The sequence below is a fragment of the Cibotium barometz genome, chromosome 3 (genome assembly GCF_041138505.1).
Source record: "Cibotium barometz isolate CiBa-2024 chromosome 3, ASM4113850v1, whole genome shotgun sequence".
In the NCBI taxonomy this organism is placed as follows: domain Eukaryota; kingdom Viridiplantae; phylum Streptophyta; class Polypodiopsida; order Cyatheales; family Cibotiaceae; genus Cibotium; species Cibotium barometz.
The window spans coordinates 19591004-19663092 of record NC_141048.1 but is presented as its reverse complement, the minus strand read 5'-3'; the positions used below and the strand labels follow the sequence as shown (position 1 = coordinate 19663092).

Sequence of the window (72089 nt, the reverse complement as noted above, 5' to 3'; positions counted from 1 at the left end):
TCTTATAGCTCTTTTAGCTTGAGTATGAGTTAAAAGAGGACCTAAATCACCCTTAGTCTGACACCGAAGATAAATTTGTCTATCAACTTTCATTAACCATATTGTATCGATGTCATAATCAATCTGAGGATTATGTTCATGTCTCCATGGCACTCCTAAAATGACATCAATACCTGCAAAGAAGTAACTAAAAATGTTCTCTTTTCTTTCAATGAGTTCATTTCCAATTCTAGATTCTTAACCTCTTTTCTTTCAATGAGCCTTTCCAATTCTATATTCTTAACCTCTTTAGTGCAATTGTACTTAGTTGCTTGAAATATACCTTTCACTTTATAGCTGGAGTGCGATGTACCTAGAGTAATTCAAGAACTAAAGCTTGTTCACACACTACGTGTAAAATAATCAAAATTTCTGTAACACACATGCTAGTAAAGTAGTAACATCACACAAGCGCGCATAAATAATATGCATAATCATTTGACACATGGCCCCAACAAAATAACCTATATGAAATAATAATCCGAGATGTCATAAACAACATGCTCCATGTATAACACATGCACTGCTTATCCCCTATCTCACAAATGCAAACATATTAGTTTTTCCAATTAATTTCTATGACAATAATTAATCTTAATATTAAATGTTGATAAGCACAAACACAACACACACACACACACTGCTTGTTACACTTTGATGAGCATAATCACTATACACTTAGACTGTGCAGTTGTCTAGCGTAGTCCACTTGTTTCACTTCGACAACACACAGTCGTTAAGTATGGTCTCAAGCTATACCAATAACACTAGGTAACTAGTATTTAATGTGGAGTCTTCCAGGATACCAATTCACTAGCATGGTACACTAGTATCACGGGACATCCTGTTTTAGCACAAGGGTAGACATTATGTAACATTCCTCCTGCTTGGATAAGCAATTGACTTCACTTTTGTGTTTTCTTATTTTGAGAAAAGGAGATCAAGGTCTTATAAAATACAAATTTTAGCAACTTCTCTAAATATAACAAATAGTCATTCCATTAATAAATTCTGTGTAATAAATTCTATTGTCCCATACCACCAAGACTAATACGTAATGAAAATTCATGAAGTAGAGTTCAAGATGGAAGGGCCAGTTTCTCCAAGAAGTTGTACTTTGATGCATAAAAACTCTCATTGAATTTTATAAAAACCCTTGAATAAAATTTATTGTTGTAGAAATTGTTACAAGAAATGTGTATATTACCTTAGGATTTGGAATATTGCTAGTTGTAGATTATATTATTTTTATCTTCGATGTCTTGATCCTAGCCAATTGATTCTTTGACTTTTGTGAACAATTTGATGCGATATGTTAAATCTCATTGCACCTGTAACACTTCTTGAATCATCTTTGTTAGCTTGATTAGAATTGTCAACTTTACTATCTACACTTATGGTACTTTCATTGGGGGGTTTAGGATTCTCAAAAAGGTTATTAAAGAGTTTAGAAAAAGTTCTAGGCTTCAAAAACTTCGATGTCGAGGGTTGAGTTGTCATTGCTTCCTTTGGGATACCATTTTTCCTTTCATAATTCATGGCTAAGAAAATAACAGAGCTAAGAGAATGCGGTCGAAACATGTTCACTTCTACTCAAATTGTGGGTTTTAAACCTGTTATAAGCTTCCTTCTTTGATCCTTGTTCTGCAAACTTTCTCAATTATCTGTATTTGTAACAACAAGGTCTACCAAAATCTATCCATACAAGCGGACATATTTTCCTTCTTAAGCTGTCTGAAGATGGCCTATCATTGTCTAGCCCTAGCTTATTCCTTCTTGATGAGCTTTTGAAATTCCTTCCAAGATTTAGATTTGTGTTCCTTACTTGTTCTAGTCACATTCCACCATAATGCTGCACGTTCTACTAAATGATTATTAGCACGCTTGATTTTATCTTTCTTAGAGAATTTCTTCCCCGAAAAGTAATCATCAAGTTGACTAAGCCATGCAAGTATTATACGAGTATCTTTCTTGCTATCAAAAATTTAAAAGGTAAAAAGTTTACGACTAATTTTCTTCTCCTTCCTAGACTCCTGAGCTTTAAGAGTAGCTTGCACGACTCTCTGAATTTAGTCACCATCAGAGTCTGAAGATTCACCATTACTAGCACCTCTATGCCTTTTCTTGCGGATAAGCTATCTTACAAATCCCTTCTCAACTCCTTCTCAACTAACATTTAGTTTTGGAGTACCTGCATTTTCTCTTGAATGGTTGGGATAATGGATTCATGATGAAAAGAGAGATGTAGATAGATCAAAGGTGCAAAATTTAAATGTAGAAATAGAAAGAAATAAAAATTGCTGAAATAATGATAATACTTAGCCTTTCACCCACAATTTGTAAGAAGTCAGAAGCTTGTTCAACTCATGTTGTGAGAAGAAAAATCCACAAGAGCTAAGAGACCGTTAAGCAGTATCAAAGCGGGCATGTACTCGCCCACCATCGAAAACTCAAGGGACTTTGCCTTTGAATTGGCCTTGCTTTAAATTTGATGGAAGTCATATGTCGTGCCAATTTTTGATCGAGTAAGAATTATCCTTCAAGAGGAATTACCTTGAATCCTTGATGGAATCCCCATAAGTAACCCTTGAAATTGTACTTTTTTAAAGAGGCAATCTTTAAAAAAGGAATTACCTTGAATCCTTGATGGAATCCCCATAAGTAACCCTTGAAATTGTACTTTTTTAAAGAGGTAGTCGTTCTGAAGCTTTGCACCTTAGTGTACCCTTGTCGAAGCTTTTGAGCAAGTCAAGGTTTTAAGCTTGAATGACATTTTAAAAGTTTTAAAGCTTTATAGTATAAAGCTTTTATTACTTTAAAGTTTAAAGCTTTCAAAATCTTTTATTGTGAAAGCTTTAAAGCTTTTAAAAAGTGAGAAAGCAAAAGGAGAAATGGTCGATAGACGCAACAACGAAAAGAATAAAGAGTCAAAAGAAGCCAACAAGAGAGAAAAAGAAAGAAAGATACTGGGCGATGATGACAAAATCAAAAAAAGGAGAGAGGAAAAATTAACAGTCGACGATAGCACAAAAATTCGTGAATAGAGGGAAAGAAGGAAGAAAATGAAAATTAGCCGTCGTCTACTTGCAAGGATAAAAATCCTTCTCATAAGCTTACTTTCTCAGAGTGGAACTAGGAAAATAGAGACTTGCAAGAAATATATTATTCAATCCAAATAACGCATCAAAAGCCACAAGTTCAACATAATCAAGAATGGAAAATACTTGGCTCATGAGAGCGACATAGTAATAGGTGCAATCTTTCCCCCGCATGTGTGTGGCCTCTCTCCACACATGAGTATTTACATAATTTAATTCCAAGAATAAACCATAGCCTTCAAAAATAAAAAAAGTGTGCTTCTCCTTACACAGCACTCTCTTATGCTCAAAATGGAGTGTTCATAAATTGAGGCTAGGATTAAAGCATATAACACTTTACAGAAATATTAAAGTTGAATGTTCAAGTCTACGGTTGATAAATCTAAACTTCTACATTAAATCAAAATGTGCACAAGCCAACACAAATATAAAATTTGTTTCCAAAAATGTGTGCCATCAAATAATAATGTGTGTATCCTCCTTAATCGTTTGAATCTTATTCACTTATAAAATATCCAACACTAAATTAGTAAACAAATATTCCATAGGTATATAAACCATCACCACAATATATATTTGCTAAGCATAAGTCAGGAATCACTCTACCATACAAACCAATTGTAACAAACATTGGAGACCCCAAACGTACATCAATGTACACTAAATGTATTAATATCTACAATGACATCACCCATGATATTAACATAATTGGCATGACATAAAGATAATCCAAGCATCCCCAAATTATCTAAGAGGATAGAATAATATTTTTAAGAGATTAAAATACATTCTCATAACAAGAATAGAGTTAGGGATACACTTAGGCAGTTTATACTCAACCACTTGCATAATAAGTAATAGTTCTAGTTTAGCCATCACCTTCCTTACAAGCTATTGGACTCATTTTAGTCGCTCTTTCGCCAACATGGGATGGGATTACTCTTTGAGTTTTTTTGTCAATGGATTTCTTCTCTTTGGGAAGAGTTTGTTAAGTAGGAGATCACTTGTTATCTCCACGAGAGAGATAGGTGCTTTGAAGCTATTATCTAAACCACTTTCAATGGTCATGACGACGTTTTTTCTAACAACTATTTGTGCATTACGTTTCTATGTGCTCTTAGAGGTTTTGTTTTTTTTTTTGGTTTTTTTTTTGGGACCTCTGGTTCCAGTTCTTTAGCCTTTTCAGAGACTACTATACTTATAGCCTTTGGGGATTATGCCTCAGGCTCTTTGGAGGTTGAAGCCTTAGCTTTTTTCTTCTTAGCTACCTTAGATGTTTCTTGGCGATTGCCTGTCTTAGTTTGGAGTCTTATGATGACATTAAGGAAGACTGTATTAATAAGTCATCCTTGTACACTTAACAAGTAAGGCTTACCAAAGTGGCTAATGCTTCTACCACTACGGTGATTGTCACTAGCATCATGATATTGTGATTTGAGGCCACTCCAAGTGAGTCACTCTACCCTTACCCTTAATGTGACTTTCGCTACTAGATTATTATATAAATAGAGTAGTAGGTATCTCACATATTCCATAAAGATGTCAGAGCTCACATTAAGAAAACTTTGGACTCAAAAAGGACCCTCTAAGAAATGCCACGTCAGCTTTTTTCTAAAAAAAATAGGTTGATTTTGTTTGCAAATCAAATAAAAATTTATCGGAGATTATAGATTGGGAATCTAATCTTTGATATCTTTCCAATGATATATAGCATAATGGGCGATTTTGCATATTCAAGAAGTTTCCAAATCGATGATGACATGGCATATTACATGAAGTTTCCAAATTGGTGATGATGTGGCATGATATATAGCATGATGAAAAATTTTACTTATTCAAGAAGCTCTCAAATTAGTGATGGCATGGCATGTAACATACCACATCACCACCAATTTAAAAACTTCTTGAATACGCAAAATTGCCATAAGCACTTCTTGAATATGTAAAATTACCCATCATGCTATATATTATCAGAAAGATCTCAGAATATCAATTTTATTTGTAAAAATTTAACCACCAACCCATTTTTTTAAAAGGAAATGCTAACATGGCATTTCTTAGAGGACCCTTTTTGAGTCCAAATTTTACCTAATAAAACTAACCATGTTTACATCGAGTTCCATTCAACTTTTTCTATTAGAGCTAGGTGTGTTTATCCTAGTCATGCATATGGATCCACCTATGAATATTCTAGTTCCATTCAAGTTTTTGTGTTAGGATTAGTTTTATGTATCATTGTCATGCACGTAAGCTAGGTGTGGACATTCTATTTATATCCTAAATGCTTACTCCCTTTGCCTAGTGTGCATATATTTTGGTCAAGTATTCGTGAGTATTATAGATTGTCTTCGCATATGCTTGTGTGAGTTAGTGTTTGCATTCTATCTCATTAGAGATAGTGTGAGCATTCTAATCTCATCTCTCCAAAGTGTTTTGAAAAAATATGAGCCATCCCTACCATGCACTATATAATGTGTGCATTCTGTCTCATTAGAGACAGTGCAAACATTCTGCTCTCATCTCTCCAAAGTGATTTGAAAGAATATGACCCACACCTGCCATGCACTATATGTGTGTTTATCTATTTGTTAATCTTGACATGCATCTTGTTATGTAGCATCATGCACATCAAAGAAAACATAGATTTTATTATATGACATTACTCATCACATAAATCATCACATGTGTATGCTATTATGTTGAATTTTTTGCTTATTTGTTAAACTTACTTTATGGTTCTTATCTTTTTACGATGATGTTAAATTATATCATGTATTTATCATCGTGTATTTATAGAGACCCATGGAGAGAAAAGAAAAGAGAGACTTGTGAGCAATGCTATTTTATAGGCATTTTGATATTTTGATTTTTGGAGACTTGGATATCAAGGTTCTTTACTAGATGCCAAGATGATGACACATAGAAGGAAGCACCTGGAGTAAGTATATGTTCAAGACATTCTCAAGCAATGGGCAATGGGTGGACCTCTCAACCCATGAATATGGAGGCAATGGCCAAGGACAATTATATATCAGGTTGACTAGCTCAAAGAGTTGCTACCAAAAGAGAGAACACCCCCCCCCAATCATATGAAGCCTTTCATGTATTATGGATGGAGTCAAGAAGCAAACAGACTCACGTTGCAATATATTGTAGCTCAAAAGTGTTCTATACTCACGTTGTAATATATTATAGCTCAAAGTTCTTCTACCATACTCGTGTTGCAATATACTGTAGCTCAAGTCTTTCTTTCATACTCTTTCCACCACATCGAAGCCAATTCTATCTTGATTGCATTCAAATGCCATGGATCACCAAATGCTACTTCTCTATTAGCAAATCTTGCATGCTAATGAAAGGCCTCTTTTCCCTAATCTCCTAATAATATAGCTAACTACAAACAACTTTAAAATAACGTCGTTATTTTGAGATTGACCATGTATCTAAAAAGTGGGATCTAATGCAAAGACATTACCATGCAAAGGAGTGTGCATCTGATCTCATCGAGAATCTTAGTTTGTGAAATAATCTATTAGCACTTCTGTTAGAGAATGTGTCGTATTCTCTTATGTGATGATTAGTCTAAGCCATGAGCCATTAGACTTTCCCAATTAGAAATTTCTTTGTACCCACCATTCGGAACAACATGACCAAAGACTTTACAATGCTAACTATTTTGTCAACATTATGCCAAAATGCCAAAATGTCATTGAATAATTTAGGTTCATGCACTTTGTAGTAGCTACGGCATGTTTTGGATTATTTGCCACCCGAAGATCCCAAATTCTATTAGCCATCATCTCTTGTAAGGCTACATGAACTAGTATAGGTTGCTCCATGCAATTGTCAATCTTGTGTGACAAAAACTTTACAAACATTAATCTGAGCATGTGTGCATGTGTAAAACTGATGCTCTAATAAATTTAATAATGTTGTTTATATCTATCAATGTGGGCTGAACAAAGGGCTTTTTAACAATATCCTTCAATAAAAAATTCAAAGCATGGATTGCACATGTCATATCTAGATACTTTGCTTAAATATTAAGACTGACACTTTTACAATTCGATGCATTGTCCAAGACTAATATGTTCTTTATCCCACCCACTCTAATAGTCTCTTTCATAAACTTTCTCAATATACCCTCTACTCTTTTCTCATAGGGTTGTGTCTATTTCCTCAAGGAACAAAGAGCCGTCTTTTTACTAGCAAGTTTCGCTAACAACTGGTGTATTGCAATGGTGCATCCAAATGTTGGCAAAAAGTTAAAGAGAGCTCTTCCTTCACCCCCATAACCATGCATCCCCCGATGTAACAATGGAGTGAGGACATGACGAATGAGCTAGCACACCCACCACAAGGGAATTTACATTTATGGCACTATGTAAAATACCAAACAACACTTAATTTTTGACAAAGGTGGTAAGCTCATGACTTGAACGCATTTGGGACACTCCAAAAAACATAAGGTTTTGGAACCTTGGAATTAAGTTTTGTGAGCCTTGGAAGTGTTCATATTGTTGTTTTCAAGTTTCTTTTGATCTTGTTTGCATTAGGTCATTCTAGTCTCACACATATTTCCTTGGCATTTTGCACGACTTTGAAGCCCCAAAGGCTCTGATTTTATTATATTGAGCCAAGAAATAGCTTTGTGATTAGGAGAGTAATCTACTTTGAACACATAAGATATACATGTGTGATTAGAGTGAGAAAGTTGTGATTTTTGTTCATGCTTTTCATAGTTTTGTTCATGCATTGTGTTCAAATTGGTAGCTTAGGGAAAATCAAACATCATCAATAAAAAGACAACAAAAATTGGTAGCTTAGGACAAGTGAAAGAAAATTGTAGCTTAGGGGGTAAGTCAACCAAAATCAATCAAAATTAGTAGCTTAGGATAAGTCAATCAAAAGACACTTAATCACCTACATAAATACTATTAAATAAGATTAAAAATCTTAATCGCATGCATCCAAGTTCAATAAAAACTTAATCACTTACATAAACACTATTAATAAGGATTAAATACTAAATACCTCCATTTAAGTTCAAGAAACCACAAAAAACTTTAAAAGCTAGGCCAAACCACCCCTCAGGTTGGGAGACCTAAGCCCACAACAATGAATATCAGACGTGAACCTAGTAGACATGAGTCTAAAGGGAGAAGACGTGAGCCTAACTAGACGTGACATAATGATCGCATAAAATGCGAGGCATGAATTTACACAACCATGATGACGTGAGTCTACCCAATTGAGACGTGAGCCTAGAAGTAGTTGAACCTAATATTGTACCAATGTAGACGTGATGTGAGCCACCTAGAAGTAGTTGAACCTAATATTGTACCAATGTAGACGTGATGTGAGCCAAGAGGTAGTTGAACCAATCTTACCAGCCAATTAAAACTACATTGAAGACTTGTAAGCACACACCTACCCAAGTCCTACAAAGTTTCTCATGTCATACATTCTATACCAATATCAAAATCTAAAGGAAAAATCTTGTTCTTTGTAATTATTAGAGTATTGAGTATAATGATTGCTAAATAATTGTTTCACAAACCCTATCATAGGCACGAAGATTTGAGCTTAACCCCACTTGGAATCCATGCATATATATCCATTTATATGGTAGTGATATGTGAACGTAGGCTAATAATGGGCCGAGACACTTTTTCTCTCGTTAGGAGGTTTCTTCCCTCGAGCATGTGTACACACTCCAATGAGTGACTATGTAAGCAACCTTATCATGTCCACTTCGCTAGTGTTTCACTTATTCTCATCAATCTACTTTAACTGTTGTGTTTCTCCATATATCGGCTTGCTCAATGCATCATCTATGTGTGTGTTGCTACCTTTGTCTCCACTCCAACAATTGGTATCAAAGCAAGTTCTCTTGGCTCTCACCTTTGTCATTTGCTCTCGTGGTTGAGATCCAATGATAGTGTTCTTGTCTACTTCTTTCCCTTTCTCTTCTCTATTTTTGGTTTTCAACAAGCTAGCTATGTAATGTTGCACATACGATCAACTATGATCTTTTCAATGAAATTGAAACGTATATGCATGGTATTATAAGGATGGAACATGCTAGGAGATTGGGTATAGCCACTTGTGGATTCTTTACTAACCAAGAATATCTCGCTATAAAACCTCTACTTGAGCTAATGAAGAAATCCAACTAAGAAGTTTGACAATGGCTTCTTGAATATATGCTACAATTGAGAGTCATGGGCAAGGTGGTAGAAGAAGAATAAGTATAGGGACTTCCTAGCTTCTAAACTAATCAATTAGTAATGGAGGGAGCATCTGAAATGTAGGCATGCATTGCCGCATGGCACACATAATCCTTTTTTTTTTAAACATGGACTATGACTTATGTTGTAGAATCACCATTATTGATGATGAACAATCTATTTGTCACACTTCCAAATGGACAAGAGGAGAAATATTTTTGCTTCTTAAGTGACCAGGTGGTCTACAAGATTATAGCTTGGGGAGCATGCAATATTCACGTGCACTTTCAGGCAGCAAAACACTATATCAAATGAGAGGCAGAAGTAGGAGTAGAGAGAAAAGGCAAAAGCACATGCAAAGCAAGACATATGAGTAGAGAAGAGGTGGCAAAAGAGGAAGCCCAAGCACATAGGAGAGGGGGCAAGAGTAGAGGGCGATGTTAGCAGTACTGCATAGAGAGAGAGAGAGAGAGAGAGAGAGAGAGAGAGAGAGTGTGTGTCTACTAAAGACCCAATGGGCCTATGAGACCAAAGTGATACAATAATGTCAATGGCATCATATCTCATCATGGAATGGACAATAAAACAGAACGAAAACATAAACTATATCGGTGTCCTCCAGGTCCGAAAGAAACTGGTGATGGCTGGCTGGCGAGGGAGGGGGCGGGGTGGCTGGGGCCGAAGCTCTCTCAAGAAGGTGTCCCTGTGTCTGCGAAGCTCAAGCAGGAAGAGGCCTAGGCAATGCTGGTCCTGGAAGTCAATGATCCTAGAAAGTGGACCAAATCCCTCACGAAATAGACAGTGAAACCTCTCGTGGATCTCATAGAGCCCATGAAGGGTGGATGAGACAATACACATTTACTTCACTCCACAATGTTCACAAACTAGGATTGTCCCAGCTAATGATCAAAGAGGAGGCTATTCTTAAGAATAACTAAAGTTGAGGATAATCCAAGTACCCCAGTAGTCAAAGTAGGAGGATGGTCCAAGGAGAGGCAACGAGAGGACGATCTAACAATTGGAGCACACTGGAAAAGGGATGATTTTGATGGGGTAGAAAAAGATGGGTTAGGGTACTTACATAGCTTCCTTATGGTCAAGAATGCCCCTTCATCTATGAACCATATTGGATGCTAATCCATGATGAGCAAAATTAAGAGCATATTAATGTTGAAATTTGTGGTGATGGACGATGTGTTTATGGGGGAGCCCATGAGCTATATAATCCATGCTACAAGGACTAGGGCTTATCCTCAACTTGACCTTTAGGTTACCCCATTAAATATAGCTCATGTTCCTCTCAATCTATAAAGGCGATGCCATGTGGTAGATACCATGTGGTGGAGCTATTTGGAAAGTGGGGATAACACTTGATTTATCCATGCCTTTTTCTAGGGGAAGGTGCACCAATTTATCACTCATTGGCACTAGCAATCTATCTTGACCCCAATCATGCGTAATTCATAAAACACTTAGCTAATCATGGCCTAAGAGAAAAGGGCATGCTCCTTTAGTTAGGGGAGCTCTAGTGTAACAAAGATCACAACGAAGATAATTCCTATAGTGAAAATTGGCACCTTCTTGACCAAGGCCTTTGGCATAATTTCCCTTTGGACAATTTACTTAAATGGAAAATGGTGCAAGGTTGGTGATTCAAATACCAACCATGGGAAGGGTGGCCTTTGGCATGACGTTTCGTCCACATCCTCCGCCTACTTTGACATCATGTATGCACTTGCCTTGACGATGTCATTTACATAAAGTAGTAGGGGGATCAATATGCTTGCCAATGTGGGACCAGTCCCACCTAATCTACTCAAGATCTCATCAATGTAGAGGCCAAAGAGAGAGAGAGAGAGAGAGAGAGAGAGAGAGAGAGAGAGATGTGACAAGGCTCTAAAAGAGCTAATCTTGCACCACTCAATGATGATTTAGATTGATGTTGCTACTTAATCTTTTGACAAATACAAATAACACACTAATAAGTGTATGCCACGTGGCACACTTGTCCTATCCACTCATAAGAGTGTAGAGTGTATTCACACACTACTTAGCATAATAACCCCTATCCACTCATAAGAGTGTAAGAGTGTATTCACACACTACTTAGCATAATAACCCCTTTAGGGATTGTTCACACAATACGCTCACTCATGTTGGTTGTTGGGCATTGGCCATGGACCTCCTTGGCCCTAAGGGTGGCCTACAAGGTCTACCCACTTCTTAGGAAAGGGTCTCCAACCCTTTCTTGGGATAGCCCAAAGGGCTATCCCTTCTTCTACATGCAACTACATGCTCTGTCTCAGATGCCTGGTATAACCAAACACACGGAACACCTATCATCATTCCAGAGGGTGCCTCACAATACAAACTGGCATTGCTTCATGTGTGGAGCTTGCGCACCTGACCAAGACCATGTACGGAACTTGTACACCTAACCTTGGATGCTTAGAGTGGAACCCTGGCTGGCTCATCCTAGACTGGGGCTCACAAGGGACCAATTTCCAATCCAGGTCTTGAACGTGCTTCTACAAATATGTTCACGTGACATCCAAGTGTGGGATGCAGGTGACATCCCCTTCTGCTTAACTTGAGGGAAGCTACAAAGCCTTCAAATAGTCCGTCAATAATGCCGGAAAATCTTCAAAGAAGTTCTTGTCAAGCCACACCGCTTCACATAGTTGTCACAGTACAAAAATACGATACCGTACAACGATATGAAATTTTGGGATACCGTACGATAAAACATGGGGTTTTTTATACAAACCAAAATTTCATTAAAAACAAGTTTGAAGTAACAAACAAAAGTACTTAAGTATAGAGGTACGATGCGCGCTAGGTGTGAGTACAAAAAGAGGGCCAAGGCCCAAGGAGAGACTAGACAAAGGCATCACTATCAAAGCTCACTGAAATCATCCTCATGAGAAGAGGACACATCGGTGGCCTCACCGAAGTCACCATCGCTAAGGAGGTTTCCCTCATCATCGAACTCGGAGTCTCTAAGCTTATGTGAGAAGCCAAAGGCAGCATCCTCATCTACAAGAGTGGGTGTGGAGCTACCTGAACCATGCTGCACATAGATATGCACCGTGTCCCTCAAAGCGTGACGAATTGTGCATCCACGGGTTCCTACTCGCACTCCTCTGCCACTACCTCCACGCCCACCACGAGTGCAAGTAAGTCGTCAATCAAATGACTCGAGCTCTCGATAGATCTCTGCATAGTCCTCTCCTTCTCCTCATCTTGCTCTTTGTTGATGCTCTCAAGAGTGTCCCTTGTGAGCTTGAATGCCATTCACCTACACTGTACAATGATCAAGTGACAAGCAATGAGCATCACATTTCAATGATTCAATGTATTAGAATTTAGTTTCAATAAACATTGAAGTTTGAATAATGAAAACTTTAGACTTTAAAATTTACATTAAATGCTTATAAGTTATACCTAACTCGCCGATTCCATCTTTTGCATCGCGCATACCACATGCAAGTTAGCATGGCAATACACTAGCCGCTCTTAACTGTTGCGTGCTCAAGTGATTGCATAACTTCGTGCGTACAAGTGAGTAAGAACTCCAGTTCCTCTCACATGCACCTGAAGAGCAATCCTAAGCTAAGATTCTCAAAGCCACCTTTTGGAGGCTTGAGAGTGCATATCCAAATATCACCCACCAGAAGGTAGTAGATGCAAACGCAGCTCCCCCCCCTTTGGTCGTTGTAGATAATGAGCTCCTCAAGGAACTTCCCATGGTGATCCTCCGCAATGCTTCGGGCAAGAAAGCATCTCGGCCTTGAAGTAGCTCCACATCGGTGAAGAGGGCGGGTGATTTGTAAGATGGATGCAAAATGTGGCAAGACCATGGATAGATCTTTGCATCCACTTCCATCTCTTCTCCACAATGGCCAACATACCATCACACTTCTCCTCGTTGATGGAAGGAGAAGTGCGCAAATCTGCTATGGCCTCTCTCTCATGAAGTGAACAAAAAGACCCATAGTGGCCCCCTCCATGTCGGTCATCCACAATACCCTATAGACGGGCATGACCGCAATGACAAAAGTGCGGACCGACTACCCAAAATTCTCCTTTAGGCAAAGCCGTTGCATGGCTTTGGCCTCCGCCGATTCTCGCTCATCCCACTCATTCCACATTGTTGAGACCACTCTTTGGCGAAGGGGAGATTTTCCATCGTAGAGGCGCTCAAGGAGGAGCCACATGTAGGTGAAGCATGTGGATGAAGGCTTCTTCAACTCCAGCTAGCTATGTTCGTGAAACATGGCAAGCACCTTCACCTTTGTTGTGAAGAAGGTGACAAACGAGGTAGCTTCTGTCATTACTTCTTTCATCCACACTAACTTGCCCATATCCTCCATAAGCAAGTCAATGCAATGGGAGACACAAGGCGTCCACACTATGGAGGAATAGTCCTCCTCGAGCAATTTCCCCAGTCGATGGCAATTTGAAGCGTTGTCGGTAATGACTTGCACCACGTTCTCCGGCCCGACCTACATGTCACAATGCACATGAATGGATGCAATGAGCATATGAGTCATGACATAGCCACATATGACATATGCTAAAACTTTAAAGACTTGAGCACAATTTGAAACTTACCTCCATGATGGCTTGCTTAATATGGCGATATATCAATGCACCCGAAGTTTTTCTCCCCGCCTTTCCGGAATCAACGCCCCGCACACAGTATGTGCCAAGAGGGCAAGAGACAAGTATGTTGATGATGCCTCTCTTCTTCCAGTCACTCCATCCATCGGAGAGAATGCTACCCCCTTGGGCCATGCTGCTCGTGTTGGATTGAGAGATCTATCGATTCTCTGCTTCTCATCAACAAGCCTCTTTGTGCGCGTGTCATGATAGGAGATGTCGGCCCATCCTTCACATGGGCCCACACTCGCAATGACTTTCACCGTGTCTTCCATTAATCTACCTTGAGCATATGGAATGAGGATTGCACTCAATAATGGTGCATACAATCTCTATATCTGCTAACCGTTGTCGTTCTTGGAGATATGATAGAGAAGAAGAGACACTCTCTACGGCTTGGGTAACAGTGGCTTGCCTCATTGAAGACTCGAACCTTTGTCTCTTTGAGGAGGCGGAGGCGACGCGAGAGGATGTATCAGCAGGAGATGACCTCATCATCTGCCCTTGAGCTTCTACCACTATCATGGTGAGCACCCAATCCACCACTAATATTGTTGAAGATCTCATCAGATATAGCTAGGGGGACTTCCTTGCATGGCGCAACTTGCACCCCCCACACCTTTCCGATATGTTGGAGAAGCCTAGTAACTCTGCTTGTGTATTGTTTGCCACAATACTTACACGTCCACCTATATGAGTTGGACTTTCCTTTGGCTTTCTCGACATGGATAGCATGTTAGAATAAGTGCATCTCAATGTTATAGGACTCTGCCTATTTATTGGGCATTTATCTATTGTTCCCTTGTTTTTTGGTGGTCGTGGTGCAGTCGGCCAGCTCTAGGAACAATCAACTAGTTCCTCATATCACTATATAAGGGCCTCTCATATTCACTTGTAATCATCCATTCCTTTGCACAAGTTCAACATCTCTTGCTGGCTAATTGCCATTGTAAGCCTATTGCTAATATAAAAGGTGATCTTGTCCACAAGCTCTCTCTACTCTCTCTCTTGTTCAGTTTATGCTTCCGCCTGTGCATTCTCCAACATGGTATCACTCGCTTAGGTTCAAGCTGCTCCACTATTCTGCAAATCTGCCCGCCATCTCTTTCTGGTGCCTTGCGTTTTCTTCCATAACTCCTCTTGGCTGCAAATCAGTAGCTGTGTTTCACTACTTTGCTGTGTTTTCTGGTCCAGCCGGCCCTCTGTTTGCTCTCGGCCAATCTTCTTGGCTGCATTCTCTTCTACAGAGGCAAGCTGTGAAGGTTCTTGGCTGCGTTTTCTTCTCCAGAGGCAAGCGTTGGAGTTTTGGCTGCGTTTTCTCCTTGAGCATCAGTTGTTCGTGAGTTCTCTTGCATATGGTGTTGCCAAACAAGTGGCACTATTTTTTCTTCTTCCTCCACGAATCCCTGCCTTGCCGGTAGGAGGTTCCCAGTGGTTCTTGGATTGTTTTGTTGCTGTCGAGCCTCTGTCTCTCTTAGGTTTGAGAGAGGGCTGATTGGTTCTGGAGCCTCGCTTCGTTGGAAAGCACTTGAGAGGAGTCTTGGAGAGCTAAGATTTGTGTTATTTGTTGCTGTGGATATGGCTCCCCCATGTACGAACAAGGATGACAAGTTGAAAGGACCCAACTATGCTCATTGGAAGCTTCAAATGCAAATTTGGTTCATCCACAAGGGTTTGTGGGATATTGTTCAGGGCACTGAGAAGAAGCCCGAGCATCCTCAGAACTCTAGGAAGTGGACTCTGGATCAAGAGGATGAATTCGTTGGTGGGGAATTACAAGACTTTGAGAATCGGGATTCAAAGGTGCACTCAAGGCTTGTACGGACCATCACAGAGGAGGTCTCACCGGCCGTGCAAACTCTCACGAGTGCTCATTAGGTATGGTTACCTTGCAAGGGCAACTCTACGGTTTGTTATTTCCTGCAGGCAGTTCTATGCAATCCCTCCTCCTCATGAAGGCCAAGGTTATCCATGACCAGTTGCTAGTGTGCTATTGTAAAGCCTATTGCTAATATAAAAGGTGATCTTGTCCACAAGCTCTCTCTACTCTCTCTCTCGTTCAGTTTATGCTTGCACCGGTGCATTCTTCAACATAGCATGCACATTGAAGGCTTCATTCTTCTTCCTCGTCATTGTAATAGAGAGCCTAGAGGCTTGAGAGAGAGTCGAGAGAAAGAAAGAAAAAGAAAGCTGTATTAACGTCTACTAGAGGCCGAACTCAACCTATGAGACAAATCAATGTACAACTGTCAAAATCCTCTGGGTGTCTAGAAAATAAAAAGGACAAAATGAACATGAAATAAACTATGAAAGTACTGAGCTGGGGGGGGGGGGGGGGGGGGCGATGGATGGAGCACTAGAGGCTCAATATGCAACCTATATGCGTAGGGTATACAAGAATGCAATGCAGATCTGTCTAGCTCCAACCAATACCATAAAGGGGGTGTAATATGTATTAGACCCCAACGGCCTATGAGACCAAAAATAATACAATGGTACCATGGATATACTGAGCCATGGAAAACTGAAAGAAAAAGTAAAATGAAAACATCTAACAGTACATGTGATCAACAGATGACCCTTTGTAGAGTGAGATATGCTATAATCAGCTAATGATGATACCCGCCTCGGCCAAAACTGATGTGATGGTGGAGTGAATGTCAGACCTATGTGATGGGAGCGTGTCATGTCGGCGGATAACCTCACAGATCCGTCTTTGTGTGGTGGAGGGAGGGAGAGAGAGAGAATAAGGCACAATACACCCGATTGGATCCTAAATACCCACCAAGGATGGTGTATTTGCTTTATTGAATGATGGTTCTGTAGATCTTCCCGTGGCTGTAAACCTTCAGCCTGTGGAGGATCTGGTGCTTGACCTTCTAGCTTCACCTTTGCTTAGGGATTCCCTTTGGCTGTCTTGGCCCTTGGAACGCTACAGCACTTTGTGAATTATGAGATGCCTAGAAGACTCACTGTGCTTTTATAGTCTTCATAGATGCTGGTCGATGGATGCAGATAGGGTCAGCCTGTTTATGTCGTCCATGACCTGATTTAAATGCATATAAGATGTGCCTCTTTGCCCATCAATCTGGCCACCTTGGGTATGCAGTCCAGGCTGCCTAGCAGCCTAGGCTGGCAGCCTTGCTGGACTGGCTGCCCATGGGATAGCCGACTTGGCTGCCCAGCCCATAGAGCTGGCTGACAGGCTGCCCAAGGCACAAGGGCTGGCTGACTGGTTGGCCAAGCCACAACGCTGGCCACCTTGCTGCCTAGGCCCTTCTAGGCCTGGCCAACAGCATGCCCAGCCATGTTGGCCATGGGCCTCCTTCGCCCTAAGGGTGGCCTACAAGGCCTACCCTCTTCTTAGGAAAGGGTCTACAACCCTTTTCTGGGGTAGCCAAAAGGGATGCCCCTTCTTCCACATGCAACTACATGCTCTATGTCTCAGATGAAAGGTATCTGGCTACGCACACCTGATCAAGACCGTGTATGGGACTTGTACACCTGACCTTGGATGCTTAGAGTGGAACCCTAGCTAACTGGGGCCACAAAAGACCAGTTTCCACTCCAAGTCCTGCACCTGCTTGTACAGATATGTCGACGTGGCATCCAAGTGTGGGGTGCACGTGACATCCCCCTCACCATCGTCATCATCTTCACCACAGAGCATCGTACTGCAGCTATCATACGGACGAACGTACAGCTGAAGTCATCATCTTGTTGATGTACAGCGCTGACTTGTTAATGTTGTACAGCGTTGACTTGCTGTTGTACGCCTGCCCTGCTGTCGTACACCTGTTGTGCTGCAAATCCTCCCTGTACAGTTGTTTTTTCCCACTGTCCATACAGTTGCGTCTGTACGTAATGGTGGACAGCGGCATACAGCCATCTGCTCCCCGTCAGTACACTGTGCTTCTGTCAGTACTTTACTGTACAGCCTGTTCTTACCGTTGGAGGATGCCATGTGCTGTACCCGATACTGGAGGTCGTCTCATAGCCACCTTTTCCACCATGCGTGCCTGTGCAGTACAGCCGTACACCTGTGCATCATCCTACAGCCGGTTGACGCCATCTTTTGCTGGTCATACTGTTGATACTATTGGGACTGGCCCCTGCTTCATCATCATCTTGAGGCTATACTTCCATCTGTGTGTGTGGTGTGGGCCTCTGGTGATTCTTGGTTCGTGCAGAGAACACCTGAGGGGTACCATCACTTTTGGCCTTCACCCGCAGACTTGCCGGAAGCATTGGAAAGCATTGGAGAATGTTGGGAAGTGTTGGACTCTCGAGACCCCATTGGTTCCAGGTTATAACATGTCCCGAGGAAGCTCGTATCTTGGATAGGTTGGGGTGAGTACAAGTAGCTTTCCTATAAGGCCTAAGAGGCTGGGTGCGAAACATTAGATGGTCGATCCATTATATGGTCACGTGATGTTGTCACCTACTCCATGGAGAGATGAGGGTTGTGAAAGGTGAAGAGCACTCTCAGGACTTGTCCTCCGAGCACTCTTCATGGGTACTGCCTTATGTTTCATGGTGGTCCTACAGGACACTCTGGTGCTTGTACTTGAATACTCCTGAATAATACATCATTTACCTAAAAGGGAGGGGGGAGGGGAGTCCGGTCCAGTGTGTGTAGGGTTGAGCTGTTAGGGTTAGGGTTTTGGAAGGTACACCAACAGGAAACGTAAGAGTGAGAGAGAGGAACACGTTTGCTCATATATTGATAATGATAAAATGAAGTACAATAGCCACATATAAGAGATGTGACCTAAAGTGTGTTCACATGGTCCGGTCATAAATAGTGCCAAGTGGACCAAATCACTTATAAACCTTTATAAGTGAAACTAAGCTAAACTGGGGGGAAAAAACCTCCACTAACTGAAGTAAAAGTGCCCCAGTAACCTACTGATGATCCCTGGGTGCATACACAGCATAAAACCCAACAAACCCCCCTGAAGTGATATGTGATCACTGTACATCATCCACCAAAAGGAAACAAATTCAAAGCAGTGCGGAATGCTTCGAATTTCAGACGTGATAGTGCCTTGGTGAAGATGTCTGCCACATTCTGATCTGTAGGGCAGTAAATCAGACCGATATCACCTGCCTGGAGTCTCTCCCGAACAAAGTGAGAGTGAATCTCAATGTGTTTCGTACGAGCATGAAACACACGATTCCTGGCCACGGCAATGGCACTCTGACTATCAGTATAGATAGGTGTAGGCTCCTCCACTGAAATATCCATATCAGTCATAAGACAACGCAACCATACACACTCAACGGTAGTAGTGTAGGCTGCTCTGTACTCTGCCTCACAAGACGAAGTGGCCACTGTGGTCTGTTTCTTGCTTTAGCCAAGAAATACATGAAGAGCCAAGAAACAAACAATTTCCACTAGTGGAATGTCTGGTATCAAAATCACCAGCCCAATCTGAATCGTTGTAAGCATATAGCTGCATGTCACCCCCCTCAAGATAAAGCAATCCAAGAGACAAGGTACCCTGCAAATACCGAACTACACGCTTCACAGCTTGCCAATGTGAAAATCGCGAGCTGTGCATGAATCTGCTCAACTGAGATACGGCGTACTCAATATCTGGCCATGTAGTACACAAGTAAATAAGGCACCCAACAGCCTGAGCATATATAGTGGCATCAAATAAAATACTGTCATCTTGTAGTGACAGTTTCATCCCAGGCTCCATAGGAGTGCTAATAGGCTTGCAATCCTGAAATTTGAACTTCTCCAGAAGTTTAGCAACATACCGAGATTGCAACAACCCAATGCCTCTGTTATCCTGCACAAACTGCATGCCCAAATAGTAGTGTACGAGCCCCAAATCAGACATGGCAAATGTCTGTTGCAGTATCTCTTTAAAAGCTGCAATTTTGTCATCATTTGATCCCATGAGCAAAAGATCATCTACATAAAGACCGATGACCAGCAGATCTTTCTCTTCTTTCTTTACATACAAAGTGGCTTCTGATGGACTGTTCACAAAGCCTTGAGTCAACAGGAAAGCATCTATCTTTGCATACCAAGCTCGTGGAGCTTGTTTCAAACCATACAAGGCCTTTTTCAGCCTACATACTTTCCCTTCATGACCATGTTCTGCAAAACCTATGGGCTGATGTACATAAACTTCCTCCTCGAGGTCCCCATGTAGGAAAGCAGTCTTGATGTCCAACTGATGAACAACCCAACCACAATGTGCAGCCAATGCAATGACACTCCTAAGTGTCGACATACGGGATGTAGGAGCAAATGTCTCCTCATAATCAATGCCCTTCTTCTGTGCATAGCCCTTTGCAACTAGACGGGCTTTGTACCTGTCAATGGATCCATCTGCATGTCTTTTCAACTTATAGACCCACTTAGTACCAATGGCTTTCTTGCCTTTGGGCAGATCAACCAAATCCCATGTTTGATTCTTTTTAATAGAATCAAGTTCATCCTGCATGGCTTTGTTCCAATGCACATTGTCTCGTGAATCCACAAATAAATCAGGCTCATCATCATCCCGTAAACTAGCTGCCATAACCATATTTAAATCCATGATGTGTGCATGCTCATTGGTCCGTGTCTCCCTACGAGTACGGCCAGCAAGAGGAGCATCTAGATGGCTGTCCTGTAATGTCCTCAAATACCATCTAGGTATATGTCTGACCTGTGGAGCCTGTTGCCCCATATTTGGCTCAACTTCTGGCTCAATCTCCTGCTGAATTTCTGCACCATCTTCATGATTAGCTGGCTGTCCTGCACCCTCATGGGTTGGATCACCAACTGCGGAATGAAACTCCGTAGGTAGTAAGCCTTCAAACACATCATTTTCAGCCTGATTTGCATCATAACTAACCATGGATAATTCTGATTTTTCATCAAAAATCACATCCCGACTAGTGAATATCTTCTTGGACAGTGGGTCATATAACCGGTAGCCCTTGCTCTCACGGCTGTACCCAACAAAAATACATTTTGTGGCTTTATCATACAACTTCCTCCTCAACTCTTTGGGTATGTGTGCATATGCAAGACACCCAAAAGTACGAAAATGTGATACCGAAGGCTTGCGGCCATGCCAAGCCTCAAAAGGAGTAATGGAAACCAATGCCGTGGGACATTGATTCAAAATATGACAAGCACACATAACAGCTTCCGGTAGCTTCTTTGCCTTTGACATACATCTGGCCATCTCCATAAGTGACTGATTCTTCCGTTCTGCAACCCCATTTTGCTGTGGAGTATAAGGAGTAGTATACTGATGCTTGATACCTCTACTCTCAAGAAAGGAATTCAACATGTGTGACACATATTCCCCCCCTCGGTCAGAACAGAGGGTCTTATCCTTGCAACCTGACTCTGTTTCAGCAAGTGCTACAAAGGCCAAAAATGCATCATATACCTGTGATTTCCGTGTCAACGGATAGACCCAACATATACGAGAGAAGTCATCAATAAATGTAGCAAAATAGAAGCAACCTCCTAATAACTTCGTCTGCATGGGACCACAAAGTTCACTGTGTATAAGCTGCAACTTTGCAGTTGCTCGTAGAGCCTGATCACATGGAAAGGAAAACCGATGCATTTTTCCCAAAATACATCCTTCACATATGTGATCTCGAGGCTTCTTCATAAGAGGTAAGTCTGTCAACATGTTATGTCGTGAATGCATGATAAGCAGAATGATCCACTGGCTGAAATGCATCCAACTGATAGAGTCCATGACATAATGTACCATTAAGCATCAAGGTCAAAGCATTAGCTTTGTCTCTGACCATGCATTTGTCATCATCAAAGTTGACTTGCATACCACACTGTGCTAAAGAAGAAATGGACAACAGATTCTTCTTTATCCCTGGTACATATAAGGCATCTGTAAGGCGAAGAATAGAGCCATCAATGGCTGTGAGCTGAATCTCCCCAATGCCATGAACTGGATATGAAGCATTATTGGCACACTGAACGGTCTTGCCAACAGGGGCAGGGCATACATTACAAAACAAATCCCTACAAGATGTAATATGCTTTGAAGCACCACTATCAAAATACCAAGTACATGCATGCTCAGTCACACTGAGTGCCTGTGAAGACCAAGAGGCATCATAACTGCATGTGTAGAAACAGTAATCCCTGTCTTCAACAAAGGAAGCAGTCTCCGGAGGAGCTTTAGAGGTATCTTTTATAGACAACCCAGACTCCTTCTCCTTCTCTTTGGCAATCCTCTTCCTACACTCTGTGATGTAGTGACCTGGCTTCTTACAGTAATGGCATTTGCCCTTCTTCTTGGGCTGTCCATCACCTTTCTTGGTATCTTGAGATGAACCACCATCACCTGAATTCTGATTTGAACTCTTTGGCTGAAACTTGTCTTTCCCTTTTTGACCTGTCACAAATGCTTGTTCAGCACGTGTTCATGTTCATGTTCTTCCTGATTTGCTCTTCCTGTAACAAGAGAGCAACAAGTTCCTGATACTTTAGGGGCTCAATAGCATTCCTCATGATAAAGTTCAAAGAGGTATGAAAAGCTAAGTAGGATCTTGGCAAAGAGTTTAAGATGATGGATACAAGCTGTGTCTCAAGAATAATCTCATCCACATTGATGAGTTGCTCTCTCAAATCCTGCAGCTTGTTCAAATAGCTAGACATATCATCTCCTTCATGCATCTTCTGGTTTTCCAGCTCTCTCTTCAAAAATGAGATCCGTGCCTCATTACGAGCAGCATACATCTGCTCCAAAGTCACCCATGCATTCCGTGAAGAGCCAGCTGAACGAATATGAGGTATAATAGACCTCTGCACTGACAATGCAATAAGTGATAAAGCTTGAGCATCTTTGGCATCCCATGTCTTCTGGCATTTGTTCTTTGAACAGGCTGTGGCTGAACCGGTGCATGTGCCTGTTGTCCTCTTCCACGAGCACCCCCTTGGGGAGGAGTCTCTGGAGCCAATGGACCTGGACGTGGTTCATCACCACTAACAAAATCCCAAAGACCTTTTGCCATGAGCACATTTCTCAGCATGAAACTCCACAAGGAGTAATTCATGCCATCCAGCTTGTCTTCCTTAGACAAGTACGTGAACACATCACTCTACTGTTGATTTGCCATTATGCCAGTGCACAATGTTGTACCTGTGTATCAAAAAACCCAAAAACAACAACCCTGAAAGCAACTGTACTCCACTGAATACAACTGACCCAAATATGCTTGCACTCTCAATCCTCTGAATGTGCAAAGCAATGCACCACTAACTAAGTAGAGCAACAAAAGGGGCTCACACAGTGCCAAAATGCCAAAAATGCCCAAAATTTCTGCACCCAAAGCCTTGCAAAAGCTTGTAGAGGTTTCTTGCAAAGAAACCCTCCCTGTATCTGCCAGAAAAACTTTCACAGAGAAAATGCCCAAATTTCGAAACATGTAAAGCTGTAAATTTTTACCCATGTGATTTTGCAGGTACTTGTCGGCTGTAGGCTGTACAGAACAAGTGTACGGAGGAGAAGCAGGTGCTGGTTGACTGCTGTTTGCTGTACGGAATAGCTATACGGAACAGCTGTCGCCTGTATGGACAGACAGGTGCTGGTCTGCTGCAGGTATACTCAGCAGGTGCTGGTCGCCTGCTGTCTGCTGTACGGAGCAGGCTAGTCGACCAGTGAACGGAGCAATGTATGGAGCAGACTGTTGTACGAAGCAGTGTACGGAACAGGGCAGGCACCTGTACGGGGCAGGGCAGTCTTATGGCGAGGGACTGTACGGGCAGTTGATGGCGAGGACCTGTACGGACAAGGCAGGCGAGGCTGCTCTGATACCAAAATGTAGGGTTGAGCTGTTAGGGTTAGGGTTTTGGAAGGTACACCAACAGGAAACGTAAGAGTGAGAGAGAGGAACACGTTTGCTCATATATTGATAATGATAAAATGAAGTACAATAGCCACATATAAGAGATGTGACCTAAAGTGTGTTCACATGGTCCGGTCATAAATAGTGCCAGGTGGACCAAATCACTTATAAACCTTTATAAGTGAAACTAAGCTAAATTGGGGGAAAAAACCTCCACTAACTGAAGTAAAAAGTACCCCAGTAACCTACTGATGATCACTAGCACTCCCCTAGGTGCATACACAGCATAAAACCCAACAGTGTGGTGTCTTTATCTCATCGTTTTTTGTTGTTGTTGTTGTTATGTGTATGTATGAATGGTTTACAGATTGTCATCTCGTCTTAATCCACGTTTAATAGTTGAGTTTAATTCATTAAAAAAAACCCAAGCAGGTTACAGAGACAACATTCATTGGGGTGTGGGGAAGAGCCACACTCGGGGCCTGTAGTGATCACCGTCGCTAAGAGAGAGAGAAAGGGTCCCCCACACCCACTTGCATAATCTTTGAACCACTTTGTCGATGCTCCCACCAGCCCTGAAGAGTGTAAATGATATCTCCTCCATAGTAACATGAAACGTTTCGTCCGTTTCATCGTTTCGTCGTTTCGTTTGGTTTCGTTTCGTCTGTTTTGGACTAAACACAAAGGTTTCGAAATGACACTTCTTATATACACATACCAAATTTATAACATAGCCAACATAAAGATGAAGATACATTTTTTGGGACTAGTGGGTATGAAATTCATGATTTTGGGAGTAGGTTTTTTGGTATTTTCAAAATTTGGGCAAGAAAAGGCGAGAAAGAGAGGAGGAAAGAAAAGGGAAGGAGGTGAGAAGAAAAGGAGAGAAAATTGGAAGACAAGAAAAGGAGAGAAAGAGGAGGAGGAAAGAGGAGGAGGGAAGAGGAGGGGTGGACCGTAGAGGAGAAGAGAGAAAGAGGAAAAGGGAAGAGGAGGCATGGAGGAGAAGTGAAGGAGCGAAAAGAAGTGGACGAGGAGAAGAGGCGAAGCAACAGGTTGCGGCCGAGAAGAAACGTCGGATGCGTGAAGTGGCAAATGGGCAGCAAACAAGGACGGAAACGTCGGCAAAAAACGCATTTGCAAAAAAAAACCTTCCGCCCTTTTTTTAAACCTCCCTTTACATTTGGGCGAAACATTGTTTCAATGGTCAGGTTTCGTTTTGTTTCGAAATGTTTCGTGCCGTTTCGAGAGGGCAAAACGGGTTTTTATGTTACTATGATCAGCTCAGATAAAATAGAATGATCTCCGTCGGGGGCTACTACAATAGCCTCCCTGGAGAGAGAGAGTGGGTGGGTTGTTAGTGGGTCTGCCACTCTCAGGGAATGGCCAAGGTGATGTCGTCGATGTTTCCTTCCACCGTAACCTGGCAAAGCACTCAGTCTCTGTCATCAGGGGGTATCTGGGAAAAATGAAGCCAAGATCTGAGAGAGAGCCAGTCCGGATCCCAAGCAACCACACGACGTACGGATTCGGGACCCAAGCACATGTCCAGTGGTGAGTTGGACCAAAGTGTTCCAAACCAACTGCAAGCGCTTCTTACCAACACGAGAAGGGGACTGGGCAAGAGCTGAATTCAGGGTGGCCCATGCTTAAAGAAGGCTGGCTGTAGATTTGTTCTTGAAAGAGATGTCAAACTTGCAGAGAGCGGCCTCAGTGAAAATCCAGCCAGTGCTGGGGGACAATGGCCTCCGCCGGTGGGGGAAAGCAAGAAGTCCTTCCACAGCTCTCCCCGGCTGGAGGCCACGGACAATTGAGTTTGCCTAGAAGTGCCCCGCTCTGAATCGCCAGATCAATAATGCTCAACCCACCTTTTTTGGTTTTTTCTTTTCTTTTCTTTTCTTTTCTTTTCTTTTTTTTGGGGGGGGGGGGGGGGGGGGGGAAGAGGTCATGACATTCCATGCCATGCATCCATCACTCCCTGCCCATAGTAAATTGCAGATGAGCCATTGGACCTAGCCTATGCACAACCACGAGAAGGACCATCACAAGGTGGTGTGCCACATGGTGGCAAGTAGAACCTAGTTAACCTAGTTAGACACCATGTCCCGGCCTGCCAAGGAGAGTCTCCATGTGCTTCAATGAAGAAGATTTCTGCAAATGCTTAGGGAAGCGGGGCTATCTGTTGCTCTGGGGAGATATTGATGCCTACCCCACACCCAAGGTAGTGCACAAGAGTGCACACCCAAGATATTGATGCCTACCCAACATCCAAGGTAGTGCACAGGAGTGCTCATGGGGATGCAAGGAAAGGCCTCCACAGGTGGGATCCAAGGAAAAGCCTCCACAGGTTACCGTGTCAATGTGCGAGTGATGCCCACCCAAAATCCACAACACTTGGCCCTGAAACCAAACAAAACTCCTCAATCATTGCTGCAAAGTGTCAGAGATTTCCCTTGATGTCCGCAAGGTATGCTACAGTGTCATCCGCAAACTCAGAGTCAAGGAGCTCCTTCATGGTGCGGATGGGAATCTTGAGGCCCTGAAGACCTATATCATATGCCACAACGTAGGTGCTCATGGCGTCTTCCATGAACAGGAAGAGGAAAGGGGCCTGGGAACAGCCCTCGCAGACCTGGGAGATGGAGAAGTGCTCTCCCCTCCCCTAGCGCTCTAGATAAAGTCTTGGCTAGAGTAAAGGGCTGACACTCCTCTCACCTAATTGGCTGAAAATCCCATATGGATCAGAGTGCCCTCCAGAAAGTTCCAATCCACATAGTCATAGGCCTTATCAAAGATCAACAAGAGTGCTGCCAAGTCTTATTATGAGTCCAAACTTTATTGTTGAAATATCTTTTCCAGTTCACCAAGAATCTAAATCATCTTCTAAAGCAAGAGTCACATCAAAGGTCTTAGGTTTGAATAGTTGACCAAGCACCAGTGGTGTCCTTTGGACCAAAAACAACTTCCCCAATACCTCTTTGGATAGATTAAATGCTTTGCTGAAGGCGTAATTCTGCCGCTCCTTTTTCAGCCTCAATAGCTTGTGTGGGAAGAAATTGCAACTTGTCCCAAAAATTAGTCACCTCACAATTGAAGTCAATATGAGCCTCCTAGAACTAACAAGGTGACAACTTTGATCCCTTGGTACATCCACAATCGAAGTGCTTTTGCCTTTTATCCTCTCTTCAACATCTCGTAATACAACTAAAACTAGTTAATGCAACCAACCAAACCAAAGGAGATGATTTTCTTTAGAACCTTGCACGCCCACACCGACCTGCTGGATCCAAACCCACATAAGCATATATCTGATTAAGAGTGAGAGTAAGTACAACTTGGTCCCTGTGGGATACATCTATCTCCCCTTATGTTGCATTCTTGGCAAAAATACAAAAAAGGTGCCTTCATGCTCATTGTTCACTCTCTCGGTCCATCTTTCCTCCACTTACAGGGCTCACATCAAGACCCCAACTATTCCTAACCCTAGCCCAAAAATGTCCCACCTCCAGGATATGATACATGCTAATGATCAATGCTTCTTTTGTGTCCCTTTCAGCACACGGATACCCCCCTTCGGCACGCAGTGCGTGCGGAAAAAAAACAAACAAAACCCCCTAGTGTCCTGTGAAAAATAGACTCTGAAAAGAGACCTCATATGGTCGGGTGTTGTAAGGTGAAAATTTTCAAAGCTCAAAAAGCTTCTTGTTTCAATCATAAAACATGCACACAGGCTGCAGCTTTGCCACAGGCTCCCCCTTCATTTATACCTAAGCATCATCTGAATGAATACATGCTGCTAAGACAAAGTCTCCCCATGCGCCCCACCCCCACCCCCCCCCCCCCCCAAAAAAAAAAAAACCCAACAACTTTGAAAAGAAAGAACCTCGCCTCTCTATAGACTTTGCCACAGGACCCCCAGGATGGTCATTCATGGCACAAGCAACTTCAACATCCAAAGCTCGTACGAGAATGACCAAAATTGCCTTCCCCATCCTCAAGTGTACTTTGACATGTTTTAGGGTAACAGAAGTCCTCCATGCAGTTAAGCTAGCTGTCAACCCTCAACCCCCAAAGAAGAAGAAACTTCACAGCAAAAATCTACACCCAACCCCAAAGAGGGTAAGCAGCAAATCATAAAAAGGGGTTTCCAGCATCGAAGTGACCCTACAGAGCTGAGCACAAAATGATTTTGTTTGGAAGCCACATGCTCTTTACAGATCTGCATAGCCCATACACAAAAATGCTAGACTTGTACTGCTCTACCTGCACAGTAAGCAATTTTCTAGTTGCTCAGTAGCTCACGCTTCTTGACTGTGTCCTCAATTCTCTTCACCTGCTTCAATTCCCCCTCTACCATTTGAGTCAGTTCATTAACTGCAGCCTTCAGCCGATTCATTTGAATGTCCGGTACCACCACTCGTTCTCGCATAGAAGTCTGGTAATGACCAGTCTGATCACTCGATGCTTGTGATAGATGCAGATGGTGCTCCAACCGATCCTTCAAAACATCCACCGCAGAATGCAGAATGTCCAGATCGTGGAGTCTCATAACATCTGAAAGTCCAGTAATACAAGAGAAAATAAGGGGGCTGCATTTTTCTGAAGAAGAGAGAGAGAGAGAGAGAGAGAGAGAGAGAGAGAGAGAGAGAGCTGTATTAACGTCTACTAGAGGCTGAACTCGACCTATGAGACAAGTCAATGTACAACTGTCAATGTCTTCTGAATGTCCAGAAAAAAAAGGACAAAATGAACATGAAATAAACTATGAGAGAGAGAGAGAGGAGGAGGAGGAGGGGGGGGCGGGGCAGGGGGGGGGGGGGGGGGGGATGGGGATGGGGGAGAAGGGAGAGGGGAGAGGGGAGGGGAGACCAGGAAATTAGAATATGGTTAAAAAACAAGCTATTCTTAACATACCTAGTTGAGATTTGTACTCCCGTTCTGAGACAGTAAGAGGCTTCTGTTTGATTGCCAGCAGAGCACTATGCTTCTTCACTCGATCTTTCAAAATCTTGTTTTTCTGAAATGTTGCCGAGATTCTAGAAGTCAGATAATCCGATAATTCGAATGCTTCGGTTATCTTGGTTTGTGCTTCACATAATCTCCTATGCTGATCTTGCACAACTCTGTGAAGACGACTGCCATGAGAAGTGAGCTCTACATGAACCTGACAAGTCATTAGATATTTAATTACCATCTCTCTCTCTCTCTCTCTCTCTCTCTCTCTCTCTCTCTCTCACCCAAAAAAAAAGGGCAAGTGGAAAATCTATCGTGAACCTAGAGCATTCATTGAGCATTTTGTAACCCCAAACAAAAACCTAAGCCAAAACCAATAGATTTTTAGCACAAGTGATTACACTTGATGCTTGACATCGCACGATTACTAGTTGATTAGTAAGATGTTTTCATGTATGTTTCTTTTATGGACAATAGATTCAACTCAAGACTAACATGGTCTTTCAATTATGTATTGGGTCTCGTAGGTCATTTTGGCCTTTTGCATATATTTCCCCTTTTCTCCGGCTCTCTCACAAGGATACCAACCAAAGGAATTCCCACGATATTCTAGATACAAATATTTTAAATATTAAAAAGAAATTTTTGGCATATTTCAAAATATAGATATTTTTATTTATTTAAAAGAGGAATTTTCATTGTACTTTAAGTAAAAAAATGCATGAATTAATTTCGGTATTAAAAGAGAAGTTTTCACCATAATTTCATGTAGAAAATTATGGTATATTAATATTGAGGATCAAAATGAAGAAAAGAATATTTTAAGATATTTTTATGCGAATAAATCAATAACATGATGTATGCATATTCACAAATGGATTATTTGGAAAAAGAGTTATTTTTATAAAATTCCATTATTCTCGAATAGAACTATTTTCTCAGTCTCTACACCCATTGCACATGGAACACACCTCCGGAGCTCCTAACGAAGATGCACTTCTACTTCCTCACGCTCACTAAGAATGGATTCATCTAGCAGCCAGGCTACCTAAGTGTTTACATGTCACAAGCCATGCAGACTGCGATTGGCCAGATACGGGTTTCATCCCACCGCCTCAGAGTGGAGACAGGTAGAGCTGACCGCGTCTTCAGAGCCGGGAAGCTTATATGGAGACCCAGAGAGGAGAGGATCTGCCAATTATGCCACATAGAGGTTGAGATGGAGGAGCGTTACATATGCCACTGCCAAGTATACTATGAGATCCGCGGGAGGTTTCACTGTTTGTTTCCTGAGGAATTTGGTCCGCTCTCCAGGATCATTGACTTCCCGGACTAGCGTTGCCTAGGCCTCTTCCTGCTTGAGGTCCGCAAACACAGGGACACTTTCTTGAGAGAGCTTCGACCCCAGCCACCCCGCCCCCTCCCTCGCTAGCCAACCATCACCAATTTCTTCCGGACTCAGGAGTTACCTCGGGCCGGGCCTCTACACTCTAGCATGCCCAATGACCCCGGCCCCAGCCACGATCTCCTCATCAGCTCTAGATCCAGGACATGCTCCACCACCATCGAGCTACCTTTCCACATGACATAGCCGAGGGAGACCTATCGGCCATACTCCTTAGCCCCATGCTTGATATTTTGGAGAGTAGTATACCATCTACTGGGGGCTGATGCTGCTCTCATGTTTCTGTGTTCCTGGTATTCCATGATGAGTTTCCATGAACAGTTTTGTAATACCCCAGTGAGATAGCTATGTTTCTGTTTTATTTTCCATTCCATGATGAGATATGCCATGGACATTGTCAGGACAAGGGTAGGACTAGGGGGAGTCGGGTAGTTCAGGGGAGTCCAGACTTGTGTGGACAGCCAGGGCTATAGTTAGCCGGCTAGGGTCTATATCCAGCAATTGGGTGGAGAGTTGCCCTATTCTCTTCTAGGAGTTCTCGTGGAGGTCTCATGGTGGCCTCATACTAGTATCAAAGCTAGTCCTTCCTCCATCATCCTCTGCTTTTCTCTGCGTGGGAAGCTCCCATAACCGCAATTACACAAACCACAATGCAGCAACCCCACTGCAGCACGAAATAGCGCAGCAAAGGAAAACAACAAGCGTGCGTGTACCAACAACCAGGCCAAGCGCAAAGAGCCATACAGTCGGCCATTGAAAGGGGCTGACACGGGAAAAGAGCTGCTACCACAGTACGAAAAGGCCACGAACCAGCGGTCCAGCACAAAGGCGCAAAATGGCCAACACACGCAACCGTATGAGAGTAAACACACTCTCTTTCAAGCCGCGAGGAGAGCACATGCTCTCTATCTCTCTCAACAACACACTAGCAGTCGTGGAACGCCATGCGTAGCATCACAACACAAGCACGGAGAGAATCAACAACGCCGTATCAGCGCTAAAGTGTAGCGACCACCAAAAAGGTCGTCCAGCCACACAAAGGCCCCACAACCGGGAACAGCAGCACAGCACCTACAGCCACCCACACGGCTGACATGTGGAGAGAAACAGTGCCGCATCAATAGTTGAAGAGCCACCAATATACGTAAGAGAGGAGGCTCTCTCTCTCGCTTTCTCTATAGCTGTGACAAAGAGGAGGATTTTTCTCTCTATTTCTCAAAACACAACGGCGCTGCAACAATATCAACCACTAGGCCGCGCTATAACATACAACTGACGAGAACAAGATGAGCCGATTTTGGTCAAGTACTAATCTTCATCTTGCACTTGAATTTGATTTGTTACCATGATCTCAGAAGTTTTGGAGCATCCTAAGGGTCAGCTGCATGGCGGTCATTCATTTATGCATACCAATATGGCTGATCTAGATGTGGGTGATCACAGATTTATGGATTTACATACACGTACTTTATTAGAATCACGCATACAGTGTATTGAACAAAATTTACTTGTTCTTTCTCAAAGTTTACAAACCATGCAAGCGACTCTCCAACAGTTGGTCGCTAATTCAGGGTTTTGGAGTGTCCCGGTTGATACTCCAGGGGCATCTACCCCTGGCACTCCTCAGTATGAGCACTCCTGACCACCCCCAGAGTGACGGTCATACATAAAGGGTCAACCAAGTACTCGAGGATATGCTAAGGGCATATGTGAGTAAACGACAAACAAATTGAGAAGATTACTTACCAATTTTAGAATTTGCCTATAATAGTGCGAAGCACGTCGCTACAGGCTTTAGTCCTTTCATGCTTATGTAGGACTTTCAATCCTGATCTCCAATAGTTGTGGGACTAGCTATTGAAAGAATTCAAAAGGTTAAAGATTTTCTACAAGATCATACCGATATATTGAAGATCGCAAAGGAAAATGTTAAATGGACCCAAGATCATTACAAGCATTATGCAGATGAAGACCGCAGAATGGTCACATTTGAAAAAGGTGACCAAGTATTTCCCAAGGTTCCTCCGAGTTCGGAAACTTTGAGGACGGGCTAAGTGCCAAAGTTGTTACCTCAAAATTGTGGACCTTTCACGATACTTAAGCATGTAGATGAAGTTGCCTACAAGTTAGCTCTGCCAGAACATTCCAAGGTGCACCCAGTTTTTCATGTTAGTCGTCTACGAAAACGACTAGGCGAAGATGCAAATGTGGTGGATACAGGTGTTCTTGTAGATTTAATTGAGCAACACGAGCCAAGGCGCATCTTGGATTTTCAAGAGAAGCGAACTCGTCATAGAATTAGACAACAGTGTCAAGTTAACTGGAAGGATAGACCGGAAGAAGGTTCAACTTGGGAGGACGTTAGTACTCTTAAGACCCGATATCCTACCTTTGTTTTCGAGGACGAAAACTCTTCCAAAAGGAGGGAGTAACGTCAGGACAAGGGTAGGACTAGGGGGAGTCGAGCGGTTCAAGGGAGTCCGGACTAGTGTGGATGGCCATGGCTATAGTTAGCCGGCTAGAGTCTATACCCGACAATTGGGTGGAGAGTTGCCCTATTCTCTTCTAGGAGTTCTCATGGAGGTCTCATGGTGGCCTCATAGACATTATTGTATCACTTTGGTCTCATAGGCCCATTGGGTCTTTAGTAGACGCTTAATATATCTTTCTTTCTGTTTTTCTTTCTCTCTCTCTCTCTCTCTCTCTCTCTCTCTCTCTCTCTCTCTCTCTCAAACATGAGAGCTTTGCGGAAGAGGCTTAGGATCAATCTGAAGATTAACGCCTAATAAAAGTCCCAAACCCATGGACATACTTCTCCCTCATGCAAGATACAAAGTAGATTAATGGAATAGTGATACTCAATGTGTAACACGCGGAAGCTCTGGGTAGTCTTCTTTCAGCCCTAAACACTCTTGGAAACCTTCTGATGCAAAAACGCACCATCTGATGCAAAAACGCAAGTAGAGAGAGAGTAGAGAGAGAGAGTGAGAAGTGCTAGAAATTCAATATATACTATGGTACAAAAAGGTACATATCTTGCAGCCCTTGGCTGCCTTCTTGAAAAGTTGGTAAAACACCCAAAATTCTGCCCTAGACTAGGATCCTACTGACTCAAACCCCTAGTGGGCTGAATGCCTAGAATGATTGGCACTTGCGCTATTATAGCCCCTTGATATTCATGGGGAACTGGCCGACTGCTGGTCGGCCAGTCCATATATTCATAAATCCCTTTTTACTTCAGCCGACTGGTTATACTACTTGTTCATGATGCGCCTGATGCTGCCCATGTCCTGTGATTCAGCCGACTGGTTCTGTGAGCAGCCGACAGCATCCCTTTGGTTCTTCTCTAAGCCTTGCTTCAATCTACACTGCAAAGGTGCTCTGTGCTCTGTGCTCCATCATCCTGTTTCTTCTACTGGGTTCATACTCTTTATCTGGTTGCCTTTTCTGGATCTAGCTCTGAGAATGTCCATGGCATCTATGATGCACATGACATCCCCCTCTGCTAAACTTGATGACGGGAATCCAACCTGCTCTTGGATGACTGTCATCATCCCAATCCTGTCCCGAAGTCCCTCTGTCATCATCCATCCCATGCAACCTTTTTTCTCTGAAATTCCGGCCTGTTCTCCAAACCACTCTGTCTCTGATGAAGATCTATGCATCTGGTCTTCCTCTAGTCCACAATCCATTCCTGCCCTCACTCTGAACACCGTCTTGGTCTTCATTCCTGGAACTGAGTCTGGCACTCTCACATCACCCTTGGAGGATCAACCTCCCTTGGGACCATTTCCTGAGAACCTATCTGGCTCACGGAACTGCCATCCCCATCTGGCACTGTGGAACACCACCAACAAACCTCCTGAGAGTTCTTCCCGATATGTGTTCCTGCCTTGGGCTTCGAATCCGTGTACTTTCCTGTACCTTGGACCTGTACACCATCATCTGGGACTGAATCAGTGTTTAGCTTTGCTGAGCCTGATGCTCTGATACCAATGTAACACGCGGAAGCTCTGGGTAGTCTTCTTTCAGCCCTAAACACTCTTGGAAACCTTCTGATGCAAAAACGCACCATCTGATGCAAAAACGCAGGTAGAGAGAGAGTAGAGAGAGAGAGTGAGAAGTGCTGGAAATTCAGTATATACTATGGTACAAAAAGGTACATATCTTGCAGCCCTTGGCTGCCTTCTTGAAAAGGTGGTAAAACACCCAAAATTCTGCCCTAGACTAGGATCCTACTGACTCAAACCCCTAGTGGGCTGAATGCCTAGAATGATTGGCACTTGCGCTATTTATAGCCCCTTGATATTCATGGGGAACTGGCCGACTGCTGGTCGGCCAGTCCATATATTCATAAATCCCTTTTTACTTCAGCCGACTGGTTATACTGCTTGCTCATGATGCGCCTGATGCTGCCCATGTCCTGTGATTCAGCCGACTGGTTCTGTGAGCAGCCGACAGCATCCCTTTGGTTCTTCTCTAAGCCTTGCTTCAATCTACACTGCAAAGGTGCTCTGTGCTCTGTGCTCCATCATCCTGGTTCTTCTACTGGGTTCATACTCTTTATCTGGTTGCCTTTTCTGGATCTAGCTCTGAGAATGTCCATGGCATCTATGATGCACATAACACAATGGTCGCACAGCTCCTGAGCTCTCAATGAATCAATGATGAATGAATCATCGAATCGTGAATGATAGGATCTGTCAGCCATAGCCCTCTATTTATAATGACTTTTGGGCTAGTTGGCTGCCCAATCCTTATCTAGGGTGTTCACGCCATAATAATAATAATGTTGTCCGCACTTGGCTACTCATTGGACACTTGGACAAGAATACAATGAATTGGCACAAATACCCTTACATACACATGAATCCGGCCACACACTCAACCTCTGAGCTGGCCAATGGATACAAGCATGTCCACGTCACACCTTGAGAGTGTGCACATGGCATCCCCTCCTACTTCACTTGGAGCACAAGTGCGCATGATGTGCCTTTGCTTCAAGCTGTCGATCTGATTATGGGCTCCACCTCCAACATGTTACCTCCACCACTCTCTCCTTGGGAACTGCGTGCATTGAAACTGGCCCCTTTGCCTCTGGATGTTGGGCTGGCATGGTAGCCCCCCCGGGAACCTCGAGAACTGCTGAACACTCAACTCATCCTCCTACTGAATGGATTCAGAGAGCCTGAACCTCACATATTGCCACATCTCATCCACATACATCCCAAATAAGGTGGGTGTGTTTCACCCCAATAGTGGAGTGAACCATCTCAGATATACCCTGAGTAGTACGTACCTGCCCCACAACTGTCCTGCCTGTATAAAGCCATGATTCCCCAAATCAGCTCTGTGGGCACTCCCATCTCCTGTAGTCTGCGCATCAGTCTGGCTCTTGGTACTGTGTCAAAAGCTTTGCGGAAATCCACAAAGCAACAATAAATCCTCCTGCCATATGATCTGCCCTCCTCAATAATAGCTCTGAGTGTCAAGATATGGTCAAGAGTGGAGAAACCTCTCCTGAACCCTGCCTGCCCTGATGCACGTATGCCCTCTCTCTCTGCCCATCTACTTAACTCCTGCTCAAGAATAGATGCATATAATCTAGCCAATGTGTGACCAATCATGATGGTACGATAATTCCCAGGAAGCATGGGATCCCCTGACTTGAAGATAGGCACAATCGTGGACATATTCCAAGTCTCAGGAAAACCCCCACACATGGCTCGGTTAAACATCATAGCAATAAGCTCTGCAAGCATATCTCTGACATGAATAAAGTGCTCTGCTACCAAACCATCATGATCATATGCTCTCCCAGTCCTCATCTTGTCAATAGCTTTCCTTACCATCTCAGCAGTAAAGAAAGCACATGTCTCTGGGCATGGCTTCGATGGGTCTGGCAGGGGTGGCTGTTCTGGTGCTGTGTACATTGATGCTGCATACTCACCCCAAATCTCTGTGGAGGTAACGGCTAGTGATGGTGAATTCTCATGGAATAGTCTCCATGCCTCGCCTGAGTCCTAACTCATAAATAACTGATACAAATCCCTCTCTAACTGAGCAAGATAAGCCCTCTTCTTCCGTCGCACTAGGCCCCAGAAGGTAATCCGTGACTGTCTGTGAGTGGTAACACCCATGAGCACCTCTCTCTGTAATCTGATCCTCATCTCTCTGCACTCCTCATCATACCAGCTGTTCTGGGGCATGTTCCTAGATCGTCTCCGTGTAGGCTGACTATGGGGATATGCCTCTAATGCTGCAACATGAAGCGTCTCTATCAATATCTAAGTGAGCTCATCTAATGGCCGTCCCGGCTCCTCGGCACATAAGCGTCTGTATATCTCATCCGTGTACACGGTGTCAGTCTCCCTCGTAAAGGTATAACGAGTGTGTGTGGAGACCTGTCCCAATGGAGCTGTGCTGAACTGAAATGTGAGAGTGAAGGACAAGATAGCATAATCCACTGCTACTCCAACCGGCCTAGTGCCTACCATAAAATCCTAAAAAGAGGGAATGAGACTGGGCTGAGCCATAACATAGTCCACTGTACTAGCACCATGCTGATGTGGAAAGCAAGTGAAACCGCCCACTGCTGGGAATCTCTGTAGGCCATTCAAGATGGCCAATCCATGTGCAGTCCCCATGTCTATCAAATACCGCCCATACTCAGTGTGTTCCTCATTCTGTGAGATCTAGATAGGCCCATATCCCTAACATCAAGCTCCCTCAACATCTCCTCTGAGGTATCATAAAATACTGTCTGGTTAGGGGCGGTCTTGGCATTGAAGTCCCCCAAGAGAATGATGTCACCATCCTTGGAGAACTCCCAAATGTCATCATCCAAAATAGAAAAGGGAGACTGCCCGCTAGGTGATGCATACACTGATGTACTAGGAGCAAAATAGCATATAGCAATGTAGAGATATCTACCCGTCTCTGTCCTCAGTCTAACCCACGTGTACCTAGCCTGCTCATCTATGCGGACTGTATGTATCAGTGGCTGCAGCTCCTCTCTAAACAATACTGCCACTCCTCCTGAGCCCCTTCCTCTATGCTCTTAACAAGTCTCCTGTCTACAAGCTGTCTCCCATCCGTATCCACTAACATGTGGCATGGACTGTCCAGGAGCCTGATGCATCTCAGAGTAGAAGATGAGAAGAGAGAGAGAGAGAGAGAGAGAGAGAGAGCTGAGTTTCAGTATATTCATAATGTACAGAAGGGAAGTACAAGTCTTGGCAAGCCCTAGCCTATCCAAAAAGGTTATCTGACTCCATGAAGTCCTATCCTACTAACTCAGCCCCTGAAGGACTAAATACCCAACAATGAGCCAAGTGATTGCTATATATAGCACTTTGAAGCATTTGTGGATTAGCCGACCTGCTGTCGGCCAGGTCCCTGGACACACAATGACAGCTCCATTGGAAGAAGAAAGACGCCGAAAGAGCAAAGAGCCCAATGTGAAGGTGGTTAGCCTCAAAAAAGGCCCCACGCCTAGGAAAGATGGCGACACCATATGCAAAAAAATGGGAGTTACAAGTACCCCATTCATATATGCATGGCGTGTGGAGAAAAATGTAAGAAGGGAACAACCCCTCATACTAAGATTCCCAAACCATACATCATGAGGTGGGTTCCTTGAAAAGAGGATAGCTCTCCGAGGCACTAAGATCTATCTAGGAGACGATCTCACACCCTTGCACGTAGAGCATGGAAAGACGGGGATGGCCAAGGTGATGGAGGCCACGAAAGCAGGTGATTTGACAATCTACCGGAATGACAAAATCATTGTCGTGGATAAGCACCCCACATGATGGCACGGGGTCTATGAGACCATAGATACATTATGGCAGTATGGAATTGCAACGGAACTCTATGGTCAGACATACAAGGATTCACACAGATTTATACAGATAGAGATATTATCTTTTACTTGGAAACTCATCAAAGCCACGAGACAGGGCAACCCAAGGTGGCGGGTTTTACATGGGAATCAGCCTTCATAGGATAGAGACGCACCACTAGAGGGGTGTGTGGTTCAAGAGAAGTGGCATGCTTGTTTCGGCCTCATCTTAGACAAATGCTCACAGTGGTCAGATTGGCTAAGGAGGCCCGCTTTATGTGGATGCAATTAGCCAAGCCTGGTACTTCCCATCAAAGAAATCAGAATTTGCACGCAGAGTGACAAAGAAAGGGGGGATCCCATATGCGCCATTTATTGTAGATATTCCAGAGTTATCCCAACAAGGAGAAGTCCTCTTGTTGGGAGACTTTAATGCATGGTCAACAGGGGCACAATTATGGACATATGACTTCCAGAGAGATGCCGTCAGAGATTGACTTGGTTGAGATGGGCCTCTAGAGAGCCAACTAGGATATGGAGAATGCAACAACATATAGTAGACACTTCTTGGAGATGGGAGCTATGCATGAGTTAGTTATATATAAGGAGGTGTCCAGATAGCCTTACATGTTTCCCACATAGCAGAGGTACTAGCACGGTGGATTACGTCATCGGGTCTTCCGCTCTCATACCACATTCTAGACTTCACCATCCCTCCTCCCCCCATACTAGCCGACCACGCATACTTTTATTTCACGACCTCATCCCCCACTTTACCGCCCACACCCACACCCCCTGCCACCACCCTCCCCCGCATCCATTTCCATCACAATCTTGACCGCATCTATGAAGACCACATCTGTACTGCCCACACCCACACCCCTTGCCACCACCTTCACCTGCGTCCATTTCCATCACGATCTTGACCATATCTATAAGGACCACCTCTCTAGCCACATTTCAACCCTAGACTTATCCCTCCCTATCTCCACCATTACATCCTAACTCTCCTCCATCCATGACTAGCTCAAACGACATAGGGACCCAAGAGATAGCAGCTGAAAAGGACTCCCAAGGGCTGGACAGCAAGTAAGCACTTTGCCGGCTAATCCAAGAGTTGGAGAAGCAAGAAACCATGCCAAAAAGTATGTGTGGACTAGTTATGCTGAAATTTGCTCTCCTTTTTCTCCTCATGAAGAAGGCGCCTATTTCCCTACCAAGGGAGAGAAGAGGATAAATCTTTCCATTCATATAAGAGGTGACCATTGGGCCACCTCAACAGAAGCAACACCTCTCCCATAAGTGGAGAGGGTGCCCAATAAGTTGTCCACACTCTTTTATTTAAAAGAGTACCTGATTATGAGAGTTTGGCCAGCCACCATCCAATAAGTGCCCAAACTCACTTATAACTTGTCCGCCCAAGTCTTTAATGAAGTGTGGATGTCCAAACACACTTATAAGTTGTCCAGCCGTACTTTAATAAAGTGTGGATCTACAGAGCAACACAATGAGCTAAAACACAAATAAGCTTAAAAAAGAGTTTACAGCCCACAAGCAAGGTCAGTTCACGTGCACGGTTCACGAGAGGGTGTCCCTTTCCTGTAAACTAGACACACAAATCTTGCAGGCAATAAAACATTTCACACGAAAACACTTCTAGGCATGCAAGTATGCCATGCATAAGAATGTACTGGTCAATCTCCCTTTCATTTAGCTTGTAGCACACGGTCATTCCGGGTGTAGACATTACGTCCCCAAGCCAACCCGAATGCAGGAACATGCCAAATTCACCTTTTAGGAACGTGCATATTATATAATCGTCATAGTCAACCCACAAGACTATATAACTATCAACTCCATTATGCATAGTATAGACTAGATACTACAACATCCCCACTAACGTCATCAGTGCCCAATAGTGGGTGTAGATCTCTGTATCAAGATATGCTCACACACGCACTCCACACACACACACACACACACACAAGAGCATATATTCACACAAAGCCCTTCGTACTAAGTTTCTGTCAAACCTCCGGAGATGCAAGGCAGACTCAACCATAATGAAGCCTAGCACTAAGGGAAGTAGCAAATAGAAAGAATTAGTACAGCAAATAAGTAGTTGATAGGGCAAATGCACCACTAAAGATAGAAAGAATAAGCACAATATCAACTGGCCGCAACTCGGACGAAAACTTCACAATGTGAAATCTGCATGTCCCCTAATACGGCTGAATTATATACCTAGATGAATCCAGGAACATGCCCAAATTCACCTTTTAGGAACATGCATGTTATATACCCATGGTAGTCAACCCACAAAACTATATAACTATCAACTCCATTATGCATTAGATACTACGACATCCCCACTAACATCATCAATGCCCAATAGTGGTGTAGATCTCTGTATCAAGATATGCTCTCACACACGCACTCCACACACACACACACACATAAGAGCATATACTCACACAAAGCCCTTCTTACTAAGTTTCTGTCAAACCTCCAGAGATGCAGGGCAAACTCAACCATAATGAAGCCTAGCACTAAGGGAAGTAGCAAATAGAAAGAATTAGTTCAGCAAATAAGTAGTTGATAGGGCAAATGCATCACTAAAGATAGAAAGAATAAGCACAATATCAACTGGCCGCAACTCGAACGAAAACTTCACAATGTGAAATCTGCATGTCCGCTAATACGGCTGAATTATATACCTAGATGAATCAAGGAACATGCCCAAATTCACCTTTTAGGAACGTGCATGTTATATACTCATGGTAGTCAACCCACAAGACTATATAACTATCAACTCCATTATGCATAGTATGGACTAGATACTACGACATCCCCACTAACGTCATCAGTACACCCAATAGTGGGTGTAGATCTCTGTATCAAGATATGCTCTCACACACGCACTCCACACGCGCGCGCGCACACACACACACACACACATAAGAGCATATACTCACACAAAGCCCTTCATACTGAGTTTCTGTCAAACCTCCGGAGATGCAAGGCAGACTCAGCCATAATGAAGCCTAGCACTAAGGGAAGTAGCAAATAGAAAGAATTAGTACAACAAATAAGTAGTTGATACGGCAAATGCACCACTAAAGATAGAAAGAATAAGCACAATATCAACTGGCCGCAACTCGGACGAAAACTTCACAATGTGAAATCTGCATGTCCACTAATACGGCTGAATTATATACCTAGATGAATCCAGGAACATGCCCAAATTCACATTTTAGGAACGTGCATGTTATATACTCATCGTAGTCAACCCACAAGACTATATAACTATCAACTCCATTATGCATAGTATGGACTAGATACTACCACATCCCCACTAACGTCATCAGTGCCCAATAGTGGGTGTAGATCTCTGTATTAAGATATGCTCTCACACACGCACTCCACACACACACACACACACACACACACACACATAAGAGCATATACTCACACAAAGCCCTTCATACTAAGTTTCTGTCAAACCTCCGGAGATGCAAGGCAGACTCAGCCATAATGAAGCCTAGCACTAAGGGAAGTAGCAAACAGAAAGAATTAGTATAACAAATAAGTAGTTGATAGGGCAAATGCACCACTAAAGATAGAAAGAATAAGCACAATATCAATTGGCCGCAACTCGGACGAAAACTTCACAATGTGAAATCTGCATGTCCGCTAATACGGCTGAATTATATACCTAGATGAATCCAGGAACATGCCCAAATTCACCTTTTAGGAACTTGCATGTTATATACTCATGGTAGTCAACCCACAAGACTATATAACTATCAACTCCATTATGCATAGTATGGACTAGATACTACGACATCCCCACTAACGTCATCAGTGCCCAATAGTGGGTGTAGATCTCTGTATCAAGATATGCTCTCACACACGCGCGCGCACACACACTCACACACATAAGAGCATATATTCACACAAAGCCCTTCGTACTGAGTTTCTGTCAAACCTCCGGAGATGCAGGGCAAACTCAGCCATAATGAAGCCTAGCACTCAGGGATGTATACACACATTGGTGTTTTTCATTTCCTTTTCACTTCTTCCATGGCTCTGTACATCCATGGTACCATTGTATTACTTATGGTCTCATAGACCCTTGGGGTTGTCCATAGACATTAATATAACTCTCTCTCTCTCTCTCTCTCTCTCTCACACACACACACAGACAGCAAGATAACCAAATTACCCGGTGGGCATACTCTATATACTTCTCATGCAATAATTTCCATTGATCATGAAGGAATTCTCTCCCTTCTATAGAATCCAAAGTTAAAGGCCGCCCCAAAGATGAAACCTGCCATAAATACCGGTACTAAGCATTTTTTGTGATATATATCAAAGAATGCTTGACAAACCCCTAGCATCATCTCTACATTCTTTAAATGCATACTCACATGTGGAATAGGAATGTCTTTTGGTCCTTGCAAAAGCTCTTTGCTAATCACCTGTGATACACCACCTTCAAGATTCTCTGTCTCTTCACTGGTGCCTTTATTTCCATCTATATGCAAAGGATTTAAAGCCAGATGGGGCCTCACCCCTATTACTGCACACTCACATGAAGCCGTGACAGCAACTAACCAGATTTCACCGTAACAATCCAATACCTCACTTACCCCCAATAGAGGTAGATTAACTGACTTTCCAGCAGGGCAAGTATCAAGAATAGGGTATACTGTTGGAGGTTTGCCTGATGAAGCCCTATCAATAGACTGCTCTGAGAAAGGGAGCCATTGTAGCAGTATAGCATCAATTCCTGCCGCATGATGGCAGTATAAACGTTCAGGTACAACTGGATCTGTCAGCATGGAGAGCGGAGCTGACTCCAGCACAGTTCTTGGCAAGGCAAAATCAATCACTGCAAGTTGCAGAAGAGGAGGTAACTGGCCTGTCCAAACACCATCATGTTTCCCTAGAATGCTTTGATCTTTTGCCATATCACTTTTTGCAAACATCTGATTTGAGGAGCTGAGATCTCCGTACGTCTCAACCAGCATCCCTACTGATACAAGGTACCCTTCATCATTGATTTGGACCCGTGGTGGGACCTTATCATTCCATACCGGTTGTAATTCATCCGCAAGAGCATACAAGTGCATTTGACCGTCCCTGAAGCTTATTGCCAGTATGCTATCTTTACCGACAGTACTGTACATCAACATGGAGGCAGGACTGCTGCATTTAGACATACTGCTCTTGTTGTCAGGAAGATCTGCACTCATTATCACAGGAAGTGGTCCCTGGCACACAAGCTCAGTGTTAATGCTCTACATTGCATAATGCTATCATGACCCACTCACATTGAAGATGGGGACTGACAATCAACCATTCACTATGCATTTCAGTAGGAGAAAATGCCGCAGAGCTAAAACCAAAGACGATGTTTCACACAGGATTCTGCCATCTGTCAACCTTATAAAGATATCACAGATTTGTCAACCATGCCCGAGGTCATAGAGTTGACAACAAGTTCAGCACAATACAAACCTGTAACCGCAGAGAAGCATTGAAAGGCACATGTGCAAGAGCTTTCAAAATCGAAGCATTTAGTGACCCTGACTGCAAACTCAAACTGGGAAAAACAGCCTCCAGCCATGCGGCTGCGAGACTGGCACTGCTAGCTCCTTTTGAGTCAATACTGGCAGAAGATGCCCACTGGCAAGCATCTCTGTAAAGCTCCTCTATGGCAGGGCTATTGTGAAGGCTGCAGAAAATGCACCCAAGCCAGCAAGTGAATCATTAAAGTTAGGTTACACAGGTGACAGCTCTTCTGAGATCAATCATCATAAACCGGACTGCTTACCTTCCAAAAGGTGAAAACGGACACAAGGAGTATATAGATCCATTACTGAATAGTATGAAAACCTGCAGGGCAAAGAGCTTGAAGTTGAATTTATTTAGAATACTTCTTTGACTATGAACAAAACTCCTGCTACTAGACTTACAGCGAAGCGATCCCACAAGTGTTCCCCTCCAAAGGAAAAGGCCACAGGACGGGTGTAGGTAGCCGGGGTAGATCTATCTATAAGCTGAGATTGCAAATGATACTCCTGCTCGGGGCTTTCTGCATTGACTGATAAGTCAAATAATCTGCAGCCGATCAAAAACCCATCACTCAGCACATAGATAATCCTTCCTATGTCTTTATTCAGGTTAGTAAAAAACATGGCAAACCTGAAAACACCATCTGATGACAAAACTCCTATGTGTGTGTCACTATAAGGATGCCATGCCACCTGCAGAATGCGTAATGCTTTACTTGATCTCTGAAACCTCTCTCCTCCAATGGCTGTTGCTCTGTTTAGTACCAAAGCAGCCTATAAGAAGGTTGTGATTAAAAAATCTATTATTTCATTCCAGTGAAGTGTTTCAAATAAAGAAGGATACTTGCAAATGAACTCCAACAAAATCACAACACAAACAATGGGCAATGGATTTGTAGCAGAGAAAAGAACAGATGAATACCAATTTTCTGCAAACAAAAAGAACCACTGAAGAGATCAAGATAGTACTATTGGACTGGCAACCTGCCGAAATAAAATCCATCCGAGTGTCCTTTGATCAATAGATGTGTCCTTTGGTGATGACCTATGTGACTTTCACTAGTGTCCTTTCAATGATTAAGAGTAATTAAGAGTAATTAAGGGTAATTAAGAGAGATTAAGTCACAATCGTGACATTCCCTCCCACTTAAAATAAGATCCAGGGTTATATAAGTGACCTTTGATGTTGTTTAAGATCTTTGTCATTAGAACATTATCCTCTTGCTTGATATATCTGCTTTGGTAATCTTTGTGTCTTCAAAGAAGTCCATCATTGGTGACTCATCATCTTGAGATAAAGAATACAAGAGACTTTTCAATATTATCTTGCTGCTCTTCTAAAGTCATGCTTGAAGAATCCTCGATGTTGTCATCAACTGACTCAATAAAGTTTGCCATAGATGTCCCAAGGTTAGGACTAACATGAAGTGCATGAGCTACTGCATGTTTTCCTTTATTGGAGCAGTCTTCTGAAGTTAAAGATTCCACATTACAATTTTGAGGAGTATTGGGTCGTTTAGGGCATTCAAACCATCTATGGTTGCCATTACAAATTGTGCACAATCCTATCTTTTGCTATACACGAGAAGGCAAAGCTATTGCAAGATGAGGAGTGCGAGATTGGTGCATATAAACAGTGCAGACAAAAAGAGAGGGGAGGAGAGGCTGGCATAGCAGTGGAGGAGAGTTTCATGCTTTTTGTTATCCTTCCTTCTTGCCGTGCATGCAGACGGAAAGAGAGGGGAGGAGAGGCTAGCACAATAATGGAGGAGAGTTTCAGGCTTTTCGTTATCCTTCCTTCTTATTGTGCATGCAGATGGAAAGAGAGGGGAGGAGAGGATGCACGTGGTTAGAGGAACTGCTGACGCTTAGAATGATTAAAAGATGACCTATCCTATTGGCGAGGTTGCTGGAATGACCATTGCTCAGAATTGGGTGAGACGCCAAAAGGTTTGGAACCATCACGAACGAAGGTATTACCATTGCCTAAAGTAGAACCTCGGTGACCTTGTGACGAAGATCCCCGTTGTGTGACTGGAATATCGGCTATGCGTTCAGCATAGCGAATAGAAGCTGTGAGGTCGACTAGGTCATATTTGTGAAGATCCGTGCGCAACCTGGGAGTAAGTCCCTCAACAAAAGCATGGAGCTTGTCTTCTAGAGACAATGTTGAAATCTCCAGTACCAAGCTGGTAAACTGCAACATATAAGAGGGCAATGATCCCGTTTGGGTCAAATGGCATAAGCGAGATCGTGCTCGAAAATCCGCATTCGTAGGTAATCTTTCTTGCATCGGTGAGGTCCATGGACTCAAAGTATAAGCAGAGCTTGTACAGCCATTGATCAAGTATACGCTTATTGTGTTGGCCGGAAAAGGACTCAGGACGTTTAATGTCCAATTTCTTCGTTTTTGATGCTCGAAAATCCGCATTCGTAGGTAATCTTTCTTGCATCGGTGAGGTCCATGGACTCAAAGTATAAGCAGAGCTTGTACAGCCATTGATCAAGTATACGCTTATTGTGTTGGCCGGAAAAGGACTCAGGACATTTAATGTCCAATTTCTTCGTTTTCGATGCTTGTAATAAGAGACAAATAACTTTTAAGTCATCGGCTTCTACCTCTAGGAAAACCATGTTGGTGTCTGGAACTGGTACGTCGATTGAAACTGTCGAACTTGCCGGTTGAGAATGTTAGGACTGCATCTACGACATGAGAGTCTCCAAAGTCTTTTGGAATTGACTTTGCATAGCTATCATCTCCGTCTGTATATCCTGCTGCCAACGGGTGAGGACGGGTTCATCCTCAATGATTGGTTCATCTGCCATGGTAGGAGATGGAACTGGATTGTGATGTTGCAGCTCCTGTTGGCGCTGTTATGCCCTAGTGAGAACCATCGCGTAGAGGACGAGTCGATGCCATGGAGGAAGGTCGGGGCGAGGTTGTCAAAGGGGGAGCAGGAATAGACCACCCGGTGTAGCCCGGGGGAGAGGGGGCAGGTACCATGGTTGGGCTAGGACTCTCGAGTACTGGTGTAGGTGTTCGAGAAGAATAATCAGGTGAAGTTACACGTACCATATACAAAGAAGGTTGTTTCTTTGGATAGAGACCAAGCTCGTGGAAGAGGATTTTGCACATCGGAATGAAGAGACCCACGTATGGGTACCGCCGCAGAAGAAAGGTATAATGGTGCAAGTATTTCTCAAGAGTTATAACCACAAAGATCCACTCGTCGTACTAGAGAGACTCTGAGGTAGGTGTAGCTACCTGTACTCGAAAGATGCAACGTGGAGGGTCAAGTACAGGAGAAGGCACTGGAGGTGTCACTAGAGAAGGTGCCCGAGGAGAGTCATGAATGTAACTGACTTGTAACTCCCTTCGTCCATAAGCTACTGCAATAAAAGGAGATTTATTGGAAAATGGTAAGGTGTGTCCAGTAAATGTGAGTAGGTGTCTTCAGCCCGTAAAAGGTAATGTTGGCTCCCGAAGAGTGCTATGCCCGAAGAAGAATGAAACACCGGGTTTCTTGAACACGAAAATACCATATTACTTTTGTATTGGAAAAAGTGTGATTAATTTATGAAAAGATCACACCTATGGTGTGCAGATTTTCCAGTTGATTTTTGGATGTGGGTATCCTACAGGTTGGAACTTGTTTGCTCTAATACCACTATGAGGACTTCTTAATCTATTAGTGATTTAAGACGTGATTAAAAAGACTTACCACTGAAAAGTAAGATGCTTAGAGCGGAAAGCTGTGTTGTTTGCATTGAGAAACAAGGCCTTGTTAAATAGGGCCTAAAGAGGTACAAATGAAGAGGCACATCCCTGATGAAAGGGTGTGACTCTTGAATGAATAGTTATGTCCTTTGTGAAAGAGTGCACAGAGCGGAAGCAAAAGAGAACTAGAGTGTGCTGAAGAGTGCGAGAGAGAGAGAGAGAGAGAGAGAGAGATGGAACAACTATGTTGAATATACTAAAGCAATATAGTCCCAAGCAAGAGACAGAAGTAGTCTCATAAGTGGGAGCAAAAGATAGACAAGGCAAGATACAAAACTAAGAGGCTAGCCCACCTATTTATAGGTGGGAAGAGCTGGCCGACTGGATATGCTGAAGCTGGCCGACTAGGCATCTGAAGCTGGCCGACTGGAAAAAGGCATCCAGGCTGTGAAAATCCCACAAAAATATATAAAATAAGGGTGGCCAGCCCAAAATCAAGGGTCATAAAAAAGGGACCAAAAGGACACCAGACATGGGCTGAACTGGGGATGAATGTGCTAACACCCCCTCTCAGTACCAGATGTTGAACAAACTCCAAGAAGCCGAAGAAGTCGTCCTCTGTCAAAGACAAAAGAATGCAGCAACAATAGGTACCAGGAAAGCTCCACAAGCAATCTCCACAGCAACTCAGCTACAAAAGCAACAGAACAAGCTGCCAAGTACACTGCTCCTCTAGAAGAAAACAACCATGTAGGCTGCGTCGTGCTGCTCCAAATATCAATGCCAAACCCAAATGTAAACACGGTGCCACAGAAATCCCTAGAATCCTGTAGCTCCAAGAAGATAATACCCTCAAAAGAAATAGAGTCCATTTGCTCCAACTCTGTACCAAGAGTAGCCAAATGCTGTACAATAGCATTCTCCTTGAAGGTCGGCATCGCCAGATGTAAGAACTCAACTGCCCCCTTTGAAAACTGATGTCGGGACTCCACAAGCCCAACCAAATCCAAATCCCAATCCCTCAAGCCCTAGAAGTACCACTGTGCCCCAGGCACGGTCACGGACACACCTGACCACAAAGTAGAATCCTCACACAGAGTAAGGGAAATAGGAACATTCACAGTAGTGGTAACTGAAGTAGTAGTAGCCTCCTCAATAGCATCACACAGCGTAGAAGCAGGCTCCTCCATAGAAGGCAAAGGGACCAGCAACTCATCCTGGTCACTGGTTGTTGAAGAAAGAGTCAAAGGAGAAGCAATAGGAGACAAATCCCCCTCAGAAGCTATGAGCAAAGATAGCCCACTATCTTCCTCAAAACATTACCAGAGATATCATCCTGGAAAGAGAAGTGTGCACAGAAACTAAAGGCAAGGCAATAGGAGAAACAAACTCCTCACATGCAGTGAGCAAAACTAGCCCACTATCCTTCGCTGCATCTCCAAAAGAAGTATCCATAAGATCACTGGCTGCATAGCACCCAGAAATAGAAACCATCTGCCGATCACTGGCATCACCATACAAGTCACAAAGCAGTTGCCACACATAGAAAGTAGAAGCATCATCAGGAGCATAGACGAAGTGTCGAAGAACCGAATCCTGACAATTCAGGAGGAGAAAGCCATAGATCTATCCGCCAGTCTTCCTCCACCAACACACACCCTCCGAAGAGGCAAGGTCCGGCAAGCACCGATTCTTGTACGAGAGAAACTCCATCAAACCATACTCCCTGAGAATAGAAGTAACCTGCAACTTCCATGACTGAAAGTTACCACCATCCAACTTGTCTTCCTCATCTAGGAAATAACAAGAAAGTGGTACAGGAGCCAAATCTAAAGCTGTCATCATTGATCCAACCAATAGGACCAAACCTCATAAGATAAAAAACTGTCCAAATCAGAAAACGCTGATGTAGGTCCCTTCCTCCCACCAAAACGCAGCCCTAAGAGGCTGGATAGCACCTGAAAATCCTCCTATAGCAAAAAACGCAGAAGCTTCTATCGACTGTACCTCCAACCTTGAGGCCACAAGAAGAGGGAAGCAAAAAATGCAGATTTGATATAGAGAGAAAAGGCAGCCGCACAGGGCCCGGGAATATGCAATAAGAGGGTGCAAGAGGGAAAGGCATCAACTAGGACTGTAGCTTGGGATCTCCTCAAGAAAAAAAACGCACAATCTCAGAAGAAGTAGTGTCCACCACAAGTACCAAGGTTGCCACCAAAGCCCGAACCACCACAAACCCCCTCTGCAAAAGGGAATGTCCACCGGAGAGGAAAACGCAGCCAAAGAGGGGCTGCTGTCCTGAAACAAACAGGCCGCCTAGATCCAAACTCCAAGTAGAAGTAAAACGCTGATAAGAAAATTACCTTCTGGCTGTAAGTGATGAAGCCAAACTGAAGGGAAAGCAATCAGCAGTAGCTGTCGAGAAAACGCAGCAACCAGAGGGCTGCAAATCTGAGAAAAACGCAGAGGTGAAGGGGCTGTTAATAGGGCTGAATCTGGGGCAGCAGAGGGAATCGCTGAACCGGGAGCGATGATACCATGAAAGAGTGCACAAAGCAGAAGCAAAAGAGCACTAGAGTGTGCTGAATAGAGAGTAAGAGAGAGAGATGGAGCAACTATGCTGAATATACTGAAGCAATACAGTCCCAAGCAAGAGACAGAAGTAGTCTCATAAGTGAGGGAGCAAAAGATACACAAGGCAAGATACAAAATTGAGAGGCCAGCCCACCTATTTATAGGTGGGAAGAGCTGGCCAACTGGATATGCTGAAGCTGGCCGACTGGAAAAAGGCATCCAGGCTAGGAAAAATCCTAGAAAACATATAAAATAAGGGTGGATAGCCCACAATCAAGGGCCATGCAAAAGGGACCAAAAGGACAACAGACATGGGCAGAAACTGGGGATGAATGTGCTAACACTTTGGACGTAGAGATGTGTCCTTTGATCAATAGATGTGTCCCTTTGAAGAGATGTGTCCTTTGGTGATGATCCATGTGAAAAGGTGTGACCCTTCATTGGTGTCCTTTCAATTATTAAGAGTAATTAAGGGTAATTAAGAGAGATTAAGTCACAATCGTGACACTCGAAATTGGATCAAATTTGTAAACAAATCAAATGGCTTGGGTACTCTGCATCTATTGGTGCACTAAGAACTTTAAATTCAACTATTAATACAACCTTTTTATCTTAAATAACTAATGTCCTTATACAAGTTTTAAAACACTTAAAAATTATATCAAGGTTTAGGCTTGTTGAAATGCATATCTATATTACATAAGAAGTAAATATCCATGTTGATAAACGAAAGAATTAATAAATGTCACAGGCATACAAACACAAATATATTATTATTAGGTTAAACTTGTTGACATCTATGTCATATGGGGAGTGGTGTGTGAACACGAGGACCTGCCGAGGCACTTTTTACTCTATTTAGGAGAGGTTTTTTCCCCCAAGCTCTTGAACATAAGAACCGGCCCTTATTTCACTTATGGAGTTCACATATTATTGTACTTTTTGTTACATGCGGAAGCTCTAGGAGTCTTCTTTAAGCCCTAAACACCATCTAGGAACATGTTGATGCAAAACGCATGCAGAAGAGAGAGAAGAGAAAGAGATAGCTGAGTATTCGGTACATTCATATGGTACAAAAAGGTACATCTATCTTGCAGCCATAGGCTGCCTTCAATGAAAAGATGTAAACCCTAGTCTAGGCCTAATCTATGATCCAACCAAGCAAAGGAGCTGAATGCCTAAAATGTTGAGCAGCAATGCTATTTATAGGCTGGATATGACACAACCAACTGGCTGACTACTGGTCGGCCAGCAAACTGGACAAATATCCGACCTTTGCTACAACCGACTAGAGAAAACTCTGCATATGCTGGCCGATAGCGCCTCCAAGTCCACAATTAGTCAAATCCCCTGCCCAAACAGAAACACCTGCTCCTAATCTCTCGTTTTGATCTTTCTTTATCTAGTTGCTCTCCTCGCGATTAGCTCTGAGGTCAATCAATGCATGTCTTGCACATGGCATCCCCCTCTGCTAAAATTGATGACGGGATTCCAATCTGTTTCTTGGATGACTGTCATCATCCCATTCTATTCCCGGAGTCCCCTCTGTCATCCTTCCTACTCTGGCAACCTTTTCACTGAACACCCGGCCCGGTCTCCAAATCCAATCTTACTCTGATGAAGATCTATGCATTTGTTCCATCCAATCCCCATTTCGTTCCTGCCCTGTCCCTGAACACTATCTTTGGTCTTCTTTCTTGAGAAATGAGTCTGGCACTCACTCCACCCCTTGGAGGATCAACTTCCCCTGGAACCGTTGCTTGAAAGCCTTTCCTGGTGCGCCCTAAGTGGCACCCAACTCACGGGACTGCCATCCCCTTGGGCTTTGTGGAACACCACCAACCAACCTCCTAGGAGTTCTTCCCTGTTCTTGTGTTCCTTGCCTTGGGCCTTGTACCTATGCACTTTCCTGTGCCTTGGACCAGTGCACCTTCATCTGGGACTGAATCAGTGTTTAGCCTTGCTCAGCCTGATGCTCTAATACCAATGTTACATGCGAAAGCTCTGGGAGTTTTTTTTCAACCCTACACACCATCTGAGAACATGCTGATGCAAAACGCGTGCAAAAGAGAGAGAGGAGAGAGAGATAGCTGAGTATTCAGTATATTCATATGGTACAAAAAGGTACATCTATCTTGCAGCCATAGGCTACCTTCAATGAAAAGGTGTAAACCCTAGTCTAGGCCTAATCTATGATCCAGCCAAGCAAAGGGGCCGAATGCCTAAAACGTTGAGCAACAATGCTATTTATAGGCTGCATATGACACATAGTCACATGGGACGCGAAATGGGGACGGGGAACGGGAGAATGGCCATTCCATGTGACTATAGAGTAACATGGGACGGGAATGGGAACGGGAAGATGCTACCATCCCCAACATTCCTGAGTCTAAAAATGCCCATTCCCTGTTACTATGATATGACACAACCAATTGGCCGACTGCTGGTCAGCCAGCAAACTGGACAAATATTGGACCTTTGCTGTAGCAGCCGACTGCAAAACACTCTGTATATGCTAGCCGACAACCATCAAATCCCCTGCCCAAACAGCAACACCTGCTTCTAGTCTCTAGTTCTGATCTTTCTTTATCTAGTCGCTCTCCTCAGGATTAGCTCTGAGGTCAATCAATGCATGTCTTGCACATGACACTTTTGCACATAATCTATAGCATTTCTTTGTGTGCCTCTCCTTGGTACTCTTGCAACTATGCTTCTTTGAGAGTGTGTGACGTGTGTGTGTGTGTGTGTGTGTGTGTGAATTTTTGTGCTTGGCTACAGCATCTCTCCAACATTTGGTATTAGAGCATAGGGCTTTGTGATTTGGGGACTCGCATCTGCAGTAGCAACTTACCTGGTGCAGCTGGAGCAGCCCATTTTTTTTACCTGGCGGCAATTTGCAACTTCAACCACCTTCTCTCCCTACCATGGTCTCTTCAAATAACCTCTTGGGGTGCCAAAGGTCATATAGGCCTTCATTTGCAAGGAGGCTGTCACCAATTTGGTCCTCTCAGCAGTCTTGAACAATGTTTCACACCCTGTCTGGAACCAAGGTGTGAACAGGGATTTTCCACAAAAGAAAGCTAGAGCATTTTACTGGCATGGTTTGGCCTGAAAGATGGCCACACAGCATGGCACCATGGGATTTTTATCAATAAAGTGACTTATAAGTCAGTGTGTTCACATATTATTAAAGACGGGCTGGACATATGATATTTTGGGCATGACAGGTGGACAAAAGGAGGCGCCTAGATGAAACTTAGGCATCAAGCCAAGAAAAGCATAAAAGTCTATTTTTGGCTAAAACTTGGAGTACAAGCCAAGAAAAGCTTTAAATTGATATATTTGGGCAAGTTCAGCTGTTTTTGGGCCAACCTTGGGGCTGGTCAACTCCTTTAAAAGCAAGAGGAAGCATGCACATGAGGAGAGGGTGGCGGGCAACACAAAAACGTTTTCTTCTCTCTTCCTCTCCAAAGCAACTGGGCGTACAGTGGGCAGCAATGCAACTTCTCTCCCTTCACCGCCCCCTCCTGGCCATTGGTTCAGGGGCTGTTTTGGAGACATCAGGGACTGATTTGAGAGCTCCTTTGGGGCAGATTTGAGGCTCTGTTCTGAGGGCTGTTTTGGCACAGAGTTCGGTGTTGGGTTTGACACCGCACTGGGCTATTGATTCGTATTGGTTCTTGGTGCGGTTTGTACTTTGATTCCTGTGCAAGTGTTTGTTGAGAAAGCAGTGTGGAAAATCCGGTGCAGTTTTGCACCCGCACCTTGGTTTGCTTGTAGCCTGTTTATTCATTGGAATAAAGCAGTTCCTACGGGGGGCCTATCAGAATACGCAACGGAGATGACCAAATCTGGGAACACGAGAGCAAACGCAATGCAGAAAAATAGCGAGAGAGAGAGAGAGAGAGAGAGAGAGAGAGAGGCGTGTAACTCTGCTCTATATACACAATGAAGATCCCGAATACAAGATACAAGAATGGCAAGGGGCTGTGGGGCCATTTCATATGGCCCCCAAGCAGCAGTCGGCCTGCTCCAAAGGCAGCCGACAGGAGCATGTCCACCATGACTAGTAATAAACCAGTCGGCCAATACTGTGTATAGTCGGCCAGCACCAAGAAGGTGTCCACACAGTCGGCCAGCATCAGTAGACGCATACAGCTGCCGTCAGACATCTTGCCACCTCAGGGCTGCCACCCAAGCCACAGAAAAATGGGAAAAATACGGGGAGTGAGGAAAAATGAGAAAACACCTACAATGGGCGGGCACACCCACAACAGAGGCCCTGGTGTCTAGGTAAAGCCAAGAGATGACTTCTAACACCCCCTCTCAGCTCCTCGCTGTGAAACCACAGGGAGCTGGGGTGCCGCCTGAGCAAATCCTGAGATAGCGACTTCGTGAAGAGGTCCACTGTACTGTCCTCCGTCGAACAGAACTCTAGCAAGATGTCATCAGCAACGAACTGTTCACGAACAAAGTGCCTCTGGATGACCGTGGGTTCCTCCAATGGAAGCCCAATCCTGCCATGCAACCTCTGCAACCTTACCACCTCATAAGCAGCATCACAAGCACCCCGATACGAACCATTCTGCTTCCGAGTCAAAGAGGCATCACACTGCTCACAAGGATCAACACCTGTTACGGTGGGAAGCCAAGTCCTGGAAACTTGCTGAAGACCACGCAAGGCCTTCTGAAACCTGAAAAACACCCCCTCTGAATCCGGAACCACAAAGCCAGGAGAGTGCGCAACATCCACCTCCTTCTCCAAGTAATCAACTGCCACCTGCCTGGCTTTCCAAGAGGTCCCCATGGAAAGAACATCCTCATCTACAAGAGTTCCTTTGTCCTGAATACTACGAGACATCAGAGCATAAGTTACCTGTTTAGTTTCCTCTGACTAACGAACGCAAGAACCACCAACACCAGTACTTGAAAGTTCCTGCCAACTGCTGCCATCAACTGACAAGCTATCCTCCATCTGGTCCCGGAGAGCCTGCACCTACAGCGTATCCACACTTAAGTGGCCATTACCAGATTGCCACTCATCACAAACCTGAGGACCTGGGGGAGAGAGTGCTGAAAGCTTGTAAACTCCATTCTCCACTCTGCCTTCCCAAACTACCTCGCCTATTGCCTTGTCCCGGAGAGCAACAAAATGCTCATCAAACTCCACCCGTATGCCAGTCTTGCAAACCTGATGCACTGACAACAGATGAAAACCAAGTGACGGAACATACAACACCTAGGAGGAATGCTTCCCCCCTCTGCCACATCATTGAATATCTCCAACCTGCCCTCATTGTGAACAGGGATAGTGGATGTATCCCCAGTAAGAATGTGACCAGAATGCCTGCAGAGATCCTGTAAATCTGAACGGGAAGGAGTCATGTGCCTAGAAGCACCACTGTCTAGAATCCACTCCCGAGTATCCGTAGTGGCGAGTCCTCCAACCTCCTCCCTGCCTGAAGAAAATGAAGCATCGGTGTCCATCGCCTCCAAGTGCACAAAAGCCGGAGTCTTCATGATTGCTGCTAAGGAATCTTCACCCTTCTCGGTCTTCTGCTTGGGACACTGCCTCTAATAGTGGCCTTTCTCGCCACAATCATTACAGGTCCTCTCTGCCTTTAGTTTCTCGCGGTCAACGTCGGACTTCTTCTTAGAAGACTTCTCCGATGAAGCCTTTCCTTTGCCCGTGTTACGCCCTTTCAACCGTTGGCCAGTTAAGGCCTCCAAACCTCTGTTAAATTAATGTATCTCAAAGTATGGTGGTAGTCGGCCATTTCCATTGTGAGGGTATAAATACCCTATGCCCCCATTGTAAAAATCATCTATTCATTGCTAATCAAGTTCAAGCGTTGTTCGCCAACCTCTCTCTCTCTCTCTCTCTGCGTCAACTTCTCTCTCTCTCACAGCGTGTATTCAAGCTTCCGCATGCACGACTTTGACATGGTATCAGAGCTTTGAAGTGCGCATCTCTCCTCCAGCGCTACTCTCCCTTTCCCTGCTGCGTTTTTGGCTGGCGATAGTGTTCAGTGAATCTCAGTAGCATTTCAGCCCTGCGTTTTGTGTTTCCAGGCGGCATTTCCTGGCTGCCCATGCACGTGTGAAGACCTGCCTCTGTAGTGCAGTAGGCGATCAACAGAGCAGTCTTTTTTGCTGCGTTTTGTGGGCCAGGTACAGTGTGGACAACAGACGGCTTCTTTGCTGCGTTTTCAGGCCAGGAGGGCACCGGTGACGCAAGGGTGGAGCCTCGGGAGTGGAATCCAGGACGCGGCCAAGACTTGCAGGTCAAAGTGCTCGAGGACTCGGGACGAGATTGCAACTGTGTTGACTGTTACAAGAGGAGGAACGAGAAGTGCATCGGCTACGGAGAGGAGGTTTGGATCGACTGAGAAGATCTTGGACAGAGATTATGAGATGGGTCTCCCGTGTTCAAGCAAGGACGACAAACTGAATGGCGACAACTATGCGCATTGGAATTTGATCATGAGGCTGTGGTTTAGCAGAAAAGGCTTATGGGACATTGTTGATGGCTCGGAGGAACGTCCCCGAAGGGATAGCAATCGGTTCACACGTCTTCAGGAGGAGGAGTTTCTCAAATCTCTTGTGGATTGGGAAGCTCACAATGCGAAGGCTATGTCGGCGATTGCAGAATCTCTCACCAAGGAAATTTCCCCTGCCATTCAGACTTTAAAGACTGCCAAGGAAATGTGGTCAAAGCTTGCAGGAATGTTTGATCGAGACTCAACAATGCGAGCAGTAACCCTTCTCGGCCAGTTGTTTTCCATCAAGTTTGAAGCCGGGACCTCTATGCAGTCATTTCTAATGAAGGCAAAGGTTATCCATGATCAGTTATCGGCTATGAATAGTGCATTAACTAGTACCCAGTTAGCTGCCTTGGTTCTTATGAAGTTGCCTGAGGAGTACGAGATGGTCTCGAGGGCATTACGCTTACAAGTCACGAAGGAAAAGCTGGAATTTGATGATCTCAGCTCTTTTCTCATTGAGGAGGAAGCAGTGCTCATTTCCCAAGGCAGGATTCGAGTTCCGAAGGATGTAGAATCGGCACATACTGCATCGGAATCCAATAAGAAGTCTAGGAGCCGTTGTTATAAGTGCGGAAAGCGAGGGCATTTGGCTCGGGATTGCAAATCCAAAGCTAAAGCTCAAGGCTCGACAAATGACAAAGCAAAGGCAAAGCTGACGAGGATGACAGTGACAGTGATTCTACTAGGGATGCTACGGCGTCTGCCGGTGTGGCGAGGACTACACTGGCACATGCTCCAGCATTCTAGCTTGGTGGATGTATGCTACCACGTGCTTCAGCCAGAGAGAGGCATGTGAGTGGCAGAGAGGGGCAGTCTGTGCTCCCGTTTTGGTGATTTGGACCCGTGTGTCGGAGTTCAAGGCACATGCATCTGGCATGGAACAGCTTGACGAATCTATGGACGTGATGTGTTCATAGTTCATTGGTAGCAGACTATGGATGGGATGAGTTCCTGGTTCATTGTGTAGCAGAATTTTGGGCGTCGTGTGTCAACAGTTCAAGGTTCAGAGGATTTTTTGAACGTGATGTGTTCACAGTTCAACGAATGGAGGATCATGGATGTGGAGTTGTCTGCAATTCATTATTCTATGTGGCAGCTGAAGCTCAAGATGGCATTCCTTGAGGAGACAGGTTGTTTGGTGCATTTTCCGAGGTGTATTCAGTATCCGGCCGGTACTGAGGTGTCCATGGTTGCATCTACATCAACTTGGCTTGTTCATCTATGCCCACTATGAGCTACAGAGAGGGTGTTAAATTAATGTATCTCAAAGTGTGGTGGTAGTCGGCCATTTCCATTGTGAGGGTATAAATACCCTATGCCCCCATTGTAAAAATCATCTATTCATTGCTAATCAAGTTCAAGCGTTGTTCGCCAACCTCTCTCTCTCTCTCTCTCTCTCTCTCTCTCTCTCTCTCTCTCTCTCTCTCTCTCTCTCTCTCTCTCTCTCTCTCTCTCTCTCTCCGTCAACTTCTCTCTCTCTCACAGCGTGTATTCAAGCTTCCGCATGCACGACTTTGACAACCTCCACCCTGAGGAGGGTTCAAGAATCTTTCCTCCTGGTCCAAGACCATGGGCACAAGCTCCTCCCACGTGATGGTGCTGAGCCCGCCACTGGTAATCAAAGACAAGTAGAATGCTGAGTACTGAGAGGGCAAATGCGACAGCAACGTTATGGCCATGTCTTCTAACGATATATCCTTCCCAGCCTGACGAACTTCCTGCTGAAGAGCTTGCAGCTTGTTAATAGGCTCCCGCATCGTCGACGACTTTGCAGGGCTCATAACCCGCAACTGTACTTCCCAGGAAATCCTCTTCATGGGTGATACCCTATTGTAAAGAGAAGCCAAGCGCTACCATATGCCTCTGGCCAGCGTCATATACTTTACATGATTGATTACCTGCGGTGTGCAGTTGAGGAAGATAAATGAACGGACCCTGGCATTAACACGATCCCACAACTGTGCTTGTGCCTCCCGCTCCTTACGAATCGACGGTAACTCCCCTTCCTCTACCTCCGACCGTGGAACCCCAACAACGATGAAATCAGCAAGGTCGTAAGACTTCAGAGCAGATTCCATCATAACCTTCCATATGCCGTAGTTGTTCCCGTCCAACTGACGGTCCACCAAGAACGTGGGGAGTGTAGGGATCTTCACATGCCTCTCAGCCATCTCAAGCAGATCTGCCATTGCGGGGATGTAACTGAAAAGGGTCGGTGGGTGGGAACAAAGAAGAACTTAACTTGCAAGTGGCTGTCCAGCAAATCAGCCCGCCGTCCTCTTGCTTCTCCTCTTCCCGAACAATCCAAAACAATCCACCAATCAGCAATGCAACAGTCCCCCTCTTGCTCACACAACTCCCAAGATCTATCAAGAGCCTAGGGCTCTGATACCATGTCAGAATATGTAGCGGAGATGATGACCAAATCTGGGAACACGAGAGCAGACGCAATGCAGAAAAACAGCATGAGAGAGAGAGAGAGAGAGGCGTGTAACTCTGCACTATATACACAAAGAAGATCCCGAATACAAGATACAAGAATGGCAAGGGGCTGTGGGGCTATTTTATATGGCCCCCAAGCAGCAGTTGGCCTGCTCCAAAGGCAGCCGACAGGAGCATGTCCACCACGACTAGTAATAAACCAGTCGGCCAGTACTGTGTACAATCGGCCAGCACCAAGAAGGTGTCCACACAGTCGGCCACATGCTAAGACATCCTGCCACCTCAGGGCTGCCACCCAAGCCACAGAAAAATGAAAAAAATCAGGGAAAAATACGAGTGGTGAGGAAAAATGAGAAAACACCTACAATGGGCGAGCACACGCACAACAGAGGCCCCGGTGTCTAGGTAAAGACAGGAAATGACTTCTAATAGGGCCGGCCGTTTCGGCTCAATGTTGAGTTCTCTTTGGCATTGTATATGGTTATTTCCGTTGTGTTTTCATGTCTTTATTTGGCATCTGAAGTGTCTGTTCATTGTTCCGGGTTCCCGTACGGTTTCATTGGTATTAGAGCTTAGGCTTTCTCGGAAGTAGAGACTTCCTTCCAACAATGAGGAAGAGAAAAGATCAAAAGTGGGGACTTTAGTGATCAACAGTTTGGCTATTGGGCTGATGGAAGTAGTCGTGTCCAGAGCATGAGCAGGAGACAGCTTGGCATAAGGATTTATGGATTCATAGAATTTATCCTCGAAGTATGGAGTTGGTTTTATGTACCCGTGTTTAGCACTCATTCCATATAGACTATTCTGGATTTTGAATCAAATTTTGTTCAAGCGAGTTATATAGAGATATATCTCAAGGTATCTTATGTGTATGCTAAGGAGATATTTATTTTGGCTTCACGACGACGAACCTGGCAAAGAAAAGCTAAGTATACTTTGAGTTTTACCAAGTTGATGCTTTTTGCCAATATTTGGAATTTTGTACATGTTTAACTCCCTTGCTGACACAAGTGGAGAATGTTTCTCATGTCTGTCTTGAGATATATCTCAAGGTATCTTATGTGTATGCTGAGGAGATATTTATTTTGGCTTCACAACCAACCTGGCAAAGAAAAGCTAAGTATACTTTGAGTTTTACCAAGTTGATGCTTTTTGCCAATATTTGGAATTTTGTACATGTTTAACTCCCTTGTTGACGTAAGTAGAGAATGTTTCTCATGTCTGTCTTGAGATGTGTTTCAGGAATGTTTTTTTTTTTTTTGCGTTGGAAAACATTTTTGATTTTGGAAAAGGCTTTTCTATGATTTTAATAAATAGTTTATGATTTTGGTCTTGTGTACTGGAGGCTCCTAGCAATATGGGATGCTAGAATTGTCACCTACACAAGGATCTCATATGGGGAATATTCTAGTGGTATGGGACGCTAGAATATGTCGCATATGTAGTTACAAAACTATGAATTATTTATCAATATCATGGATTGGCTAATTCTAGTCTCTGAGCTGTTTTGAAACCAACATGGCAAGTATTTTGCGCTCGTATGGTTGGTCGAAGATAGGCAGGGCTGTCCTTGACAACAATGTGCCAGTTGAGCTTCCCTGGCTTGTGTGAACATGTGCTTATTTTAACGACTTTGCAGAGAAGGATTTCTCACATCGATCATGCCACGGCACATCCCTTTTACATGTATGTGGATGGATCCCCAAAAGGACTCCGGTGTGAGTCCAAAAGCTGAAATCAACCTCATAGGTTCGTGCGGGACTCTTTGGGGAGCTCATTGGTGGTACCAACATCAAAATATGTCACCTGAGCTTGCATAAATTTCAAAAAGTAATCCTCTAACCCTACTGCTTTCAATACCTTTGCAAGTTTTCAGAGAGCTACCTGCAGTGTTATACATTGATATCAATAACAAAAACACTTGCAGTGTTTTTGGGGTTTTGCATCCCTTGCATTCAGTTGGGTATAGGGGGTACACTTGCCAACAATATGGCTGGAAATGATGTGTTTGGGATGCTTGTTGCCGAAGACAACCTTGACGGGACTAACTACCCACCCAAGGACTGAAAATTCCAATTAAGTCTCAACTATCACCCCAACGTACTAGTTGTCCAGAGAACTGTGAGACCACTTTGAGCTATGTTCTGAAGGCAACATTCCATCCTCTGGACTCCAGGTAAATCATTGCATCTTGCAAGTGGGTCACATCTCATTACTGTGCAGGAAAACCGGACAGTGCAAGACATGCACAACATGACTCGACTAACCTGGTGGTACACGATTCGTCCCTAGAGAAGGCCTCACAAAATGCAGTGTCTGGCCTCAGGTCCTTGCAATTATCTGTACACCATTTCCACGTGACATCCAAGTACGGGATGCACATTACACCCTCCCTACTTTTGGTATCTTGAGGCAGCTGTTTCGGGCACCCCAAGGCTCTCCCAGGACCCACAACTATCCAAACTTGTTCCAAATCTGATAATTAAGTCTTCTTGCTCATTTTTCTTGTAAGGCTTCCCCAAAGCTGGCTTTTGGTTCCTGATTTTCTCCATCGCCGCATCATGAATTTCCACAAAGTGCTAGTGAGCCCCTCATGTTGTCTTTACTTGCTCTTCCAGTTCCTGGCTTGTTCATTCTTGTAGGCATGCACCTACTACCCTGTGCAAACCCTGACCTGTACTCACAGTGACTCATCGGCCACATCCCTACTGTGAGGGCTCAAAATGGTCAGCTGAACCCTAGTTACCCTTTTCTACCCTGTACATATACTCGGGATGTCTTGGGACGTGCGTCTGAGAACTCATGCGTGTGCCAAAACAATGCTTCAGACACCCAGCGTGCCCGCAACCTCATAAATATGCATTCCTGGCTTGTTCATTCTCGTAGGAATGCACCTTCTACCTTGTGCAAACCCTGACCTGTACTCAGTGACTCATTGATCACATCCCTCATAATGGTCTGCTGAACTCTAGTTGCCCTTTTCTACCCCGTACATATACCCAGGATGTCTTCACACGTACGTCTAAGAGCTCATGCATGTGACAAAACAATGCTTCAGACCCCCCAACGTTCAGCAACCTCTTAAACGCATTCCTGGCTTGTTCATTCTCGTAGGCATGCACCTACCTGTGCAAACCCTGACTTGTACTCAAAGTGACTCGTCGACCACGTCCCTACTGTGAGGGCTCACAATGGTCTGCTGAAACCTAGTTAGTAAGTTACCCTTTTCTACCCTGTACATTTACTCAGGATGTCTTGGCATGTGCATCTGAAAACTCATGCATGTGACAAAACAATGCTTCAGAACCCCGACGTGCCAGCAACCTCTTAAATATGCATTGTGATTGTTCACAAAAGTTTACCTGTTGTGAGCTAGAACAGTTGCATATGATGGAGAAAACAAGCAAGCAGTTGACATTAAAGATCTTGAGAAGCTGCTTGAAGTGGAAAGAACAACAGCGATTTCTGCAGAAGCTGTTATTATCGCCATCCAAAGGATCAGTTTTTGTTCTATACCAAAGATGGCAATGGATCCAAGGAGTTTATCTTTCCTAGGGTTCATAGGTTTGGGCCTTAGTTTCTTAAGGTCCTTCTAAACCTTTGACCCTAATACACATCTAACCGCAGCAAATCAGAGAACGATCGTGACTTTACACCAAGGTCCACGCTTTGCTATACTATATGTGATTTAAAATTTCTAATGAAGGAGTTCTGGGTATATGAACATCTGTATAGTCTAAAAAACACCAGAGCTAAACACAAGTGAGGCCCCATAGCATATGAGAATAAGCAAAGAGCGCTTTCATGTACCTCACATTGTATGTCAAAGCATCCGGAAAAGCAGATGGAGTTGGGAGTTGAGATGTCAGGTCTACCGCCACAAGTCCATCATCGCCAGCAAGTATTACTGACCAACCTCTTCTGTTGAAAGTAATAAAACGCACTCGAAAATCCACATCCAAGTTTGGCTGCCAAGTCTGCACAAAAGGATAGTGAGACACTAGCAAGTACAAAAATATTACAGTGCACGCTCCACTCTTAAATGATGCATGAGACAACATGGATGATGTATAGTATGCGATATGGTACTGGCATCGCTGTGACAATAACTTCAGAAGGGGGGGCCAATGCACACTGTATCAAAGCCGTTTCTCTTGAGCAAGCATTCTGTCTGTAGAGATCCTTACAACATGTGAGGACCAGTTCGAGTCAAAACTTGGCCAGTTGCCCCACCTTTCAGAATGTCTGACAGAGACAAGATAACCTCAATCCGCTAGCTCCTGATGAGACAACCTACATGGATGGGAGCTCCCATTCTGAACTAGCCCTTGAACAAGATAAAATAGTATTCCGGGCACCTAGACTTTAATCTTGACCTAGAACCTCAGCTGCAATGGCATAAAATGCCTGATATAAGGGAGAGAACTACGCAAGTACAATTTCTCAGTGAAGACAAAAAACAAGAAAAATTGATGGCCATAGAGATTTGAAGCTCCAAAATATTAGAAAAAAACAGTCATGGAAGAGCGGGTACCTTGTACGCCTTCTTGGCGAGGAGGGTTGTTAATTTCTCTGTTGCTGGCGAGGAGGGGTCGGGCTGCTCGATTTCGAGGGAGTGCAGGAGACGGTCCGATGAGTTCCAGAGGAAGAGGCGACCGCACCCATCGTAGGCGAGAAGGTTGAGGGGGATGCGCCACGGTGACGGAGGCGGCTCGACCTGCTGCCGCTGCGAGAAATCGATGGCGAGCTTCTTGAAAACGGGATTCTCCGACAGACGTTCCGCCATAGCTGCCGCCGCCGAAAAACCTTTACTAAAACCTTCCAAAGTATCTAAAATTTTCAAGTGTTTTTCAGGTGGGACCTCGTTTAATTGATTGTTCTTTAAAAACAAAATAATAAAATTTAAGATATCTTTGATTCAAAACTATGGATGCCAATCGGAAGAGACACGAGATGTAATTTGTTTTACTTGTAAATGTTAAATTTATTATCAACGCGCCTTCTAGCTTATCCTATTCAAAATTGCTTTCCCACTCCACCTTCTGTCTTATCTTATTCAAAAGCAGTTTGGCACTTTGCTTTTACGTTAGCCAAGTTGAGTTATGGCTTTGCTAGAAAAGTAGATATGTTCTCTTGCAGTGGCTTTGCTAGCCATAACGCTAGGTATGTTCTTTGTGCTTGTTAACATAGTTTCACCTACCCAACCTACCATAAGGAACTTTGCCATCTTACCCACCTGAACTGGCACCTATCTTTCATAAATGGTACATGAACATATAAAGCGGCCTTACCTTGAGCTTAATGTCAAATAAGAAAAGCCTAAGGACTTCATATACATACTTGCTTAAGACTAGTAATAGTGGCTATACCATTTTTAAGTGTGAAAACTAGTCACTTTTATACAAGTTAGTTTTGACAATATGCAATACACATTCATTCCCTTGTAATAGAATACTTTGTGAATTCTTCTCTTCTTTACTCCTGCTTGCATGTGTTATATTGTGGAATTTCGCATGCTAGATGGTTTGCTTGCTTGAATAGGTTCTTTTATAGGTTGCTCCCTCTCATTTGCGTGTAGGTTGCTCTCTCTTGTTAGCTTCTTCTTCATCCACCTTTTGTGAGAGAGGACCACTGAAGGACATTATCTTCTTACTTGCATCTAAGCATAGAGAGCTCTACCTTCATCCCCATATCCATGGAGCATTCCAGTGTGACAACAGAGTGAGAATGCGGCGGATAAGCTACCACAATCATGGAGAGTTGCATGGCAACTCAAACACAAGACACAATGACAAATGATTTGGCAAGGCTAAGGTAAGTGTAGCCATTTATATGGTAGTGATGTGTGGACATAGGCTAATAATGGGTAAGGCCACTTTTTCTCTCTTTAAGAGGTTTTCCCTCAACATATGTACACACTCTTATGAGTGTGTGTAAGTAACCTTATCATGTCACTTCACTTGTACTTTACTCATTTTCATAAATCTAATTTGAGTGTTATGCTTCTATCTATCTCTCCTTGCTTGCTGCATCTATGTGTGTTGTTACCTTGATCCCCACTCCAACAACTAGTATCAGATGATGCACTTGGACCAATGCAATAATAAACCTCCCCATAGTCATACAAGACATCTATGCCCTTTCCCTGAGCATAACCCTTTGCAACAATAAGCCTTACCTTATAGTGGTGGTGGGGTCAATGTTACCATCAGCTTTACACTTAAGCTTATAAACCCACTTCGTACAATGGCCTTTTACCACCATAAGGTAAATCTACTAAATTCCAAGTGTCATTTTTTAGAATTGAGTCGTACTCATCTTATACGACCTGTGATCATTCTCTTGTGCTTCCTCAAAGGAAATAATTTCCTCTCTTCATTGTATGTATTGGTTCCTCTTGTGTTTCCTTAAAGGAAATAAGTTCCTCTTCCACTGAGGAGATAGGGAATGCATCACTTGGGTTGGATTCCTATGTGACTTGCAGTGTTGGGTAGTCCCTTAGGATCAACAAAGTTTGAACCTCTTTTCGTGTGCCGCCAGGTGGGTTCGATATTCCATTGGGCAAATATGTGATGCATGTCTTGATCACCAGATGGATCTTGGCCATGTCAAAGTATGTATCAAGGTGGTTATGCAGTTCCTTTGGAATGTGAGATCCTGCATAATGGTGGGTAGGTATGTGAGTTGCCTGTCATTCATGGACACGCAAGGACACTCTTGGGTCCTTCCCATCATCTTCATTGGATTCTTCCTAGGTAGTTGGTGGTGGTACCTCATTGAGATCTAGGCCCCTCGTGGAATGATTTGATGAAGGGGACTCATGGATACAATTAATGAGGTGGTTGAACTAGGGGAGAAGCTCTAGGCTTTGGGGATGAACGATGGATGAAGTAGGGACTCTCGTGGAGAATGGTGTGGAAAGATTAACGAGAAGGTTATGGGTGGGGTGTAGAGTTGGGTCAATTAAAGAAGGGGGTGGCTTTAGAAGCGCTGGGTTTGGCTCTTGGGAAGCTCATTTATTACCCAAATAAATTAATGCATAAACCTGATTGGTTGGCAGGGCTTCTTCTTTGGAAGATTCGTGCCCGCCTTGGTTTCCTTTCGAGGATTCTTCAAGGTCGTCCTCTTTGTCTTTAGGCTTGTGGCTTTGGAAAAAGGTAAAGACCTCATGTGCCTCGCGATATGTCTTTTGAGTAAGCCACTTGGATGGTATGAATGGTGGCATCTCTAGTTGCAAGGCTTGCCTGAGGTTAAGTCTATACTATTATGTGATAATGTTTGTTGGGCATGTTACAAAAGGTACTGGGGTAAATAGACTTCACTGCTTGGCGAATAAGGGTCTTCATGGCTATCATGGTTGAGTGTGAAATGAATCTGCATGGATGGGGAAGTTAAGGCCAAGTGTTGCCATGAGGTCAAGGAAGTGATCTTCTCGATAAAGCATGTATAATTCATGAAGTGAATCTGCATGGATGGGGAAGCTAAGGTCAGGTGGTGCCATGAGGTCAAGGAAGTGATCTTCTCAATAAAGAGTATAATTCATGAATAGGTGGCACCATGTGGTGAGATTGAACACGATCTAATGGAGTACAAGAGTGTGGTGTGTCCAAGAAGGTGATGGCTTGGTCAAAGTATTAAAGGTTGGCGAGGGTGCATTGCTGTGCTGTGCTAATTTGGGCTAGGATAGTGTAGAAGGTGGGGGTTGATTAGGGATAAAAAGATAAAGTAAGTAAAGGCTAGGGTTCCCTTGATAAGGGTAAGGGTATCCATAGGAGACTAGCTCATTGTTGGCACAAGCTATTGAGGTCTATGGCCCATAAGAGAAGCATGTATGGCTTCCTTTGGTTGTGCCCTTCTAGTGGGGTATCGTCGGAGGCAATAGTTTCCAACTTATAGATTTTGGCATGTTTATGGAAAAGATAAGGACTTCTTTGTAGTGGAGGCTGCTTCCCGAGTGGACCCTTTGTTTATTGCTTTATTATACTCCTCATGGAATTCAATGAGGGGATTTGGTCGCCACATTGGTTAAGCAAGGGCAACATCACATTCCTTTGCAAATTGGTTAACTTCATGGAACACTTGGGGCTTCTTTGGATTTAGCAGCTTGCTTGAACTCATCTAGGAGTTTGTCTCGTTAGGCTTCATGTGCCTTTAGGTTGCCACAATCTAGAAGTTGGTCTCTTTAGGCTTCATGTGCCTAGGCTACCACAACCTTGGCAATGTCTGTAGTGCTTAGTATTAAAGTCAGAGGGCATCCATGCCCTACTTGTGAGTGTGGAATAGCTCCTCCTGGGTGGCTTCAGTGGGCCACGAGATCATTTTTAAGCCAATGGATTTCACATTTTGCTTCTTTGAGCTCAGCTTAAAGCTTGGCGTTCTTCTCATGTGCAGCTTGAAGCAAATGTTGGCACTTGGGCTCTTGTTTTGTTGCCAGAGGATGTGGCACTTGGGCTCTTGTTTTGTTGGTAAGCTTTTACTACTATTCTTGAATATATTTATCTTGGCACTTGGGCTCTTGTTTTTTTGCCAGAGGATGTGGCACTTGGAATTCTCGACAACATGGTTAATAAGCTCCACTCATCACAAATGAGTGTTGTCGGAAATTTCGGACACGGAATCACCTGCCTCCATAGCTGTCCATCCAACAGCCTTGGAAATACCACGAGCCTGGGGCACCACCAGCACACTGGCTGGAACACTTCTCACACAATTCACCACACCACCCACACTAGAAAAACATCACAATGACCCTCTACTAACCACAACAGCCTGTAGATCTTTTACGGAAGAGGGAAACACCCAGACGCATATGAGATCACACTCACACTCCTCTCAAACCTTTGGAGTCAACACTGGGCCTGGCACACAGCATCGGTGATGACACGAAAACGGTATAGCTATATATGCCTTTATAGAGTGTCACACTTCCATACTCAGATACAAACACACCTAGAACACCAGACCCAAGAGCATAAACAAGACTTTATTTCAGAACAAATCTTCGTCTCTACAAAGTTGGATATCTAGAATATCCTCAGAACCATCCTCCTCTAACACCCACTCATAATCTGCCCACTCCCTCTCATCTATGTAAATTACAACTGACTAATACCCTGTATCACTATCAGAGTATACAATCTCAAACATTGTAGGATCTTCAAAATACAGCTCGTGGATATTTGGACCCAGCTCCATAACAAGATACATGTCTGTAGTAGGCTACTCTCCAAGCTTCTGGCTATCACAAGTTGCACCCCAACAAAGCAAATATATATATAGCGCTGTCAGCACTAGTCGGTTTTCCTGGAGTTAGTGCCACCCTTGCCTTCTTTCTAGAGTTAATGTGCTCTTTTCTTGTTTCGATGCAGTCGACACTGCCACCATCCTCTCATGGCTTAACTGCAGTGACGTTTTCCTTCCCATAACCATAAGCTGGCATAACATCCACCGCTATAGACTTCACAGTGCTCTCATTAAACTGCCCAAAATCCTTGGTGACTGCCTTAGGATTTACCTGGTACATTCCCCTGCCAATTTGTTGGTACATAGTAGATGTTTGTTGCATAAAATCAATCTGGACCATATTCACATCAAGACAACCGTTCTTGACCACTTCGTTTTCCTTTATCATCCCATAATCCGCCATTTTCTTCAGCTTCCATTCGTTCTCTTTCGCAATCCTCACTTTTACCAACAAACTTTGCTTTAAACCTGCTATGAATCACTTCTTCTTCACAAACATGGGGGGAACTTCTGTTTCAAGAGCTAAACACCATCTTGTCCATAGCTCACTGAAAATTGTAACATAACTTGCCACACTCTGGCTTTCACCTTGCTTCAGCTGCTTGAGCTCCTACCAAACGTCATTGGGATCTTCTCTTCTCTGAAACTCCTTTGAAAGGGCTTCTCTCAGGTTTTCCACCATCGTCATTCGAAGATGGGCTACCAATCGCTTCTTTTGCTTCAAACCCTCGAAGCCATGTACCCGCTGTGCCCTTCAAAAAGTTCTGGAAAAGCCTTAAAATTTGATCCGGATTATCCACATGGTTGGTAATACATGCCAACTCCATGTTTTCCAGGAAATCCTCTACATCCTCATTCTTATCACCGTGAAATTCAGGATAAGCAAATGCCATGGTTGCAACCTATAAACTGAAGATCCAGAGTTCGATCCTCAGTGGGGGCACCAAAAAGCTATCGAAATTTTCGGACACGGAATCCCCTCTACTAACCATAATAGCCTGTAGATCTTTTACGGAAGAGGGAAACACCCGGATGCATATGAGATCACACTCACACTCCTCTCGAACCTTTGGAGTCAACACTGGGCCTGGCACACAGCATTAGTGTGATGACACGGAAGCGGTATAGCTGTATATGCCTTTATAGAGTGTCACACTTCCATACTCAGATACAAACACACCTAGAACACCAGACCCAAGAGCATAAACAAGACTTTATTTCAGAATAAATCTTTGTCTCTACAAAGTTGGATATCCAAAATATCTTCAGAACCATCCTCCTCTAACACCCACTCATAATCTGCCCACTCCCTCTCATCTATGTAAATTACAACTGACCAATACCCTGTATCACTATCAGAGTATACAATCTCAAACATTGAGAGATCTTCAAAATACTGTTCGTGGATATTTGGACCCAGCTCCAGAACAAGATACATGTCTGTAGAGTAGGCTACTCTCCAAGCTTCTGGCTATCACGAGTTGCACCCCAACAAAGCAAATATATATACAGCACTGTTAGCACTAGTCGGTTTTCCTGGAGTTAGTGCCACCGTTACCTTCTTTCTAGAGTTAATGTGCTCTTTTCTTGTTTCGATGCTGTCGACACTGCCACCATCCTCACATGGCTTAACTGTAGTGACGTTTTCCTTCCTTTACTCTGCTTACTACACTCCTCCCTCCTTTTTTCTTACTCTCTCTTAACCATAAGCTGGCTGCCACACGCTTGCCAGACCTCTTGCTTCGCTGTCTGTGTGTGAGCGATGACGACCTGACCTCTTCCTCTCTGCTCTCACTAGTTGCACAAGATATGGCTTGCTACTCTTCTCTCCACTCTTTGCTGTCCTAGCGTAAGAGTTCCCTCTCCTTCTCTGCTGATGCTCACTGTCTCTTTTACTCTGTTGTCTCTTTTCCTCTGCTGCTGTCGACGCTCCCTCTTCTTCTCTCTCCTTCGCAGTCGACGTGCTATCTTGTTCTTTCGGCTTCGTTGCAGTTGGCGCCACCTTTTCAGTACTCAGCTGCGCTCAACACCAGCCTCTTCTTCTTCCTGCAAATGGCGTCCTCTTCAGTTTTACTGCCTACACTGCCGTTGACGACTTCACCCTCCCTACTGTGGCAACTTCGTACATGAGCTGCGAGATCGCCAGCCAGAAGAAAAACCAGGTCTCTTGTGCGCTTGGCGAAGCTGCTATCAGAACAGTGGGTGGCCAGGACCTGAAAGTCAACTTTTGCCGGCCACGTTAGTATCTCGGAAGGCCTGGAGGATGGCCACGTTAGTATCTCGAAAGGTGACCTTCATGCTTACATCCACGATGCCAGGAGGGCCCCTCTGCGATCCCTCATGCTTCACTAGTATGTGCGGTGTCGGCACCTTTCCAAAATGAACGCAAGTGCTGCTACAGGTCCTCGATCAGCTATATGATAATTACCAAATATGGCCACTACCCATACACTGCCAACCTCAAAGACCTTCCCCACACATTGGAGACCAACCTTCCTCAAGGCCATACGCACAGCTACAATGAGAAGAACTTCAACCCTCAAGCACCTGCTTCCAGAAAAAACCATGCATGTACTAGCTTACTACAAAGCCAGGGCATTCAGGGCGGCAAAGCTTTTTTACATGCCATGCATCCCATATGTACACAAGCCCGAAACATTTTTACAAAAATTTGCCTAACAAGTGTCAATTTTGGAAGTGTTTGGGGGAACTGAAAAGTATGGGTTGGTTTCAATGGAATGATATGGTCTCTTGATGGGAGGGTGGAGGTGGGAGCTTGTTCATGGGTATATTCATGGGTTACTTTGTGATTCTCTTGATGGGCATATTTGGCTTGGGCTCCACACACCTCTCTCGGATGTGAATCTGGTGTGAAGAAGTCTTGTGGCTCAAACATATCACTTGTGGAGCCAAGAGGACGTTCCTCTTGAGTGGTGGACTAGGAAATGGGGATTGTCCATGGGAGGTTCAGGTTGTGGTTGGGGGGCTGGTGCCAACAACATGTGGGCAGTTGAAGGTTCTTAACCTTGAGGAAGAAATGGATGGGTTGCAGGATGTCTCTCGCTTGTGCCTCTTTGGGGGAGTTGGGGCTTGGGGTTGTCGGTTAGACGCTACACCATAAGCCAGGAATTGGCTAAGCAAGGCAAAGGGGGTGAAGCTCTTTGCTAATGGCATGAAAAAGGATCTTTGTGACAAAATATCTTTGCTAATGTCATAACAAGGATCTTTGTGAGCATATGGACATGATGTACCTTGCCCCCACCAAGTTTTTATGTAAGCTTTAGAGTTTAGTGGTAAAGTCTTTGTCCCAATTTTCTGGTTAGCCGGAAAGCAACTTGGCACAAGGGACACCATGTTGTGTTGGTCATAGCCTATTTGGTGAGTAAGGAAGGTGAGCACATGGGCCGGTGCACCCATTCAAGGACTATGATGCCATCAAATGTAGCCCCATTGGAATTAAGATTGGCATATGGCTATTGTGGAGTGGTATTTTTGAGGACTAGGTCTTAAGGAGTTGTGTGGATGGTGAGGTTTTTGGAACCCAACCAGCCCTCGTAGAAGCCTTGGGCTTCTATAGCAGCTTGATTGGGATCTTACGGGGCTTAGGTTTAAAGTATGACAACTTTGCTTGAGGGTCATCTTGCTTGGGTAAATTGTTCTTAAAGGTAGGTTTCGGCCCAAATGGTGACTGTGCTTAAAGGTAATCTTTGGCCCAAATGGTGGCTATGCTAGGTTTTTTAATTGGGTCGGATATACCTTGGCTAGTTAGAGTACTCTTGGGTACCACTCCTTTTTTATAACTTCCCTAGAGTCCATTGAGGTTGACATTTTGGGGGGTGGTCTTCATCTTTATCGGTGAGGTTTTGGGTACCAATAGGGTTGGAGACCCAATAGGGATGGAGGGAGTGGCCATTT

The 72089-nt window shown here is 43.9% G+C and overlaps 1 protein-coding gene across 4 annotated transcripts; it reads right to left on the bottom strand.

The window, feature by feature from the left end:
- Positions 1-12105: 12105 nt before the first annotated feature.
- Positions 12106-63731, bottom strand: MOS7 (nuclear pore complex protein-like protein). Of its 4 annotated transcripts, none has more exons than XM_086774350.1 (11): positions 63466-63731; positions 62742-62908; positions 44284-44406; positions 44055-44199; positions 43913-43974; positions 43597-43813; positions 42504-43349; positions 42296-42403; positions 28784-29033; positions 28133-28423; positions 12106-12670 (listed from the first exon to the last, which is right to left on the bottom strand). In XM_086774350.1, the coding sequence occupies exons 1-10, from the start codon at positions 63715-63717 to the stop codon at positions 28152-28154; spliced, it is 2442 nt and encodes an 813-aa protein (XP_086630476.1). In that variant the 5' UTR covers positions 63718-63731; the 3' UTR covers positions 12106-12670; positions 28133-28151. The 4 variants fall into 4 exon arrangements, with proteins under 4 accessions (XP_086630476.1, XP_086630486.1, XP_086630483.1 ...); XM_086774360.1 differs by having other exon boundaries at positions 42555-43349; XM_086774357.1 differs by having other exon boundaries at positions 12121-12665.
- Between the last annotated feature and the right edge of the window lie 8358 nt (positions 63732-72089).

What these genes read in the sequence shown, in the direction of transcription:
- MOS7 (XM_086774350.1), bottom strand. Translation starts at nt 63,717, where the DNA reads ATGGCGGAACGTCTGTCGGAGAATCCCGTTTTCAAGAAGCTCGCCATC. An exon ending in ATGCTTCTCTGCGGTTACAG is followed by an intron (nt 43,350 to 43,596) that starts GTTTGTATTGTG and finishes CTTGTGTGCCAG; the next exon opens with GGACCACTTCCTGTGATAAT. An exon ending in ATATAGAGTATGCCCACCGG is followed by an intron (nt 29,034 to 42,295) that starts GTAATTTGGTTA and finishes ATGACTTGTCAG; the next exon opens with GTTCATGTAGAGCTCACTTC.